Here is a 70,847-nt window from a genome sequence, read left to right on the forward strand (position 1 = left end):
TGCTCGCTCTTTGGCCCCTGGCCCAGTGTCAGGCACTGTGCGTTGGTTCCCATTTCATGGTCAGTGTAAGGGATGTGGTTAGGGTCATCGATAGGAGCCTTCAGGAGGGCAAAGGGGAAGTGGGCTGTTCTAGGTTCTAATCCCCTTGCTTTGTCCCTTGGGGTGAGCCAAGTTAGACCCAGCCAGGAAAACTTGGTTAAAAAGCCTGAAGCTCACTGGAAACCAGATAGTGCATCCAGTGTGAGTGAGGCTGGAGGCAAAATGGATTGACACTAGATGCTGTATCTGAGCCAAGCTACATGGGAGAATAGCACACAAATTGCAGGGGAAATGGTCCCCCATTTGTGGGGGGCTAGTGGAAACCTGGTCTGGGCACCAAGATAATGATTTGGCTTTCTTGGTTCAGAGGCCCTCATCTTGTGCTTTCCCCCTTCCCTCTTTGTTTCCTGGAGAGAAACTTTCCCAGCTGGTGATCCCCTGCACCTTCCTCCCTTCCCTTTCTGGGCAGCACTAAAGCACAAGGAAAGCCAGAGGGCTGAGAGAGAATGGCATAGGTGGGATTAGCAGTGATTGGGGCGGAAGTGTTTCCAGAATGACCTCCTCTTCCTGTTTGTGTTCACAACCAATTGGGATTAGTGGGGTGATGCCCCGTTCAGGTCAGAGAAAGGTGGGACATAAACTGAGCAGATATTGTCCACCCGCATCTTAGAGTTCTGGTCATGGAGCAGGTGGAGTGGCACCAGGACTCACTATGCCCATGGCCAGCAGGGAGCTGACCCATGCCAACCTGTGCGCTTCATTTTCACACATGAAACATGACTGGAAACTTTCTTCCTCAGGCCAAGGGGAAGGTGCCGACACTGGCCTACCACAGCGCCACCATCTACCACAAGGAGCTTTTTATCTTTGGAGGGACTTTCCCCAAGATGGCATCCCTGGAGTCCAGAGCCTGCAGCAACACACTCTACGTCTTCAACCCTGAGTACAAGATTTGGTACCAGCCCATTGTGGAGGGAGAGAAGCCCTTACCTCGGCTCGGGTGAGACACCTTCATTTCAGCCCTCAAAGATAGAGGGAGGGAAGCACCAGCAGGTCCCATCTAGTTAATCTCCACACCTAGAGGGCACGGCATGATTGTCCCCCACAGTCACATCCCCAGGGCTGGTCCAGTCCTAGTTTTAAATGTCCCAAGCGAAGCAGCTCCCAGCCCTTCCCTGGGGGACTGTCCCATGTTGATAGGTTGTGCACTAGCAGGTGGTGCTCAGGTATTAGGCTCTCATGGCTGTGGGGAGCACAGAAGGGAAGAATGGCCATGTGTAAACTCAAGCTGCCCCAGCCCATAAGAGTGTAGCTGAGTTAATGGCTCTCCTGGAAGCCTGCTTTTGTGAAAAGAGACTGAACCCTCAATTCCAAGAGGTTCCAGAGGCTGTCTTGCTCACTCACCTCCCTCTCTCCCCAGCCATTCAGCCACTCTGCTGAGGAACAAGCTGGTGATCTTTGGGGGTCAGAGGACTCCTTTGTACCTGAATGATGTGCATATCTTGGATCTGGGTGAGAATAGGACATCGCCATCCTGTCAGGCTATACTGGGCAGCTGGGGTGGGAATCCAAGGGCTGCCTGCCTTAGGAAACATGATTGGGGGACAGTGAGTGAATGAGGGCCCTTATGTGATATGGGAGGGGGACAGCATGGCTCTGAGGTGTCTGGACCAGAGTAAGGGGATGGGAAGCTGTGGATGTAGGGAAGGCCCTGATGGGGTGGGTAGGAGATGGTTTGGCCCAAGGCAGGGGGTAAGAAACATCAGGCACTGGTGATTGCAAGAAGCTGGGTAGCAGATTAAACCGGTTGCTGCTCTGATTTGATGCGGCAAACCCTATGTTCCCCACTTTCAGCACAGAGGTGTTTGGCTTGCAGTGGGGCTGGGCAGAGCTGCTAGGATTGCCATGCATTTGAAGTGTCTCCTGTTTTTCCCCCTGTGCTTCAGGTTACATGGAGTATGTGCCGGTCCCATTTCTTTCAGGACAGCCTTCTTCACGCTGGTAAGATCCTGCTGCAGGATCAGGAGGCCTCTCTCCCCGCCCCTGTATCTCACTTCATGGCTGGAACTGTGCTTCCTGCATGCTTGCAGGGCTACCACCCAGCACAACTCGCCCTCCCTGGTGCCTGGGCAGCAGCAGAGCCAAAGAAAGGGAGAAACCCTTATAAGGAGAATGCTTGGTTCCTGAAGGGAGGCCCTTGGGTACTTGCAAACATAAAACCCTCTGCCTTTCATTAGCACCTTTTGTCTGAGGTTCTCTGGTGCTTCTCAGACACACATTAAGCCTCTCAGCACCTGCAGAGGTGAGTCACCATCTAAGGCACAGAGAGGAAAGTGACTTGCCCGGGGTTATGCAACAGTTCAGGGGCAGACCTGGGACGAGAACTCGGGAGTCCTGACTCCTATCTGTGGCGTGAACCACTATCCCAGGCTTCCTCTCCTAGGTAAGTAGAGGCCCCCTAGGTGGTGTTTGGGGGAGGAGGGGCAGGGAAGGTGGGTCCCCTGCATGTTTTGCTCTGGTTATTGTTATGCTTTGCTCTGATTCTAGCTTCCATGCTGCAATGCCAGTGTCTGACCAGAAGGTCCTGATCAGTGGAGGCTGCAATGCCAAGGGAGCCCTGCAGGATGTATTCACCTTTCACCTTGGTGAGTAACTCCCCATCCCCTCCTCGGAGCTGCTGACTGACAAAGAATTGCTGAAGGTGGCTGTTGTGCTGCAGTGACAATGCACTTGCTGGTATTTCTGGCAGCCTTGTGTCCATCTGTCTGTTTCATCCCTGGCACAGAGGACACCTTTGCCAGCAGCGATCATTCCTTTCTATTGCAGACACCTTTGCATGGAGCACAGTGACACACAGTCACCTCTCCTTAGTGCCCCGGGCTGGCCACACACTGCTCAACCTCACCTCTGCCCACCTGACAGATGTGGACAAGGAGAGCCAGAGCAAGCGCAACCTGTGCACGGTGCTGGTTTTTGGTGGTTCAGACTGTGCTGGGACCTTCTACAATAGCACAAGCAAGATCCAGCTGGACCTAGAGGAGACCAAGCCCAGGACAGCAGGGGTTCTGGGTCATGGTAAATAGAGACACATGGATAGAGAGTGGGTGGCAATAAATGAATCAAAGCAAAGAGGCGAACCAAGTCTCTGCATATAGGTGAAATCTGCCCCACATTTGGAATGTCTCCCTGAAACCTGCGGTGACTTCTTGCCTATGTTGGGGCCCATGGACATGCAGCCTGAGGACTGGGCACAAATCTCCAGCCTCACACTTGCATGTGCCTATGCTTTGACACCTAATTACCCTGGGAAGCCTGAACTAAATCTGCAGTGTCCTGTTAGAGGAATTGTCCCCATGGCTTTGGGCAGAACTAGTCTCTTGCTTTCCTCTCTTGCTGTATATCACTTCTCTTCCCTGCCCCAAATCCCAGCTTCTGTTGGGCAGAAATGAAGGTGACCTCATATATTCACTCTTAACTGGGTAAGGAGAGGGGGTTGCTGCAGGCTCTGAAGAGAGGGCTGTAAGGTGAGGATGTGAGTCACCCACCAAAGCTGGCTGGATCTCAGCTGCAACTTGGCAGTTCCTTTCTGCCATCCAGGAATGGGGTTCTTCTGGCTTGGAATGAATGAGAATTCACCACCCAGAAATCTCCCCTTGGGAAGGAAGGGGGACAGTATTGCTAAAAAGTGAGTGACTGGCTTTCTACAAGTGGCTGAAAAGTGTCTGATGCTGTGTGATGTCTGGGTGTAAGTGGCATGCCATCTGGGGATGGGGAAGAGAACGTTGTCATCTTTGGCTAAGGGGGGAGCTGGCTGCTATGCCAGCAGTGAGGAGACTAGTTCTCCCAGGTTGCTGCTGGGTGAAGGGAAGACACATAGATCACCCAGCAGCCTGGGACAACTAATCTCCTTCATGCTGTCACTGCCGGCGTGGCAGGCATGGTGTAGCGTAGCTGTCGGTGGATCCCTACAAGAGCAGAGAGACCCGGGGTCGGGGTCTAGCTCTCATTATGTTTGCAGGAGGAGAGGGTGGGCCTGATCTTCCTTGCACTTACAACCATGTGAACTGGTATTTACTGAAGGCAATGGGGGTTACTGTAACTGTGGTGCGGGTGCTAGGACAATCAGGCCTAGTGTGTTAATGGCCTACTTTTACTCTGTGCGCTGAGTGGTTCTTTGATATTCTTCCATGGCTGGTGAAAGTGAGACACCCTCAAGCTGGCCTTGTCCCATAGGTACAACTCAATCTTGCTATGAACATTTCCTGTAAAAGGGTATTGCCTTCACCCTCCACAATAAAAGAGCTAAGATATCTTCAGCAAGCCCATTCCTGGGCCCAAAGCCACACAAATGCAGGTCTGAGGATAGCTATTGATGCTTCTCCTTTAATCTGCTACATGGTGAGATTGAAGGTAGTTAAACATGATCAGGGGTAAGCATGACCTTTCCCTTCCATACTCAGGTCTGCAATGGGCCACCCACAGCTTCTTTCAGAGTACAGGGGCAGGGGCACTCGCTCTCTTTCTCCTATGCAGCTGGCAAGGATGCATCAATGCTATGGCTGCCTGCTGGGCACTTGTGTGGCTTTCCTTCTCTGGGCAGGGTGTGATCCATTTCTCTGCCATCCCTGCCCTTGTGCTTGAGAGGAACAGAGCCTGCTTGTAGGAAGGACCTTAGGCTCGCAGCTCTGCGGGGGTATCCGGCTGCCGGCATGGGTGGCTCACTTGGAATGCCTCTAGCTCCAGAAGGGCTTTATTGATTCTGGTGATCGTGGGGTATGGAGCCAGATCCACTTTAAATCTACAAAGGGAAGAGAGATGCAGTCAGATACTCCCAGCTAGACAGTCCAGCAGCAAGCACTAAGGGGGAGTTCTACAGAATCCCTGCTCCACGGACCCAGGGCAACACGATCAGCACACAGCTCCAGAAAAGTCAAGCAGGGGAGAATCATCTGGCAGATTGGGGCCTAGTCTGCACCAGGAAAAAAGGTGTGTTCTGATCATGTGTTAGCTAAGCTCACCCCTAGGATCTACCTTGGCCTGCTAATGTGTGAAAGCAGCCTTGTCTTCACTAGGATTTTACCTCCCGGGTGTTACGTTGTGTTGGTTAGCATGGGGCAAGAAACACACCTTTTTTCCTAGAGTGGATACCCCCACTGGTCTTACAGCCACTCTTTTTTTTTTTTTTTTTTAAATAAGGTTGCTAGTCATTATGGTATCCAAATAGCTTCTCTCTCATAGCGTGTACAATGCTGCAGTTCTGGCTGCAAGAGGCCCTTTCAATAAGGGCTTCTCCTAGCCCTAAGAGGCTGCGTTTCCCATGCTTTCTGCACAGGTGGGGACACAGAATCAGGCCTGTCTGAGCTCATGTGGGGGCAGCTGCCAGTCTTGCTCGGGGCCACAGGGAAGAAATCCCAGCTCCTCACTTTTGTGAACCCTCAAAAGATACAGGGTTTTGGAAATGAAAAAATCCTGGTGAGACGAATACCCCCATAGAGATGCGGGGAGAGGGAGTGCTATCCCAATTCGCTTGAGCATCAGCAGGAGAGAGGTCAGGCTTGGCCATCAACTAGGCCTCTGGTGCAAGAAGTGGGGCTTAATGGAGCTGACCAGCCCTCATTTACCTCTCAGCATTGTAAACCTGAGGGACCAAACACAAGTCAGCCATGGAAACCTGCAGTGAAGCAAAGAAAACTGGTCAAAGCAATTCAGAACCCCACCCTACTGCCCTTTAGTGCACTGGCTGGAGCTACAGCGTGCCAGGCCCATTTTTCCCCAAAAGGCCCTTCTCAGCACTCGCCCTGTTCTGTACAGTTCTGATGCTATAGTGGGCCCTATGAAGAGCAGGAGGCTGCCTCCCAGTCCAGCTTCTTTCAGGGCCTGGAACAGCAGTGGTTGGTTGTTTCAATTTCAAACTATAGCTACACCCAACCCAATCCATGCCTGTGCAGGAGAGATGAACTGCTGACAGATGAAAATGGTTGTACAAGTTTATGTTCAGTGTTTACTTTCCACTGGCACCAGGTGTTACACAAAATGAAAGAGGAGGGGCCTGACTGGCTCAGGGGGATGGGATACAAAGCTTTTCACCTCTAGGGCAGCTGCCCCAGTGCTGCCTGGAACAGTAGTGACCATAAACTGTTACTCTCTGATGCCTTTTGGGGGCTTGTGGGCTCTCAATCCAGTTTCTAGCAGGATGGGTGTTGCCATGTTGAAACTAAGCTTGTTTGTTTCTTCCACATTGGAGGGAGGGCAGTTATTCTTTTACCAACTTCCATGCAGCGTGAAAGGGTTGAATTGGGAGCTCTGGGGCTGCACAGAAGGTCTCCCTCTCTGCAAGCAGGCTCGGTTGCTGGGCATGGGGACAATGCAGAATGGAACCCTTGGAGTCACTTGCAGCTGCTTACCATTGGCCCCAGGAGAGATGCATGGTTACGCACCATGGGGACCAATTCATTAGGACAGCCCTGCACCATGAGATTCCTAGGGTAACTCTGCCACTGAGCAAACAAATCCAGGTGCCCCTCCAAAGAGGGAGGAGACAACCAGTTGGGGACATAGGCACCGAGTCCGTGGGTGCTCCGGGGCTGGAGCACCCACAGGGAAAAATTGGTGGGTGCTTAGCATCTACCAGCAGCTCCCCACCCCCCCATCCCAGCTCACCTCCGCCTCCGCTCTGCCTCCACCTCCTCCCCTGGGTGCACCGCGTGCCCGCTTTTTCCCCCTGGCTCCCAGCGCTTGTGCCACAAAACAGTTCGTGGCGCAAGCGCTGGGAGCCGGGGGAAAAAGTGGGCATGCGGTGCACCTAGGGAAGGGGTGGGGCCGGGATTTGGGGAAGGGGTCCAATAGGGGCAGGAAGGGGGTGGAGTTGGGGCAGGGACTTTGGGGAAGGGTTTGGAATGGGGGCGGGGCAGGGGTAGAGTCGGGGTGGGGCCAGGGGCCGAGGGGCGGGATCTCCCACTGGCGCTGGGGAAAGTTGGCGCCTATGGTTGGGGATGGAGAGTTGGATCCGTGATAAGTGAACCTCACTTACTATTTGCATTGCAATAGCTCCAAGAGGAACCAAGACCAAGGCCCCATTGCCCAGATTTCTTCATAGCAATATAGGACTAGAAGGGAGTCGAGGGGTCAAGTCCAGCCCTCTGTACTGAGGCAGGAACAAGTAAACGTAACTGTCCCTAACAGGTTATCTAGCCTGTTCTTAAAAACTTCAGTGATGGAGATTCCCCAGCCTCCCTGGGGGGGGGGGGGGGGGGGGGAGAGGGAGTGCTATATAGGGGAGAAGCCTATTCCAGAGCTTAACTACCCTTATCATTCAAATTTTCCCCCTTATATCTAACCTAAATCTCCCTCGCTGCAGTTTAAGCCCATTACTTCTTGTCCTACCTTCAGTGGACATTAAGAACAGCTTCTTTATTAAAGCCCTTAATGTAGCTGAAGACTGTTATCAGGTCCCGGTCCAGTGCCTTAGCTACCAAACCAAGCTTCCTCCCACAGGTTAGTGGGGTGAAGCAACTGCAGGACTAGGACGTAAAGCTCAGGGATTGGGCAGCCTTCTGAAGTCTCTCATACTTTCTGCTCTGGCTGGAAATGGTAGCAAAATGAGCTGTACTAGTTAGGCTGTTTGGTTGTTTTTTTTTAAATGTTAGTGATAACGAGGTGCTGCGGTGGCAGGGCTGGAGACTGAGCCCTGTGTCAATGGGCATCACCACAGCCACTGTGCCTGCTTGGACCAGGAGTGGCCACCTCCAAGGGGATTTAGTCCTTAGACTTTAGCAAGATGGCCACCGAAGAGGCTGGTTTGTGCTGCAGAGAGGTAGCATACAGACAGGGCCAAGCAAATGTCCCTTCTAGCCCATGGCTTTTTGCCATCCCCACAGAGCTGGGAAATGGAGAGCTGTCCTCCTCCTGTGTGAAATGCAATGAAATGGCTACTCCCCAAAGGAGGAGGAAGTGGGGAAGGAGAGCAGGTAATGGGCTGAGTCGGATGCATGCAGCCCTGCTTCCTATGAAGAGGCCCAGGGAATGCTCTGTCTGCATATACCTTGAGCACAGGGTGTGGTTGTGCTGTGACTCCACAGCCTCTATGCCCAAAGCCAGTCCCAGATAAATGCTAGGCTATCCATGCCTTCTGCAAGCTGTGCTGTCTGATCTCCTTACCTCATCCCCAATGCAATAGCGCCCAGCGGTGTGCTGCAGGATCCGCTCCAGAGCTGCAGAAAGAGACAGTGCATTGGGTCAGGAATCAGCAACTCCCACTTTCAGCGGGGAGTGGTGCTAAATTACCATCAGCCTTTTGTGAACCAAGGTACCCTGAGTTGGGCTAGAAGGGAGCAACCCAGGGCAGCACTTACAGGGAAGGAGACTCTCACTGGAGCTGAGGAAGGAGGGTGCTTTGGACTCAGCCATTTTGGACCCAAGATGGTTTCAAAAGGACAAAATAGGCTTCCTATTCTTCCCCTCTGCCCCTTGCCTCCACTGTTAGTGGCAGGGAGAAGGGCTTCCCTATATGAAGAGACTAAAGAGCAGAACTGGAAAGAATAGGAAGGTTCAGGATACAGGGATATAAACTGAGTGAAACAGGGAGGGCCAGTCACTCCTATAGCCCTATCCCAGGTCACTGGAACAAGGAGGCCCAGAGTGAAATTAAAGGCAACTTATTGAGAGGAAATAGAAATGGTATTTTATGCCTACTAGAATTAACCTGTGGGACACTCTGCCATGGATATTGAGGTAACAAGTTTAGTACTATTTAAAATAAAGGGTTTTACACTTTATATAAATGTAAAAGGCATCTGCTGTGACAGCTGAGATAAAAGGTTACGTGTTGTCAGTCCTCATGTGTCAGGGTGTGAGCCGACTGCTACAGGGGTCAGGAAGGAATCCCCTCCTCCCTGCTTCCAGATGCAGCATTGAGCTTCCTCTGGAGCATCAGATATTTAACCACTGCTGGATGTGAGATTCTGGGTCAGATGGGCCCTTAGTCTGCTCCAGCATGGCAGCAGATGATACCAGACTAGATGGCTCGTTGTTCTGTTCCTGTGCAGTAGAAAGCAGGACTTTGGATCAGATCGCCCACCAGACTGCTCATCCAGTGCTTTGTGCTATTAGTAGATGCGCTGATTAATTCAGTGCAGACGTACCTTTGAAACCACATGTGATATAGTGTTGAGCCCATTCCAGCTTCTTCTCCCCTCCCACTTGTTTCAGGAAAGTCAGGTTCTGAGGAGGCCAAAGAGTCCCCAAATTAGCTTGATCCAGCAGGCTCTAACTTGCCACAGGCCACACACAAAACAGGGTCAGCTGGGATTAGATGGTGTCAGTCCCTAATCCCCAGTCCCAAACTCAGCCCTTTGGGTCTCTGAACCACAGACCCACACATCCCAGTTCTTTCTCAGAGTTGCCCTTCCTACAAAACATCACTCCTTTGCCTGGAGCTCTCTCTGCCCCCTGCCAAGAGGCGCTAACCCCTGCAACTGGAACTTGCTGCACTGCTTGTAAATTCAGCCCTTCTTGAATAGAAGCCCTGGGGAACCATGGCCATTTCTCAGGGTCAGAGCATGTGGCCTTTGCAGGAAGTGCCTTGCTGTTTTAAATCAGCAAAACAGGTAGATGCTGCTAACCATGCTGAGCCTGGATTCGATCCTATGCCACTGTCTGTGTGAGATCTGCCACTCTATTGCCCATCAGCAGTTTCAACAGAATGATACTGTCACAATCTTTGAGAGACACAGACAGCTACAAACCCAATCTGGAAGTCTCATCTGCCTGTTTGTGACAGGACAGTACCTGCAGGGGCTGAATGCCAGAAACAATGTGATCCGAAATCATCCGGGCTTGGGCTCTCTTCTTCAGATCTTGAGGCAGCAGCCTGGGGTTAGGCCGGGTCTCTTCCAGGTACTGAATTATGGCCAGCTGCATTGAGCAAGAAGACATGGGTGAGATACTGGAGGGCTGGGGAGGAGAGGCCAGCCCCATTGCATGGCAAAGGAGCAGGCGTAAAAGACAGATTTCCTGTCTGAGGTCTGGCCTCTTCTGATCAGAGGTTACCACCATACCAAACAGTGTGCTTTTGTGATATGGAAAAACTTCCCTGAGGAAACTGGGTGGAGCATTCCTGGCTTATCTCACATCTCTCTCCCTGGCAGAAGCTACCGAAAGACAAATTACCCAGTAAAAGGTATCGGGGTAGCCGTGTTAGTCTGTATCTACAAAAACAACAAGGAGTCTGTGGCACCTTAAAGACTAACAGATTTATTTGGGCATAAGCTTTTGTGGGTAAAAACCTCACTTCTTCAGATGCAACTGAAGAAGTGAGGTTTTTACCCACGAAAGCTTATGCCCAAATAAATCTGTTAGTCTTTAAGGTGACACCAGACTCCTTGTTGTTCCAGTAAAAGGTGGGATTCTGAGACAGCAGCTGAACTATGATCACTAATATCAGGTGCCTTTGTGCCTGATACAGAGTAATCTCTCACCTGAAGAGGAAGACAACTTCCCATGGCAGTCTCCCTGCAGGTGCTGCTTGCTATACACTTCCCAGCCGGGATCATTTTCCTCATCACAGAATGATACTCTGTGCTCTCTAACCCAGAGACCAGGCACTCTGTGGGGGCAAAGTCCTCCCTCTGGGCAGCAGGACACAGTAAATAATTAATGGGCAGAGCTGGCTGGGCTACTCACCGACTGAGACAAGATGATGCCATCGATTTTCAGAGCCGGGACCTGCTGCATTGGATTTACTGCCTGGAATTCAGTAGAAAACTGGAGAGAAGACACTGGGATTACTATATTGTAGCCAAGAAGAGCCAAGTATTCCTCTCTGAAAGGGAAAGCCTCAAGGGTCCCACAGCTCTGTATATTATCTCTCCATGTCTGATTGTTTGGTAGGAGTGTGGGCCAGCGCTACCTTGTCTCCCAATTCCCCTGCTCGCAAATGGATTTGCAGTCTTGCTGTCTCTGATACTGCTGAAACCCTGAGACTTCTCCACTATGTTTTCTCCTTGGCTCTTTCCTCTGCTTCAGTCCTAATGGTCCTGGTACATTATGACCCTCCTTTGGGCACCAGGAGGCACTCCTGTTGGAGCCTAGGGTTCACTCCAGGTGCATTACTCCCACATTATCCATTGACCCAAGTGACAAGGCAAGATCCATCCCCGATCCCCCCCAGCAGTGCAATTGCAGTATCATTTTCGACTTGGCCATGTTGTCATATGCAGATTCCTGCCTCAGTGGTGCTACAGGGCTACCTGTGCTCCAGGCAGTCAGTCTCTACAGTGTTGTTCAGGCATCTCCGTGACAAATGCCTCCATTTTCTGGTGCCACCCATCCACAACCCAGGATTGTACTTGGAAATCGCAGCACCCTGCCTTTATTGCCACCACCTGATGAGCTTGGTTCCCCCATGCCAACTGAAGGCAGAGGGCTTGCCTGCAGCCTCCTGGATAATGTCAGGCACAGACATCAGAGAGGGAAGGAAACTATTATGTCTCATGCAATCTGTCTCTCTCACCCTCCCTCCTGGAGGCTAAGGCAGAATGGTGAGTTTCCCTACCATGCTGTCCAGTTAAATCCCCCAAGCAATAGTGTTAATGCCCCTTCCCATGGAGAGACAAGTCCATGGCCTGATATATGTGAGTTTCAGGAGATTTTCTTGATCTCAGCCTATGCTTAAGTCAACGCTAGAAAGGGAGGGAGTTAGGGATGCTGAAGAGGTCAGAGGCAACAGTTAGCTACGGAAAAAAGTCTGGAGTGAGCAGGCAACATAGATCCCATTTCCTTTGCCCTCTGATAATCCTGGGCTGCCAAATTTCTAGTGATGCCTAGGCTTAGCCTGTGTGCCAGGTTAGGGGAAGGCTGACTGTAGTTGCCCTCTTACCTGCTGTCCCCCATCCTTCAGGAGGTTCACTGGTTCCTGATCATAGGCAATTCCCTTCAGAGCCAGTGCTAGAGGGAACACAGCATATAGATTCAGAGAGGCAGAGTGAGCCAGAAAGCTAGGTTCCAAGGAAAATGGGCTCATAACGTTTTAAAATCTCTATTGAAGAGTTTAAAAACAAAACAAGAAACCCCTTTCCCTTCAGAGTGGTTGTTTTAGATCTCCTGTGGAAGACAGTGCCTCTATCATGCAGTGCCCCCTAGTACTTTGCTGGGGCACTGAGGTCAGTACTAACACCCTATTGAATAACCCCCATTATGCCCTGCATTACAGCACCTTGGGCTGTAGGGTCAGTGGTAGCTCACAAGGGAGATTGCCCTGTGTCACCCATGTCACTTCTGGCAAAACCTTGTTTTAACTTGTCCCCATCCAAATACTGAGCAAGCCCCACCCTGCTTAACTTGCAGGATCAGATAAGATCACACACTTTGAGGTGGTATCACTGCAAGCACAGAACACAGGGCCTCTTTAAGGAATGTGGGAGATGTGGGCATCTGGATTACATTAGCGTTATGAAGGAAGTATGTCCAACTAGCTCTAGAGAGTGTCTGGGGGAAAAAGGAACTACTGAGGGCAGGGGGGAGCCATCCAGAGCCCAGTATTGAGAGGCCAGGGCTGAGAAGAAAGGACAACAGAGATCCCCCCTTATACTACCAAAGCTGGGTAGATGGTTAAAAGTTTGTAACAAACATACACAAATATTCTTTCAACCCCAGTATTTTGTCTGCCCATGGCCACTGGAGTTTCAACAGGGTACATGAAATGGTTATTCTCTTGATCCCCTATTAGCCTTCCCCTCCGCCAAATGCAAATTGATTCTGGTGTTTGCTCTCTCCTCCCGCTGGAGAAGTGGCGGAAACCCAAAGTCACTGTTTTTTCAGTTGCATGTCTGCTGATCTCTCTCACTCAGTAGGTCACTGATTAGTTTGGTTAGTGAAGGGAGTTAGTGTTCAAGAAAGGTGGTAGGTTGACAGTGCCAGAGCAAAGAAGAATTAAACACCAGATCTTACCAATTCTCACTCTCCAGGAGCAGGAACTTCGGAAATAACTATAAAGAACTGGCTGAGGGGAGAGAGAGGAAAGTGGATTACATGATGGTAATGCTAGCAGTTTCTCAGCTAGACGGAAGCATTTTTCCTTCTGCCCCTTTGAAAATTTGATCAAGTTTGATGCATTTCAACAAGGATACAAGTCAGGTGAGTTTGGGCGCTTCAAAACGTTTTTCTTTGTCACTTTCAGATGTGGGCTTCTTTATCATGCCATCGATATCTAAAGTAAAATTCCCTTTTGTGTACAATGAGAAGCTCCATTTGAAACCTCAGTGGCATGAGCCGGCCCTTTGAGCCATTCACCGACATGCATGTTCCCAATGTGGAACAGAAGCTACTCATCCAAGCAAGTGCTGAGAGTGCAGGGAAGTGAATCTCTAGTCTATCTATTGAACCGAGGAAGCGCTCCCCCAGCTGCTTTAAATCCTTTGGATCTCACCTTTCCAGAGGAATCCATGGTCTGCGTATGCAGTTCACTCCAAAGAGTGAAAGCCACATGGCCCTGCCTTCTCTTTTCACTCAGCTGGGGTGGGGGAAGGCTCGGCCCCTACAGCCAATGAGAAAAGTGCCAGAATCCAAATTCTTAATAGCTTCCTGTGTTCAGAAGATTCAGCAACAGGAACTGGCAGGATTCAGTTCTTTTGCGAGTGAATATCCTGTACCAGCCACACCTATAATTCTCTTTAGGTTGATATATTGAACCCATCACTCTGATATCTGGCTCTTGTCACAATGGATAAAATATTTATATAGAGACTTTTGGGTTGCTGGAAGCTGCAAGTGCAGAAGTACAACTCGGTGGGATAATAAAAGGAGAGCAGGTTCTAAAAACGGGGTTTCTGTTATCACAAAGATGTCAGCTCTTCTGAGCAGGGACTGTCTGTGTAAAACTGGAAATACACTGTGTAACATGTAACAAAGGTTCCTCCTCTGTACAAAAGGCTTGTTTGTATTTCTTATTAATAATAATAAGAAGAATAAACCTCTAGCTCCTTCCTTTGGAGGACCCCAAAGCACTTCAGAAAATGTTAATAAATTAACTCTCACATGCCACCCCTTCTTCCCCCCCCCCCCAAAATGCAGTGTCATGATATCCCCATTTTACAGAGGGGAACACTGTACCAGAGAGAGGAAGTGACTTGTCCATTGACTTGTGTGACAATGGCAGAACCAGAACTAAAACCCAGGAGTCCTGAGTCCCAGTCCTGTATCTAAGCACTAAATCATTTTCACAGCTAAATATTAGATTAATTTAAACTGTTTACAGAATGTAAATGTTTGACTAAATTATCCCAGCCAAAGTTCACCAGAGGAATGGTTGGTAGGAGGTCAGGGAAGGAAGGAATGCTGCAATATTACCAGCTCTTCGGATTTTCCTGTGACAGTCATGCTATTGGGTGATTTTCACAAAGCCTCAGCTCCTGAAGTCATAAGATTATGTGAAAATCTCAGTTTTCATTTAAAAAAAATAGTAACTTTCTAGCCCTTGTGGTTGCAGATCAAAACTGGAAACCACAAACTCTAAGGAATCAAAAACCAGAAGGTAAAGAAAAAGCATCCAAAATGTATTAATTTTGTTCATCTTTCTTTGGAACCTTGCTCAGAATTTTTGAACACTTGGAGTTGGCAATATCTTCCCTTTGCCTCTCTGTTCCCTGGCTCTAACCTCCCAGTCAAGAAAGACATTTTCCTGCTTGCTCTCTCTCTATATTTCTGCAGTCTGCCTGATCATTTGCTGAGTGTCATGCATGTAAATTGTGTCATGCTGATGACCTTGCTCTTTAGTTTCAAGGCCCCTGAGGATGAGGGGAAAGCATCACATTTACTTTACAACTTAGGATCCTTTGGCACTTGAGTCAGTGCCAGCTCAAGTTAACACTGCCTTTCAGGGATGTGAAAAGGCCAAGAAATTGGTCTGCACAGGGAGAGGGGAGGTGAAGAGAAGATCCGGGGCAGTAAGTCCTCCCAGTCACATGCTGGGTGTGCAGAAGTGCGATCAGATTCCAAAGAAGATTCATGACCCTAAGAACATTAGAATGGCCATACTGGGTCAAACCAAAGGTCCATCTAGCCCAGTATCCTGTCTTCCGATAGTAGCCAATGCTAGGTAACCCAGAGGTAATAAACAAAACAGGTAATCATCAAGTGATCCATCCCCAGCTTCTGGCAAACAGAGGCTAGGGACACCATCCCTGTCCATCCTGACTAATAGCCATTGATGGACCTATCCTCCATGAATGTATCTAGTTCTTTTCTGAACCTTGTTATAGTTTTGGCCTTCACAACATCCTCTGGCAAAGAGTTCCACAGGTTGACTGAGAGTTGTGTGAAGAAATACTTCCTCTTGCTTATTTTAAATCTGCTGCCTATTAATTTCATTTGGTGACCCCTAGTTCTTGTGTTATGAGGAGTAAATAACACTTCCTTATTTACTTTCTCCACACCAGTCATGATTTTAGAGACCTCTATCAGATCCCCCCTTAGTCGTCTCTTTTCCAAGCTGAAAAGTCCCAACCATATTACTCTCTCCTCATGACTCCTTCACTGAGAAGAACCATTGACTCTTGTTTCTATTCACATCTCATTCTTTAGAGAGGAGGTCGGGAGTAGTATGGATAAAGAACAGAGCAGCTGACGGAGTTCTATGCTTGGCTCTGCTTGTGGTGATGCAGTACATGACCCAGGACATAACCTCTATGTGTGAAATGGGGCGGGGGATGAGAACTCTTACTTAACTAGGGGGCTGTGAGGCTTAATGCACTGATGGCTGTAAAGTGCTTAGAGAGCATCAGCTGGAAGGAGCAGCCAGTACAAAGTACTACAGAGTGTTCCTGGTGACACTTATAGCTTGGAGCTTATTTCACTGGCTAATAACCTGACTCTTCCCCCCCAAACTTTGCCCAGCTGAGGACCACATTGATAGCTGGGTGACAGCTGGAGACTACATCCTACATGGCTTAAAATGGATCATATTGCAGCAGCTTACATCTTTAATAGGGGCATACAGCCCACACAGCATACAGGTTCCATTACGCAGCAATACTTCTTGAGGCTCAGTGGGAACTTCTTGGCTCAACATGGAGCACCATGGGCAGCATGTCCCTGCAACCCTGTTTCCCTCTAAGAGTCACTTCTTCCCAGGCTTTCACTGGTACCTATATGTCTCAGGCTGTATCAGCCTGACCAGGCTCTTTGCATCCTGACCATTTGTTGATTCGGACCGCAACAGTGTAACAGCCGTGTGCATTACCTGCCTCAATACAGCAGCCCTGGCAACAATGGATAACGTAGGATTAGAGAGGGAAAAAGTGTTCCTGTGAGGTATGCCCAAGGGTTAGAAACCCATCTGAAACTCTCCACCTGTGCTTTGTTAGATTATAATTTATCATCACACCATAACCCAAAAGAACAGAATAAATCACTCAGCTCTTAATCACCCAATACATGTGCAGAGGGTTCCACTACTATAGGTCGTGGGAGAGGAAAATATACCAAATATACCATATATTGTAATTTATGATAGTTCTATTTCATTTGCTGCACATGCTGTTTAAACTCTGATCCAAATTCCTTGTCCTTCCCACAAACACACATGCCATCTGGTGGGATGCCTCTTGTTAGATGTTGAAAGACAATCTGATCACTTACAACATTTTCTGTGTTCTGCAGCTGTCCTTATACTAAGCAGTTTATTTCTTTCCTGGAGACTTTTACATGGAGGCACTGGATACTAACTTAGGTCTCGATCCTGCAAGTTGTTCTACTTGGGCAAAGCCCAAGTGAAGTCAATGTGGCTCTGTACAGGCATAGGGGTCTGCCTGTGTGTGGGATATTGCAGGACTCAGGGTTTAAACTGAATCCAGGGATTACTTACATCTGATCAAGGGGCCACAATTTCAGCCCATCTTCCATAAATCGTGTGGGGTTGAGGGTAGCTACATCCCTATTTGAAAATGCACAGTCTGCACTTCAGATGCCTCTGAATTAACCTGAAGATCCTCCAGCTGAAGCTGCATTATCTGTAGGAGAAATAAGAGCTTCTCTTTGTGCAGCCAGAGTGAAAGAAAAAGCCCCAATTCTGCTCTCGGTCTCTGGGCCCCAGTAGCAGTAAATACCTTCATTAAGGCAGTACTCATCTTGCACTTTCAGCACCGCTCTGTTCTGTCTCTCCGCCTCTGAATGAACAGAAGTCACACGGATGCTAACATTCCATTGGCTGACGCATCCTCCTTCACGTACTCTCTATAGGTCTGTTACTGCTGCCAGTATTATTCAGATGAGGCCCCAGGCATGCTTTGAGAGTTGCCGGGATTCTGGGAGTAGTAGTTCTAGATGCTTTTCCAGGTCTTAAAGCATCTCGATTGGATAGTTTATGCCCAAAAGTTTAGATTTTTGTAAGGAGGAAAAGATTTTTTAAATCCTCATATTAACTGAAACGTTTTAATATTATTTTCTAAAATTTCAATGAAGAATTTGAATGTAAACATCCCCCCCAAAGTAATTGCAACGCAGAATGCAGCATACAGGTCAAAAACCAGAAAGTGAATCTGGCTAGCAATAAAAGTAAATCTGATCAATTAAGCACTATTGTATAGGCATGACAAACATTGCAAATGCTGTGTGTGCCCAGCTGATGTGTGTGTGAGCAGTGGAAGGGCAGTCACTGGGTGTGTCTGTCAGTGAATGGGGATGGGCAATGGATGTGCGCAGTGCACACATGAGGTGTGTGGTGGGTGGGGTCTGTCAGTGAATGGGGGCGGGCAGTAGGTGGGCGCACGATGTGCACATGAGCTGTGGCTGTTTGTACACAGCGCAGTCACTGTGTGTGTGGTCTGTCAGCAAATGGGAGCAGTGGGTATGCGTGGTGGTGGGGGGCAGGGCAGTCATTGGGCGTGTGTGGGGGAGTCTGTCAGTTAATGGACCTGGGGGGTCATTGATGGGTCACTGGATGTGGGGGTCTGTCAGTGAATGGGGAGTGGCAGTCACAGGGTGTCTGTCAGTGAAGGGGGGCAGGCAGGGCAGTGTTGGGGTGTCTAGAGGGGTCTGTCACTGAATGGGAGTGGCAGGCAGGGCAATCTCGCGGTGTCTGTCTGTGAATGGGGGGACGAGCGGGGCAGTCCTGGGGTGTCTGTCAGTGAAGGGGGTGGGCACGTAGGGCAGTCCCGGGGTGTCTAGACAGGGCCGGCTCCAGGGTTTTGGCCGCCCCAAGCAGCCAAAAAAAAAAAAAAAAAAAAAGCCGTGATAGCGATCGCGGGAGGTCCTTCGCTCCAAGCCGGAGTGAGGGACTGTCCGCCGAATTGCCGCCGAAGAGCTCAACGTGCCACCCCTCTCCGGAGTGGCCGCCCCAAGCACCTGCTTGGCAAGCTGGTGCCTGGAACCGGCCCTGTGTCTAGAGAGGTCTGTCAGTGAATGGGTGGTCGGGCAGGGCAATCTCGGGGTGCCGGCTGGGCGCGGAGGGAGGTGACGGGTCCCCGCCGTTTCCTTTCACGCTGCGCAGGGTCCGTTCTGTGGCATTTCCGACCAGGCTCTCGCTTGACCCCCGCCCCCCAGCCGCGGCGACGCTTCGGCCCCCGGCGCGGAGAACTACAACTCCCACAATGCCCGGCGAGGGAGCCAGGCTCCGCTTCCCGCCATGCCCTACGGCCCGGACTCCCTTTCCCTTGGTGCCGTGGGCGGTCGTGCCCGGCCGCCGGCGCCTCCCTCGTGTCGGGGCGCGGATGACGCTGGCGGCGGGGTGCTGCCAGGCCGAGTCGGGCCCGCGCTGCGGGGGGCTCCGGCAGCGGCGACCCCGCAGGCCGGCCAGTGAGCCGAGCCGTCCCTCTCCTCTTCCGCGGGCCTGGGCTCCCCTGGAAGCTCCAGTCGGGGTCTGGGCCCCGCTGGCCTTCGTCACCCTCCTCAGCTTCGCCTCCCGCTTCTACCGCCTGTCCGAGCCGCCGCACGTCTGGTGAGGGGCCGCGACGCTATGGCAACGGGGGTGGGGCTGGCGGTCAGGCCGCGGGGGAGGGGGCGGAGTCACGGCTGGGTCGGTCAGGGGCCTAGTGCTGGGTTTAACAGCCGCTTGCCCGCGTGGGGAATGGGGGTTTGGTGCGGCGCTCGCGGCCCCGTGGGGTTGGGGCAGCGACAGGCGCCTGTCCGTGGCTGTGTGGCTGGCTGGGCCTTGGGAGTGGGGCAGGGGTATGAGGGGCACAGCTCCCCGCTCGCCCCGCTGACAGTCGTCACCTAGCGGTTCAGCATCCCGCAGCTGGTGGCTAGTCAAGCCCCATTGCTTCGCTGATTGAGTATGTGAGCCCCAAGGGATGGATGGGGGGGAGGATAACGTGGAGGTCATGGCCAGCAGGGACACTTCCAGGTAAGGGATACTCAGCGCCGATTTACACTTTACATGCCCCTAGGCACAGCATCTTCAGCACTCCCCCGCCTACAGCTGACCGTCATGTTTTCTGTAAAAAAAATAAACGTTTAACCCACTTTTAATTTTTAGGTGCCCCTAGAATGCCAGCCCCCCTAGGCATGTGCCTTCTGTGCCTACTTGGAAATCCGGCCCTGGGGACGCTGGGGGGGCATAGCTGAAGGGGTCAAGACAAGGGGGGCGTGGCAGAGAGGAGACTTCGCCAGCAAATTATAGTGAACTCCGTGAATGAGGCAGCTGTGGTGAGGAGCTGGGAAAGGAGGCTCCTACCACCTCCTATGGTGGGAGGTTGCTTTTGAAGGCTCTTCTGTCCACACCCGCTCTGGAACGATTGTCTGGAAAGATCCATCAGTCTGTTTAGTCCCTATGGAGACTGATTGAAGTACTTGTGAGTGTGGATGCCAAGTGCATTTCAACTGGGGAATAAATGTTACATAACATGGTAAATTGTGCTAGTGGAGACAAGGCCAAAGTGCTGTATGAACATGAAGCTAGGCCATGTTCCTGGTGATTAACTGTTTAGTTAGTTTATTATTTTGATGTAAAGACAATAACATAAAAGAATAACTCTCGGGCTCTAGATGCTTTTCCTATTAATAAAAATACATTGCTACAGTCATTATGCAACTAACATTATAATACCTAGCTCTTATATAGTGCTTTTCATCATTATCCCCATTTTACAGATGGAGAAACTGAGGCAGCACATTTTCATGCATTTGCCAATCACCAGTCAACAAGTATATTATAAAGCAAAATTTCTCATCCTTCACATTCCTCTTAAAAATTGCTGTGCCCAATCACCTCATCCCTCCCCATATGCCTGCTCTTACGGGCTTTACATAAGAACAGCCTTACTGGGTCAGACCAAAGGTCCATCTAGCCTAGTATCCTGTTTTCCATCAGTGGCCAATGCCAGGTGCCCCAGAGGGAATGAACAGATCAGGTAATCATCAAGTGATCCGTCTCTTGTCGTCCATTGCCAGCTTCTGGCAAACAGAGACTAGGGACACCCCTGCCCATCCTGGCAATAGCCATTGATGGACCTATATTCCATGAATTTATCTAGTTCTTTTTTGAACCCTATTATAGTCTTGGCCTTCACAACATCCTCTTGCAAGGAGTTCCACAGGTCGACTGTGCATTGTGTGAAAAAATACTTCCTTTTGTTTTAAACTTGCTGCCTATTCATTTCATTTGGTGACCCCTAGTTCGTGTGTTATGTGAAGGAGTAAATAACACTTCCTTATTTACTTTCTCCACACCCATCGTGATTTTATAGACCTCTATCATATCCCCCTTTAGTCGTATCTTTTCCAAGCTGAAAAGTCACAGTTTTATTAATCTCTCCTCATATGGAAGCTGTTCCATACCCCTAATAATTTTTGTTGCTCTTTTTTTGAACCTTTTCCAATTCCAGTATATCTTTTTTGAGATGGGGCGACCACTACTGCACGCAGTATTCAAGATGTGGGCATACCATGGATTTATATAGAAACAATATATTTTCTGTCTTATTATCACTTTCTTAATGATTCCCAACATTCTGTTTGCCTTTTTGACTGCCGCTGCACATTGAGTGGATGTTTTCAGAGAACTATCCACAATGACACCAAGATCTCTTTCTTGAGTGGTAACAGCTAAATTTAGACCCCATCATTTTATATGTATAGTTGGGATTATGTTTTCCAATGTGCATTACTTTGCATTTATTAACATTGAATTTCATCTGCCATTTTGTTGCCCAGTCACCCAGTTTTGTGAGTATGTATTTTGTGTGTGTGTGTGTGTGTAGTACGCCAGGAAGGACAACTGTTTTGGCCTATTTCAGGAGGGGGATGGGGTAGGATTTCCATGTCAAGGGTTCATGTGGTGAACGCCCTGCCAACAATTTTCTCTATTATATACTGAGCAGGCTCCAATTTGACCCTCAGTATGGTACAGGGAGAGAGGTGTACCTTAGGTAAGCAGCTCCCAGGCCATTTAGGGCTTAAGGGACAAAACTAACACCTTTAAACTCAACTTGGCAGCCAGAAGGCAGCCAGTGTAGGTTCTGCAGCACTGGTATATTCATGGAGAGATATCTTGATTAATAAGGAGGCTGACCCATTTTTCATTAGCTCTAGCCTCTTAGTGGAATTAACATGTAATCCCATGTAGAATGTTATGCACTTGTCCAGTATAAAAGTGGCAAAAGATAGTCACTAGCAAAATAGACATCTATGGACGTTTGATTATTTCCAGCTCCTGAATACATCTATCTTTTCTTTTTTTAGTTGGGATGAAACTCATTTTGGGAAGATGGGAAGTTACTACATTAACCGGACCTTCTTCTTTGACGTCCACCCACCTCTGGGGAAGGTGAACAGCTCTCATCAGGTCTTGCGTACATTTTAGGAGCCAGTGGAATCCCCTGGTCATTGGAACAGTCCAACCAAAGCCTATTCCATTCTTCTGGTCAAAGTGTAGGATGAGCACCAGAGTTTTCTGGATGCCCCTTCCTTGCTACTGTTGTCATCTATTTGTTGTCTAGCTGGGAGGCCGTGACATGTGGCCCCCTCTCTTTTCTCTTCCATGGAAAATGCCCAAAATATGGGAAAGTAAAGAATGTGCTTAATGCTGGATGTTGAAAAGGAGAGAATGGTTGGTCATAAAACATGTGTAAGTGCTTCTAGGGGAAATGAAGGGACCTCCTTGTGGGAAGTTATAGATCCAGGTAGCTAAGCAGTTCCTACTAGCAGGAATGTGAACTAAGTGCTCTGTAAACCAGTTAACAATACTGTTTTCTCAAAATAACATTTGAAAACAGCAGATTCTGAGCCAATCAGATCTTCATATCCAAGTCTATCACCTTGCTCATAAAATGCCACTTAAGAGAGACTTTTATGTTGGCTGAGGAGGATTGCTACTCGGTGGGTATCTGGTATAAGAGAATAGGTTTGTTACTGCACTGCAGCCAAATGCTTTATTAAAGGCAAGAACACCTTTCAGGGAGTCCTCAATGGTGCCTATGACAGCAATGCCCATAGTTGGGATGGACTATAGCCAGATAAGATGCAGATCTACAAACGTTTGGGTGGATTTTTGATGGTGGGATGTGGGATGCTGTGAACATCTTTCCTGCAGCTGGAGTGGATGCCACTGACTCTGAAGTTGTTTCCCTGACCAGTTTGCCCCTTTCCCTCCCCAGATGCTGATAGGACTTGCTGGGTACCTGAGCGGATACAATGGCACGTTTCCTTTCCAAAAGCCAGGGGACAGATATGAGCATCATAACTACATAGGAATGAGAGGGGTAAGAATGCACAGACCAGTGCTTAACCCATCCGCTCACAAATCAATGAAGGAAAGCAGAACAGTCCTCTGGAAAAGATGGGTGTTTCCCTTCCTTTCCTTGGGTCCTTCAGTATAGACTCCTTCAGATTTTGAAGAGGCTGGATTTTTATGACATATATTAAATTCTTTCATCCCTACCTCATCTGTCCAGATGGGCTGGTACTGCGATTTTTGAAACTGGAGCAGATACTAACGTTCTTTCTTTGTCTGGCTCCATGTCTTTTATGGCAAACAGGCCTCTGAAATAACTTCTTGGATGTTATGGTGAAACCCATGTATTGTCTCTGGCCAGGATAAAATGAGGATGAGTTGACCCTGAAGGCGGTTTGATGAAGCTAATTGAAAGATGTTTCTGGAAATGACTTATATGGTCTGGAAAGAAACAAAAAACAAATCCTTGTTACTTACATGTGTAGACATAGAACTGCATAAACAATTGAAATTCTTCAAATTAAGTTTTCATTAGTTTGGCCTCTGCCTGAGTATCCTCAGTGAGCCAGACTTGGGCACCACTCAGTCAGTTGTAGTTACCTGCAGGAGCATCCATTGTTTGAATCTGTTTGAGGATGAAAGGAAGAAGAGTATGTGGGATCTGTATACACATTCATCTTGTGAAGAGATTGTCATTCCCCTCTGTGTCCATTCTTTTCCTGCAGTTCTGTGCATTTCTAGGCTCGTGCCTAGTTCCCTTCGCCTACCTCACAGTGCTGGAGCTGTCCAAGTCACTGTCTGCAGCATTACTTGCAGCCTCCATCCTGATTTTTGGTAAGCATTTCTAGCATCCTCATGGGAAATCTTATCTGTTTGGCATGTGGATGAAGGAGGGCCAGTAATGGAGGCCAGCCTCAGGGCAGATTAACTGTGCAGAGACTTTTCTCTCTGGAGTCATTACCCGCCAAGAAGAAGTCACTGATGAGAAAGGGTAGACACTGCCTCCCTTCTAAGAGCTGAACAACTGCAATCTATATAGTGCTTTTTATTCATAAGGTTCCCAAAGCATTTTATAATCTGATTTAGTTTATAGGTATTTCTGTGGTGCTCATTGCTTTACTATTGGAGTACATTTAAATGCAAGAATTTTTAAAACTTCATGAAAGATGTATAGCTAGAGATAATTTTGCCCACTACTGAAATACAGCCACCTCTGGTATGGGATATAGCAGCTGTTTAATAGTGCACAGCAATGCTAAATAAGACTTCAGGGTAGCAAGTCAATAAAGATTCTGTGTATAATTGAAATTATAGAGAAGGGTTTAGATAGGCAGAATAGAATTACCTGAGTTAGAGACGGGCCATTTAACACAGAGACTCTCAAAAAGCATCACAAGATTTTTAATATCCCCAAGTCAAAGCTCTTTCTTTCTGTCTTTCTCATTCCCAGCTCCCATTTGTTCAAAGAATGAGGAACTGAGAACATAATCTGTGTTTGCTACATGGCAATTCAGAGCTCTGCTGTTTGGGCCATTTGAAAATAACATTTCAGAGTTTCTTACTATGGTCAGAGTTGAGACATGCTGACCTGTTTCTAGTCCCAACATTGCCCCTGCTGTCTCTTGACTAAGCTGTGAGGAAACTGGCTTGCTACAGACACTGCTCTAGGTTTTCTTTGAAACGGAGACATCTCTTAGTATAGTTGGGTGTTTTATTTTCCAGATACAGGCTGCATTACTCTGTCCCAGTACATCCTGCTTGACCCCATTCTGATGTTCTTTCTTATGGGAGCTGTACTGAGTATGGTCAAGTATAACTCCTGTGCAGATAGGTAAGATGGGGATCATTTTTTATTATGCCGTAGATGTATGAGCCTTCATGCATGTACAATATGGAGACAATATGATAGTGGGAGGGTGGGGAGAGGGGATGGGGTGGAAGGAGAAGAGGGAGGGAATTTGGCTCCTTGGAGAAGGGGAAAGAGACTATTGTGAACATGGGAGCTTTCTGAGAGTCATGGGTGGGAATGGACCTTTATAGGTCATCTCATCCAATCCCCTGCACTGATACAGGACTAAGTAATATCGACTATCCCTGACAGGTGTTTGTCTAACCTGTTCTTATAAACCTCCAATGATGGAGAATTTATAACCTCCCTAGGCAATTTGTTTCAATACTTAACTACCTTTACAGTTAGGAAGTTTTCCCTAATGTCCAACCTAAATCTCCCTTGCTGTGATTTAAGCCCATTACTTTTTGTCCTATCCTTGGTGTTTAAGGATAACACTTTATCACCCTCCTTATGACATCCTTTTATGTAGTTGAAGACTGGGTCATGTTTTCTAAATCTTTTATTATTTGTATTGCTCTCCTCTGGACTTCCTCCAATTTGTCCTCATCTTTCCTGAAGTGTGGTGCCCCGATGAGGGTCTTATTAGTGCTGCAAAGAATGGAAGAATTACTTCTAGTGTCTTGCTTACCACACTCCTGCTAATACATTCCAGAATGATGTTTGCTTTTTTTATAACCGTATTGCATTGTTGACTGATATTTAGTTTGTTATCCACTATACCCTCAACATTTTTTTGCAGTACTGCTTCCTAGGCAATCATTTCCCATTTTGTATTTGTGCAATTATTCCTTCCTATTTGTTTCAGACCATTTCTCCAATTTGTCAAGATCATTTTGAATTCTGATCCTTTCCTCCAAAGCACTTGCAACCCCTCCCAGCTGAGTATCAGCCTCAGATTTTATCAATGTGCTCTCTATGCCGTTATCAAAATAATTTATGAAGATATTGAATAGAACCAGATCCAGGACCGATCCCTGTGAGTCCTCACTTGATATTCCCTGTGAGCTTGACTGTTACCCATTTGATAACTACTCTGAATATGGTTTTCCAACCAGTTGTGCACCCATCTTATAGTAGATTGGTCTAGGTTATATTTTCCTGGCTTGCTTATGAGAAGGTCATGTGCGACAGTATCAGAAGCTTTACTAAAGTCAAGATACATTGCAAGTACTGCATTCCCCCATCCACGTTTGTTATCCTGTCAAAGAAGGATGTTAGGTTGGTTTGACAGGATTTGTTCTCAGCAAATCCATGTTGACTGTTACTTATTGCCTTATCTTCTTAGTGCTTACAAACTGATTGATTATTTGTTCCTTTTTCTTTCCAGTACTGAAGTTAAGATGACTGGTCTATAAATCCCTGGGTTTCCTTATTTCCCTTTTTATAAATAGGTACTATATTTTCCCTTTTCCAGTCCTCTGGGATCTCTCCCATCCTTCACATGTTCTCAAAGATAATCGCTAATGGCTGACAGATCTCTTCCGCCAGTTCTTTAAGCATTCTAGGATGTATTTCACCATGCCCTGCTGACTTGAAGACATCTAACTTGTCTAAGTAATTCTTAACTTGTTCTTTCCCTATATTAGCCTCAGATTCTACCCTATTTACCTTGATGTTCACTGTGTTAGTCATCCGATCACTGCTAAACTGGTGAAAAACTGAAACAAAAAGGTATCAGAGGGGTAGCCGTGTTAGTCTGGCTCTGTAAAAAGCAACAGAGAGTCCTGTGGCACCTTTAAGACTAACAGATGTATTGGAGCATAAGCTTTCGTGGGTGAATGACCACTTTGTCGGATGCATGTAATGACAATGCATTCACCCACGAAAGCTTCTGCCTCTGGAGATTTCCATTACTTGCATCTGAAGAAGTGAGGTTCTTACCCACGAAAGCTTATGCTCCCAATACTTCTGTTAGTCTTAAAGGTGCCACAGGACCCTCTGTTGCTTTTTCCAATACATCTGTTAGTCTTCAAGGTGCCACAGGACTCTCTGTTGCTTGAAACAAAAAAAGGCATTTAGCATTTCAGCCATAGTTGTGTTTTCTGTTAGTCTTTCCTTCCTCATTGAGTAAAAGGGCTTACTCTGTCCTTGGTTTTCCTCTTGCTTCTAACGTATTTGTAAAAATGTTTTCTTGCTGCCCTTTATGTCCCTAGCTAGTTTAATCTCATTTTGTGCATTGGCCTTTCTAATTTTGTCCCTGCATTCTTGTGTTCTTCTATATTCATCGTTTGTAATCTGACCTAGTTTCTACTTTTTGTATGATTCTTTTTTGAGTTTTAGGTTGTTGAAGATCTCCTGGGTAAGGCAGGGTGCTCTCTTATCTTATTTCCTATCTTTCTACACATTGGGATAGTTTGCTCTTGTGCCCTTAATAATGTCTCTTTAAAAGACTGCCAACTGTACTGAAATCTTTTTTCACTTAGACTTGCTTCCCATGGTATGTAACTGTTCTCAGAGTTTGCTAAAGTCTGCCTTCTTGAAGTCAGTGGTCTTTATTCTGCTGTTTTCCCTCCTACCATTCCTTAGAATCATGAACTCTTATCATTTCATGATCACTTTCACACAAGCTGCCTTCCACCTTCAAATGCTCAACTATTTCCTCTCTGTTTGTCAGAATCAAATCTAGAGCAGCCTCTCTCCTAGTTGCTTTCTCCACCTTATGTAATAAAAAGTTGTCTCCAATGCATTTCAAGAACTTGTTGGATAATCTGTGCCCTGCTGTATTATTTTCCCAACAGATTTCTGGATAGTTGAAGTCTCGCATCACCACCAAGTCCTATGCTTTGGATGATTTTGTTAGTTGTTTAAAACAAGCCTCATCAACCTTTTCTTCCTGGTGAGGTGGTCTATAGTAGACCCCCTACCATGACATCACCCTTATTTTTTACCCCTTTTATTCATACTCAGAGACTTTCAACAGATCTGCCTCCCACTTCTGTCTCAAGCTCAGTGCATGTGTATACATCTTTGATATACAAGGCAACACCTCCCTTTTCGCCCTGCCTATCCTGAACAAGCTGTACCCTTCTATACTATTATTCCAGTCATATGAATTTTCCTATCAAGTCTCTGTGATGCCAGTTATGTTGTAATTGATTATTCACTAGTATTTCTAGTTTTTCCTGTTCATTCCCCATGCCTTGGATTAGTATACAGACATCTAAGATGTTCATTAGATTTCCCCTCTATTGTCCCTCTTTTCTTTCCTTTGTCCCTGCTTTGATTTCCCATGTTTCTCCCAGATTCTGACCCTTCACCCGTGTCTTCATATTCTGGACTTACATGTAGGCTTTTGTTGAACCTAGTTTAAAGCCCACCTCACGAGATTAGCCAGTCTGTATCCAAAGGTACTCGTCCCCTTCTTTGTTAGGTGGACTGAATTTCTTCTTAGCAGTCCTGCTAAGGAGATGAAGCCCTCCTGGCGACACCATCCTCTTCTTCGCATGGCTATGTGGAAAAGGGTTAAGGCTGGGCGAGACATAGGAAGTACATGGGAGAGAGGATTGAGTAGAGAATGGGGTATGAAAGCCAGTTTGAGAGGAAGCATTCACAGAGATATCGATGGTGTGGATCTATGCAAGAGCCTTGAAGGTAAAGACAAGAAACTTGAACTTCCTGTGACAACAAGGGAAGCTAGTGGAGGGCATGATGTGGTCAGAGCAGTAGAATAGTTAGATTTTACCACCTGCTTTGCTCTTAATGGTAAGACTTTTGTATGTCCTCTTGCCCAATTTCTAAGGCCCAATTCCTTTGTTTCCAGGCCAGGGAAGCTCTGCTTTTTCATAACGATGAGCCCATGAATATTTATAAAATAGTATAATTTGTTGGGCTTCAAGGATTGGTATCCTAGCATTTTTGGAAGTGTTTACATGAGATTTCTGAATGAAGCAGTAATGTGTTCCAGGCTAGCTGGTCTACGCATATCCAAGAGGCATGATCCTGCTTACAGAGCATTTGGGGATCCTGAAGAGTTTATGTAAGGTGACGCCACATAGGGCATCTTCCCCACAATGGAACCAAAATCAGATGATGTGATAACTAAGTATATACTCGATCATAAGCCGGTTCGTTTATAAGCCGACCCCCCCCAAGATGGATAAGTAAAAATGGAATTTTTTTATGACCCGTTCATAAGCCGACCCTATAATTCAGGGGTCGGCAAACTTTGGCTCCCAGGCCATCAGGATAAGCCGTTGGAGGGCCAAGATGGTTTGTTTACCTCGAGCATCCGCAGGCATGGAGGTAAACCTAAGTAAACAAATTGTCCCGGTGCGCCAGCTGCTTACCCTGACGGGCCGGGACAGCAACTGGTGGGGAATTTTTTGGGGGGGAGAAGCTGGGGATCAGGGGAGTAATCCCTATGACCCCACCCCGAGGCCAGGACCCCCACACTCTCTCCATCCCATCCTTTCCCACCTTATCTGGGGAGGGCCAGGGGAGGATGTCTCTGGCCTGGCTGGAGCTGCTCCGGTAGACTGGGCAGCGCGGCCGCAGCCTGCTGCGGCAGGCCAGACTGGGCGGCGCGGCCACAGCATGTTCCAGCGGGCTGGGCCGGGTGGCACGGCCGCAGCGTGCTCCGGCGGGCCGGGCGGCGCGGCCACAGCCTGCTCTGGGGGCGGGGCCGAGCGGCACGGCTGCAGCCTGCCAGCCCCGGAGCTGCAGCTGCTTCGGAGGCTGGGGGGAGAACAGCGTGGCCAGAAGCGGAGAGACTCTGGCCCCGCCTCTTCCCTTCTGGCTCTGCTGGCTGTGCTGCCTCTCCTTGCTCCCTCTGTTGGGGGGAGGGGCTGTGTCCCACCTCTCCCTCTCTATACCCGTTCATAAGCCGACCCCCTTCTCTGGTGCTTCCCTTTTTTACTAAAAAAATTCGGCTTATGAACGAGTATATACGGTAAGCTTTACCCATTTGTGATCTGTACCATTGTGTGAAATGTGCTGTAGAATTGACTGTGCTGTCTCAGTGTGACTGACTACAGCAGACATGGCTAGTGTGGCCCATCTAAAGTCACGCAATGCTGCCTGCAGCCATCCTCATTTACAACACGCAGCATGTAACCTGTCAACTACAAACTCCTAGTGTACTGTGCTCCATCTGATCAGCTCAAGATGCAGTATTCTATGCTATGATCTGTAGTTTTCATTGGTTGTCTCTTATTCAAGATTGGGGCAGCAGCAAACAGATCCATTTAATGTAAATTAGGAGTGGCCCTCTGGCTTCTGGCTAGTGCAGATGTGACTTTTGATTGAGCAAAATGTGCTACCCAGAGGTAGTGAGTCAGTGGGAGAGGGGCTAATAAACTTCCACCCACCTCCTCACCTCCACTCATCTTTTCCCTACTGTTTGGTTTTAGTCTTGTTTCTTTTGCTGTCGTTAACACTTGTGCTGTGGATAGGAAGATATTCTACACCAGTATTTTTCTGATATAGGCCTATTGAAGATACAAGGAGGAGCCTAGCCAATATCTGTCCCCCTCCCATGTCACAGCCCTTTGACTCTTCCATCCTTGCCATGTCATGGAGCAAGAGTCGTAGCACTCCTCTCAGACCCAGGCCTCCTGTATATGGACTGTCGCCAAACCCATTAGGTGTAGGCTGTGGTTCTATTCCCCTCCTGAAGCCCTCTTTACAGGGTTGGCCAGGTTTCAATAGAGGCCCTTTACAAACATCAAAACAAGGGTGCGCTTGGACCCTTCCAAAATTCATGAAAAATGTCAACTTTATTTCCCCACTTCCAGTGAAAGACCCCAGAGAAATGGAACAGGAGGCAGTGGTAACAGGTTTTGCAGTTGATTTCCTGTTTGTTTCAATTGGTGATGTTTGCACTTGTAGCCATCATTAAACAGTGACCTGCTCTGTCTGTTGTGTAGGCCATTTTCTGCCTCCTGGTGGTTCTGGCTGAGTCTGACTGGGATCAACCTTGCTGGAGCGATAGGGGTGAAGTTTGTTGGCCTCTTTGTAGTCCTATTGGTTGGACTGAACACAGTTTATGATCTTTGGGAGTTGCTGGGGGACATCAGCCTGTCACTGGTGAGTGTCCAGAATTTTTCTTTTTATTTAGTGTTTTTCCCCCTTGTTAACTTCCCTGCTTTTGATATTCATGAAAACAGCTTACTATCAGTTTGTCTGCAGAAGACAGCTGATAGATATTTAAGCCACATGATGACTGGAATTGAGAGGTATAATGAAAAACCAGTCGTCTCCTGTGTTTTTAAAAAAAAAAAAAAAACTGTCAGCCTGATATAATGCACCCAGAGGGTGTTCATTGGAGAGACCTCTTGCCTTTTGGGTTGCATGCATTAGATTTCATTCTAGATTAAATGCATATCAAGGATGGCCAGGCGATAGCCCATAGTTAGCCATCATCTGGAATTCTACAGTGTGGCCTTCTAAAGAGAAGTGCTTCCTGCTAGATCGGGGGTAGTCAATTATTTGTCAAGGTCCAGATTTCTTGGTCAAGGTCCAGACTCCAGAAAAAATAACAACAATAATGGTAATAAGTAAAAAAAAGATTTCAAGTTCTGTTCAAAAGCGTCTGGAGGTCCAGATTTGGCCCACGGTTTGCCTATTGACTACCCCTGTGCTAGATGTTCCTAATTTGCTGCACTTAATATGCATGCAATGGAGCAGGTTGATGCTGTCTTCATTTGCAATACAAGGATACAGCCTGCACAGACTGCGAGGGCATGTAAAGCTTCATTGGGATCCAGTGGCTTACTTGTAGTGTATACTGTGTGACTTGCAGTCTCTACAGGATACACTGTTGTGTTGAAGATGAAGGCAGCTGTACCCTGCTCCATTTTACACAAATGCAGCGCAGCAGCTTTTAGGCTCTGGGTAACTTGCCAATGCAGTTGTTAAAGGAGGAAAGGTCGGGTGCTCTGGCTTAAAAAATATTGCATACAGTATTTGAGGGCTATGAAATCTGATGTTTGTTTACCTCAGAGATGTCTTCGATATCCCATTTAAGATCGTGCAGAGAGAGAGACTATTCAAGCACATCTTTAAAAAAAAAAAAAAAAAAGTGTTAAATTCTTCTTTTGTCCCAGCCTGTTTTGAAGTTTGAAAATTCTATTTGTTCTGCTTACTGGTTTTGTCCTTTTCTTATTTCATAAACATTGTTTTTTTCTTCTCTGCCTTCCCTGCCTTATGGTTTGTGTTCCCGGATTAATGCGAATCAATATGAGCTGCAATGATGCAACATTTCAGCTCCAGAGAGCGTTTCCTGAGAATAGAGTTAGTTAATTGTATTTGAAATGGAACAAATCCATCATCTCTAAGGTTTCTGTCACAGACAGCTGCAAAGTGATTTCATTTGTGCTGTTGGCAGCAAAAGAGAACCCCTGAGTGGTAGAATATATAAAGAAATTTACCGACTCCAGAAGAGAGAGACTTGCTGAATAATTAACTATTTGGCAACCCTTCGTCAGTTACTCTGAAAAAGAACTAGTAAAAGCCTAAAAGCATGAATAACTTTTCTCCATATTGCCTATGGAACTAGTTTTGGTTTGTTTACATGTCATTTATTTGGAAAAAAATTGATTTCTAGAACCTACACCTCATCTTGGCCTACTGCTGTTTTGTTCATTGCTCTTTAGTGATGTCATATTTTTCTTCTTTTCTCAATACAAATACAAATAAATAGTAAAAATAGTTATTGTAACAAAAAGAGATTTTGTTAAAAGAGAAGTTTCAGAGTAGCAGCCGTGTTAGTCTGTATCCGCAAAAATAACAGGAGTACTTGTGGCACCTTAGAGACTAACAAATTTATTAGAGCATAAGCTTTCGTGGGCTACAACCCACTTCCGAAGAAGTGGGTTGTAGCCCACGAAAGCTTATGCTCTAATAAATTTGTTAGTCTCTAAGGTGCCACAAGTACTCCTGTTATTTTTGTTAAAAGAGAAGTGTTTTGTGCTGATCCAATCTGGGGATTGGGGACTAGATTCCTGAATTTTAATCCCAGCTCAGATGTTGATCGACACTGTGGCTTTGGTTATGTAATTTAAACCAAAATTTTCAGAAGTGGCAGTGATTTTTTGGGTGCTCAACTGATGCTTTGGGCTGGATTTTTTCAGAAGTACTGAGCCAACGGCATCTTCTACCCCTGGGAGAATTCTGCGCCAAAAAATTTAAAATTCTGCGCACAATATTTTAAAATTCTGCATATTTTATTTGTCAAAATAACACAATATAATCACTCCAGTTTCAACTGTTCAGGTAATTTATTTCAAAATACCTGTGAACAAGTATGTCAACAATACAGACACCAAAAAAAGATTTCCCCAGGAGTAGAGAGTTAAACAAACATCTACGACAACCCAGTTCCAATTGGGGGGGTGCTGGAGGGGACTGCGTGGGCATCCCCCTAGAGCCCAGACACCTGCGTCCCGCTCCCCTCAGAGTCCGGCCATGGGGCACCCCCAGAGCCCAGACACCCACACTCCCCTCCCACCAGACCCCAGCCGTGGGGCAACCCGCAGCCCAGACACTTGCACTCCTTACCCCCCCAGACTCCAGCCTTGGTGTACCCCCCCAGCCCAGACACCCGCACCCCCCTGTTCCCTCAGAGCACAGCCATAGGGCATTCCCACCCCAGACACCCCATCCCCCCAGTGCCTTTACTCCCCCCAGCTTCTTTACTGTCCCGCCAGGGGACGTGGTGCGGCCCTGCCATTCCTCACCCTTTGCCAGAGCTAGGTCTCCCAGGCCCTCTTCTGTCCGTGGGTTGATGAGGATTAAGCCGGGCAGCCAGAGCATACAGAGCCTCCATCCTCGCTGGGCTGGGTGCTCCGTTAACTGCGAGCTGGGCTCTGCAGAGTATAGCAGCCCTTAGGAGTGGCCAGCAGCTCTGCAGCCCTAGTTCTGCAGGGGAAACATGAAATTCTGTACAGAACATTAATTCTGCACAAATTCTGCTTTGCACAGTGGCGCAGAGTTCCCCCAGGAGTAATATTCCATTGACTTCAGTGGGTGCAGGATCTGGACCACAACAAAACATAGTCAGTGTTTTCCCTATTAGTTTAAAAATAATTTGTCTTGGTGTTAGGAGATGGGAGTTGCTTTACTTATCACTTAGCTATTAAGCTCTTACAAAAACCTAAGATAGATGAAATAGGTAGACACCAATTAAACCTGATTTTGGCAGCCTTAACCTCTATATATCCAATTTCTTAGCAAATTTGGGTAATCAAGTAGCCATTTTTAAACCCACATCTAAGAAAGCCTCAGGATTTCCCCTAAGACTCTCATAAATTGGACCTCCCCCATGCCCTCTTTTTCTCCCTTCACCACATAGCCACAGTTCCTACTCCACAAGCTTCTCCCCACCCTTCATTTATTTTCAAGTCCTGTGCTACCCCAATAAACTATATAAGCAATATGGGCCTGATTTTTCAAAGGTGTTGATCTTGGGCAGCTCCCATCGACTTCAATTGCAGAAGTGGGTGCTGAGCATTTCTGAAAATAAAAACTATTTTTTCCCATATTTTCAAATGAGGCTACTTTTTGGGGAGCGCACTGGGAGAGTGTGGCTTGGCTTCCACCTTTCCCTCAGCCTTTTTGGGGAAATCTTGCAGCTTGCTAAGGAGCTAGTTGGTCTTGTGTGCCATGGTGGTTTCTATGAATAGTCTCCCACCACAGGGACTCTCCTGGCAGTCGCAATCAGGAGGGTTTCTGCTGCTGCTCTGTTTGATTTGGATTCTGTCTGCAGGTCACACTAGGGAAACACTTGCTGGCTCGTGTATTCTGCCTCATCCTGCTGCCACTCGCGCTCTACACAGCTCAGTTTGCTGTTCACTTTGCAGTGTTAAATAAAAGGTATTTCTCAAGCTTTCCTACTTACTTTCTCCCTCAGCACAGAAAGAAAATCATCTCCCTTTCCCTTTGAATTGAGAGTCACTGTTTATTCTGCCTTTAGTAATTTTAAGATTTCAGAATCAGAAACACATTTACAAGCCACATCTTAGCCTAGATTCCCGCCCAGACTAAAACATAGTTCTTACAAGGATGGCTCTGTGCACACCAGCCAGCCAAATCATGTTAGTAGTAGTTGGTTCAGCTGGCACAGAGTTCAGAAACTGCTTAAACATGGTTTCCTGCCCAGTGTAGGTAGATCCAAATAGATTTAATTAAATCAGCTTAATATATTTATTTGTACAGAGACTTAGTAGCTATTTAAGTGGAGACTATAATAGTAACTCTGGCCCCTTCTGTCTAAGCATCTTTAAATGTCTTGCAGACGTTAAGTCTCACAGCTTCCCCTCCTCTGCATTATTTGGCATAATTATCCCCTTTATACAGAAGGGGAAAGCGAGGGAAACTGACTCACTCAAGGTCACATAGCAAATCAGCGGCAGAGGTGGGATTAGAACCCTCCTCTGAGTCCCAGCCTAGTATTTTAACCACCCTCCTTCCATTCTGGCCCCAATCAGATTGTGATACAGGGCTCAAATGCCTTTGTTTTTTTCTTATTTGTTCACTTGGTTTCAGTAGTACCCATAATGAGAGCTGACTGGAAGATAACTTTTCTGTTTCATGGTGGCTACTTTCAAATGTTTTGAAATTTGTTTTCATTCTGCATTGAAATAAAAACAAAACATTTCAAATGTTTTCACACAAACAGAAGTTGTGTGTGTTTGAGAAACCAGTCTCGCTCTGTAGCAGGGTTGGCCAAACTTACTGACCTGCCGAGCCACTTATGACAATCTTCAGATGTTCGAGAGCCGGGACATGCCTGCCAGGGCTCCAGCCTCATGGGGTGCGTCTGCCAGGGCTCAGGGCTTCAGCCCTGAGGGAAGAGGAGTCTTGGGGCTGCAGCCCAGCAGGAGGCACCTTGAGGCTTCAACCCTGCTCTTGCTGAAGCTCTGAACCCCTCTTCCCTGTTGGGCAAAAGCCCTGAGCTCCTCCCGTCCCAAGTCTGGTAGGCGAAGAATGGGCAGGGCGGGGAGAGAGTATGGGGAGTTTCGCAAGCCACACTTTAACTGTAAAAGAGCTGTGTGCAGCTCACGAGCCATGGTTTGGTCACCCCTGCTCTATAGCCTGGTGTTTAGGGTCCTGGCTTGGGATGTGAGAGACCCAGGTTCAAGTCCCTGCTCTGCCTGATTCAGAGCAGATTTTTCATCCCAGATCACTCCAAATCAAGTCCAAAAAGAGACTTTAAACATGGTTCTCTCGCATCCCAGGCTAGTACTCTAATCAAAGTATTCTTTACCTCCACGCACCCAGGTTCTGGATCCAAAAACCTTCCTGACAAAAAATTGTGCGGAAACTGGTACATCTCCACAAAACACACAGGTTTTGATGAAATAGCTTATTTTGGTGAAATTTCATTTCACCAGAAATGTTCTGACCAGCTCTACTCATAATATGGTAGGTGTCGCCAAAGGAAAGATTGATGCTGTGCATTGGGAATGGGTGTGACAGATTAGTAAGGTTGTCAAGGTGGTGATTGGGCAGATAGTGGTAATAGAAGGCTACGGTAATAGCTATTTAAAAATCCGTAAGATCTATGAATTCTTTCTATTTACTCCTCAGACATGTAGGTATAAGTCAGGTAGTCTCACCACAAGTATCACAGCAGAAGTGGGTTTATAGTAGCAATAGAGGGGATGTGACTTGCCCAAGGTGAGATAGTGAGTCGAGGAATGTGCCACTTTCAAAGAAAACTCACTGTTCTTCATACAGAACTAAAAGGATTAACTTTTGTTGGCCATAGAAAAACCTTGAAGCTGTTGAAAATCACCCATGAGAGTGTATTTGTTGTAGCGAAGTGAGTCAGAGCCCATTGTAAGAGGTAGACGCCTACAAGAGCTGAAGTTTTCTTTCCCCGGCGTTCTGAGGCAGACTAATTGTCTTATCTGTTTCCTTCTTTAAAATGATTTGGTAATGCATATTTCAGTTCTGCACACTTGTTTCCACAGTCTCATGGTCTGCACATTCTTTGCTCTCTCCTAGTGGGCCCGGGGATGGTTTTTTCAGCTCTGCCTTTCAGTCCCGACTGATTGGGAACAATCTTCACAATGTCTCCGTTCCAGAGCGTAAGTGTCCAGTTCCTTGGGGAAGTAAACTCCTCAAACTAACCCTGGCACATAACTGTCTTTAAAAAACCAAAAGACGTTATTAGCCGGTCAGCAGATTCACCAGCAAGACTGAGCTTTGCTAGAGATTAGGCTGTGTGTCAGCTCCCTGCCACACCTGTTTGTCTGCATCACTAGCAAACGCTTCGAGACTCTGCCAGTCTAAATCTTGCCTTGCAGGTAACAATCAATGAATCCCAGTTTGCGAGTTCCCCAGATGTCTCCCTGCAGTGTCCAGTCCCTCTTGCTGTGATACTCACAGAAATTAAGTTCACTGCCTCCAAAGAGACAGTGTACACACAAGCCTGTTGGGTTAGCTGGTGAGTCACGCTTCACTTTAATATGCATCACTGAGATGGCTTTGTAATAGAACAAGAATAAATTTAATGATAAAGAATAGAGATTTAAGTAATACTAAGCAAGAGAAAAAGAGACAGTATAGTTACAAACAAAACAAAATAAAACAGACTTTCTAGTGTCTAAAGCTTAACAGATTACAGTCTTGGTCTCAGGCAATTTCTCACCTATAATCAGTTCCCAGAGACTTCAGCTCACATGGATGAAGGATCTAACTTTCATAGATTCCAAGAGCTCTGTCCTTTTTAGTTCTTTAAGTGATTTATAACTGAAATGTCTTTTTGTTCCCTTATATTACCCTGTAGCAGGGGGCACTGATCTGTTGAGTGCTTCCTGCTACTGGGTGCAGTACTGCAGTCCTTTCCCCACTCCTGGCACCCCCTGTGGGTTGTCAACCTTGCTTGGTGGGTCTTCAATAGCTTGGCCCTCTGGCCAGGTCACACAATCCTAATGAACCCCTTCTAGGGTAACAAAAATCCAACCAAGACTGTCTATCTGCTCTCACCAGTGTCTTCAACCCCAGTTCTGGGTCCTTTAAATTCAGCCCTTCGCTTGGGCTTCCAAACAAGCCTTGTCCTCTTCTCAGGGTTTACACCACTTTGTCCGTGGGGAAACCGTGGCCAGCCCACTACTCCGGCTCCCAACCCATGGACCCTATAAACAGCAGCCATGTACTGCTCACTTCAATTCGTTGTTGCTACTTCCCTGGGCCTTTTCCCACCTGGCCCCTTTAATTTCACCTCTTATCTCAGGATTAAAGTTCTCAGGCCTGCTCTCTCCCAGTTTAAGCAAATGTAGCCAATTGAGCTCCTTTGGACTGAGGGTAGCACACTTTCTTGCCCCTTTGGCCCCAGCCAGGAGCTGATCTGCTAAGGCTCTGAAGCTCATTTTATCTGAGCCTGCTAGTCTCAGATTGGCTGCTTCCATACAGCCTCTCTAGGCACGCCTGGAGGACCTACCTTCACTGCTCCTTTTGGAGTGTAGTAGGCCAAGGGGGGCACCTGCAGGGATCCACAAAGGCCTGGTGCACACTGGTACGTATTCACAGTCCATTGTCTATGCTTCCAGCCCAGGAAGATTTGCTGGGGGTGCAGGCTCTGTCCCCATGTGCTTACTAAGCTCTTTCTTCCCCCGCTTGTTAGCTTGGTTGCTTTGTTTACCTTATATGTAAATGTACTTTCATTGTCCTCTCCTGTAATCAAGCCAGTCAGACAGCAGAATCCATATTCCTTTGTCTAGGACAGGCTTGATTTATGCACTGCCTCCAAAATACATTTTAAGAGTATATTTCCAGGACATATACCTAATTCTTTGTACCACAACCCATACATGCATCATGCAATGATATTCATGACCAGCATTTCACCAGTTTACATATGATACCTTATATGAAATCTCTTAGATACATATTATTACTCCTGGGTGAATTCTGCGTCACTGTGTGTGTGCAGAATTCATGTCCCCTGCAGATTTCTTTGCTTCCCCACAGAAAATGACAGGGAAGCAAAGGGAAACTGCAAGAGCAGTGACATGCCCCTTCCCAGCAGTGCAGGTGAGTCGTTTCCAGTGCCTGGAAGAGCTGGCGGAGAGGTAAATCATTGTACAGGGGCAGGATTGGGGATGCCCATGGGCATAGTTTGGAGGGGCAGAGGGACAAACAGAGGCACGATGCCATTGCTCCCCTCCCCCCCCTTTATTCCCCAATTTCTATGAAAGCAGAGCTGTCTGGGTGAGGGAGGGTGCCCCTCTGGCTCAGTGACTTTGCAGTTGGACCCCACCTCCTGGGTCCTAATGCCGGTTGTCCTCCCCTTCTATGTTCTAGGGACTATAAGGGAGGGTGGTGAAGAGCCACTAAGTGAATTTGATGCTGCCTGGTAGCTGACTATAATTATGCATGAGAAGGAAAATAGGCCTGCCTCAAAAGAAAGAGAAGTGTCTATACCTTGAGTTACTGTACTACAGCTTGACTGTGAGATGATGTTTTACAGAAGAGATCCTTAAGACCTGTTGTCTCCCCTTTCAGACCTGGCCTATGGTTCTGTGATCACAATGAAGAACCTTCGGATGGCAGGGGGGTACCTTCATTCACACTGGCACTTGTACCCCGAGGGTGTGGGGGCTCGTCAGCAGCAGGTCAGTGTGTCACTCTACCACTATCTCTCACTGCTGCCAGCATGCTCTGCTGACTTTGGAGCTTCCAGAAGATTTATATCCTCTAATACAGTGGTCCCCGACCTTTTCCGTGGGGCGGGCGCCGGACGGCTAGCCGCCGAGGACTGTGGCCGCCGGACAAGCAGCCGCCGAAATGCCACCGAGAAGCAGCGTCATCAAGAGGCGTCTCCGCCGAAATGCCGCCGAAAATCAGCGGCATTTCGGCGGTAGCGCTTCCTGACGTTGACGCTTCTCGGCGTTATTTCGGCAGCTGCTTGTCCGGCGGCCAGTAGGCGGGCGCATATGGATGCCCTGGTGGGCGCCATGGAACCCGCGGGCACCGCGTTGGGGACCCCTGCTCTAATAAAAGCAGCTGCTCTTTCCCGCTGTCATGTTCTTTTATCACGCTGCTTGGGGAGGTGCAACTCTTTACAGTTCCCCTTTTGAGATTTAGCATGACATTCCTAAAGACCTACTGCACTGAGCATTTGGACATAATAGTGATAGAGGCCACATAAGTATTTATATCCTATGCTGGCCTCTGAGAACCACATGAGGGGGTGGGGATAGGGTGCTTAGCTTTGCCCTTGTTTGGAAATCCTAGCAGTACAGGTGCCTGAATTCATAGCACTCTTACACCAGGACGGGTGGCCTGCGATACTAAAGATGCATTAAAATAAGGAGGTTGTCTTGCATGCCAAGACAACATAAAAAGAAAGAGCAGCTGCCACCTCATGGAAAAGAGTGAAAATCCTTATGTTTAAAACAAATCCACTTCTTGATTTTGAAGGGGGCATCGTGCAGAGGAATGGGAGTCAGGACTTTTGCTTTCTGTTCCCAGCTCTGCCACTGACCTCCTCTGTGATCTTGGAAAGTAACTTCCTCCTTTTGTGCCTCAATTTTCTTATTTCTGTTTTAAGGATAATGATGAAAATGACTGGGGGAGTTTGTGAGGGTTCGTTTATTAGATTAGATTTATATTTCTTTAGATTTATAAACTAACAGTAGTAAGAGGCACCAGTCTGAACTCTGTAGACACCTCTGAAAAATAATTAAAATTATAATAAACCAAAGCGAGAATCAGCAACCCCATAACACATAATACTAGTGAATGAGGCAGCACAAAAATAAAGCAAATTTCCCATTTTCTGTAAGCATCACCCCAGCAATATCTGCTTCCTCAGCAGATTTCCTAAGAAGACGTGCTTTGCAATGCATGCATTAGTGTCTGTAAAGTGCTTTGAGATCCTCAGATGAAAGATGTTGAGGATAGACAGTTATTTGCTTCATTTTCCTCCATTCTCGATCACTCGGAACAGTTACTTTAGAAATAGGATCTCAGTGTCTGCACCTGCTGCTTATTCCCAATCAGCAATTCTAACCATCCCTTGGTGATATTTACAGTTTGTTGCTGTGGAAGTGATCGAGATGTCAGGCCCAGGATTTCTGATACCAACTGAGGAATATCAGGAAGTTCGTGTTTGCAGAACAGAAGATCTTGTTGTGGAAAGAGCCTCTGAACTAGGACTGAGAGAAGAGATAGAACCATATAGATAGGTCATTAAGTCCATTACTTCTTGTCCTACCTTCATCTGCAGCAAGGGAAATTTAAGTTAGATATTAGGAAAAACTTTCTAACTGTAAAGGTAGTTAAGCACTGGAGTAGGCTTCCAAGGGAGGTTGTAGAATCCCCATCATTGGAGGTTTTAAAGAACAAGTTGGCCACCTTTCAGGGATGGCAAGGACACTTGTCAGGGATGATCTAGGTATACTTGGTCCTGCCTCAGCGCAGGCCTCTGGGCTTGATGACTCTCTTCCAGTCCTACATTTCTGTGCTTCTGTGATATGACTTAGAAGTTATTACCAGGGATGCACAGCACTCGCAGAGCAATAGGGAAAAGAGACAGAGATGTTGCAGCTACAAGTGACGTGACACACATGGGTAACACATAACTCTATTAAACAAGTGAAGGATGTGTCTGGGTTAAGCAATGTCCAAGAGCCGGGACTTTGTAATTCAGGGACAACATCACAAAGTTATCCTGTATTTAATTTTATTGTATCAGCACTGGATGCACTTGGTATTTTTGCCCTGCTGATTGATGGATCTTGTACTTTGGCTAGACCCTGACTTGTTGGTGAAATGAAATGGTTTATCATTATGTTTCCAGGTCACTGCCTATTTACACAAGGACTTGAACAACCTGTGGGTTATAAAGAAACATGATTCCAACACAGGTAAACAGAACTCTAGCAAAGTGGACTGTCTAACTGGTGCTTCTATTTTTTTACTACTATATTCTTGGGATCTCTTCCCAAATAACAAAGGATTATTGGAGGTGAGGGAGATTATCAATCACATCTTCATATTCCTTCAAGACTGTACAGGTGAGATGTCCTAACTTTGCCCAACTGATGGCTGCATTAGTAATGTGCCAGATGACCAAGGACTGCAATTATAGGTATAAAATGGGGCAGATTGCAGTTACCATTTTCTTTAATTCATATGTGTGGCCCACAGAGCTTGCGGATCCCAGCATGCAATAGTCCATTGATCTGAGTGGAAGGCTGCTTTGGTAAAAATGGAATATTACACGTTGGGACTGATTGTCTATGCAGACCACATCTTAGAACACAGAAACTATATGTGAAGCACGCTTGGTATCTAGGGTTTCCTTCCTACACTAGCAGCGCCTAATAAGATTAAAGTTGATTGGCTACTGCTAAAAAAAAAAAAAAAAAAAAAAAATCCTTGGTATATACTTAAAGTATATATGTACTGAACATTGAGTGTTGTTTTCTCAGCCTTTCTGATGTACCCAGGGGCAGCCAATCTTTTTATTTTAGGACAGTATCTGCTGTCTGGACACTTCCATTATATGGTTCCAGGAATAACAGTTGGGACTGGTCCTTGGACTGATTCTAGGGGTTGCACCGAGTCTATGGTCCAGTGACGTGAGTTTGCTGAGTGCATCCCCTGTTTGGCTGGGGATCAGCATACTGAAACGGTCTCTAAGAGTATTGATTCCTTTTCTAAACCCGGTGCTATTATCTGTTTTTCTGCCAGCAGATCATTTAGATCCTTCCTGCTCTGTGGAGTTTGTGAGGCATGGAGATGTTATTCGGCTGGAGCACAAAGAGTAAGGTGTTTAAGAAATAATAGAAAAATATAAGAGGTTGTATCTCCCAATACATGTTTTCTGGGAGTTGAACAGAATTAGCATTTGCCATAGGATTGGTAAATGGGGATGGTGGTGTGAGATCGGACCTGCCAATGACTAGAATTAGGCTAGCACAAACCTTCAACAAGTCCTTTGGTGCTGTAGACCAGGGGTTCTCAACCTTTTTCTTTCTGACCTCCCCCCAACATGGTATAAAAACTCCCTGGCCCACCTCTGCCACAACAACTGTTTTTCTGCATATCTAGTAGATTAAAAGCCAGGGACGGCATTAGGGGGTAGCAATCAGGGAAGTTGCCTGGGGCCCAATGCCACAGTAGTCCCGCAAAGCTAAGTTCCTCGGGCTTCGGCTTCAGCCCCGCACTGTGGGGCTTGGGCTTCGGCTTCAGCCCCGCACTGTGGGGCTCGGGCTTCGGCATTCTGTCCTGGGCCCCAGCGAGTCTAACGCTGGCCTTGCTCTCTGGTTTATTTTGGAGGACCCCCTAAAACCTGCTTGCAGCCCCCCAGAGGGCCCTGGACCCCTGGTTGAGAGCCTCTGCTGTAGACTTTTCTCCATATCTCTATTCCCAGCCTGGGATTTGTGACGTTTCCCTCTGTACAGTCCCATATTTTGAATGGGATCTCTGAGCCACTGTCTTTTCTTGGGATGAGACCTCTAAACAGCTTCATCACGATGAAGTATTTTTCTTTTTGAGAGAACCATTTGCAGCTCCTGAGAAATCTGTCCAGCTGCATGGTATGCAAAGTTAAGGGCTATTCCACAGCAAGACAGGAATTTCAGACCATTAATTCTATTGTTTGTGCCCAGATCTTTCCTGCTCTTCCAGTTTGTCAAGCAAGATAAGTCCTTAACTTTTGCCTAACATACCAGGAATATGGGGCAAAAAGTACCCTCATTTATTGCCTTGTGTACCTGGCATGTCCCTGCTGAAGTTCCAGTCAGACACTGAGACTACAGCCATGAAACTGTTTAAAATGATATGCAGGCTTGTCTTGAGTCCTCCCTCTTCAATGAATGGCAAGGAACCCTGGTGTGCTGGTTTTAAATCTGCATTTCTCCTCCTTTCACTGTGCAACAGAGGAGTTTGCCCTCTCTGAGCATTCATTTCTTTAAATAAATAGGACTTCTATTGACCTGCAAATTGTGCTATATTACTCTGTGACCTTCAGTATTGCCTTCCCCAAGCATTCAAAAAGCATTAATCAGACCCCAAAAAATCATGAGATTTTAAATATAATAAATGTTGGGTGCTTTTTATTGGCCTTTTGGCTTTTGAACCTTGTTCAGGGTCCATGTTTTCAAACTTTTCTCTGCAACCATAAGAGCTAGAAACTTATTTTTTTGTAAGGGAAAGCTGAGATTCTTAAATAATAATGTGATTCCAGCAGCTGGGGCTTTAAGAAAAACACCAAATATATGAGAGTCATGATAAAATCATGAGTTGGCCACACTGGATCTTGTCAACTCTCACATTCAGAGGCGGGCTGGGCCTGGGATAGAAGAACCGAGAAAAACCTAGGAGCTGCACAAATGATGCAGCAAGTGATACTTTTTCTTTTGAGTCCTAGCCTAATGGTTCAGCATGGTGCTAGGAGATTTTGTGCTGCTAGAGCAGTGTTTCTCAAACTGGGGTCGCTGCTTGTGTAGGGAAAGCCCCTGGCAGGCTGGGCCGTTTTGTTTACCTGCCCCGTCCGCAGGTCCAGTCGATCGTGGCTCCCACTGGCTGCGGTTCGCTGCTCCAGGCCAATGGGAGCTGCTGGAAGCCGCACAGGCTGAGGGACTTACTGGCCACCGCTTCCAGCAGCTCCCATTGGCCTGCAGCGGCGAACCGCGGCCAGTGGGAGCCGCGATCGGCCGGACTTGCGGACGGGGCAAGTAAATAAACCGGCCCGGCCCACCAGGGGCTTTCCCTACACAAGTGGCGACCCCATTTTGAGAAACACTGTGCTAGAGGGTGCAGTCTTTTGCATGGAAAATAGAACTAACTATCAAGAGTGGTCAAGACCTCAAAGACCTCATGGCATCTTTTACAAGAACAGGGATGTTAGCCCTAGTGCCCTGGGTAATTGTATTCTTCTTAAAATTCTGCCTCCCAGTAGTTTCATTTGAACTATTCATTTCTGTGTCCTAAACTGTAGTGTGGTATAGTCAGTACGCTTTTGAACTCCTCCAGAGGTGGTTGACTGTGGCCTGTGAAGTGATTCCTATATGTATATGGTTCAGAAATAAATTTGTAATGCCTGTAAAGTGCAATGGAATCTGTATAAATGAATCTTTATTGGTGACCAAAATGAAAGCTCTTCACACAAACCATTCTCAATGTAAAATTGAAAACTGTGTTTTACTTGTAATTAATTTCAGGACTTCTAGAAATCTTCACAGTCACCAGCATGAGGCCCCCATGACAAGGAAGCACCTTCAGGTCACTGGATACGGAATAGTAAGAATAATTCTTCTTCCACTTGAGGGAGGTTCATCCCAAGACAAAAGATTTACTCTTAATTTTAGTTTTTTGTCTCTTAGCCAGTTTCTTATCCATGAGAACACTTACAATGCATGAAAGTACATGGGAGGTTATAATGGAAGTTGGAGCTCATTACACAGGTTAATATATGATGTATGTCGGCGTGTAAGAATTAGAATAGCACATATTAAGATCTTTCCAAAATGTGCACATACAAAGAAACAGCTTTAAACTATCACCACAACCCTAGCTTTGTCAGTACCAGACTCTTTAAATTCTAACTTTAAAGCTGCACTGACAGGTATTATTTTCTGTACACCGCCTTGTGATATAGACAAATGGCTTCTAGGGTCTAAACTGAGCAGTGCTCTGACTTTTGTAAATGAAATCTGCTTTGAGTCTTAAATGCCCAGAGGCAAGAGACTATTCAATAAACCCACTATGCTGCCCAGCCAAACCATCCAGTTTAAAATCCCTTTAAAATGTAACTTCATATCTTGAGAGCCACATATGAAGTTGAGGCAAAGAATTTTGGAATTGGTGAGGAAAATATGTAGGTAGATAGTAAGCATGGATACATCATGCATTGCTGGTGTCTATAAAATTATCTTCCTGCTGGGGAATCCCTATTGTTACCACTCAGGAGGTTAAGCTGGGTCTGATCCACTCAGTTTTGTCAACACTGTAAAGTTTCAGAAGCTCCTGTTTTCTGTCTCTTGTTCTCCAGTGACACGTGCTTTTGGGTTTTTTTTTTTTTTTGGTGATGTGTTTGAATGATAGAATGGAACAGGAGATGCCAACGATTTTTGGCGGATTGAGGTGGTGGGCAGGAAGGCTGGGAAACGCATTAAAGTCCTACGGAGTCAGATCCGACTGACCCATCTGGCCACAGGATGCATACTTGGGTCCTCTGGGAAGACGCTGCCAAAATGGTAAATAATCTCTGAGCCTCGCTTGTGATTCTTCCTGCCAAAAGTCTCATGCTAGCAGCTGATGTTCCTTTTCTTACACAATTGACACCAGATCCCCTTGTTCAGTGGCACTTTTTAATCTGGACCGGAGAATACACACCTTTATATTTTTCCTCTATTCTTAAAAGGAAAGGGGCGTCTGAAAAGTGAAAATCCGAGTGAAATCTTGGATGAGGGTTATGAAATCTACTACAGTGAAGGGGCTAGCAAATGGCACTTCTGGAGAATAAAGTCCTTAACCAAGAGGTCCATCCCAGACATCAGCATGGGGGTGTGCTTCAGCCCTGTTCAAGTGGGGCTAGTGTTAGGCATGAGTGATGAGTTCATTTTCCATAAACCAGTCAATCCTTGGCCTTTGCAAAAAAAATTGCCAGCATGGGAGACCGTTGTACTGAGAATGGTTGCAGCATAGACCCTTGGAAACTGCGACTCTTACATCACCAGCTCATTTAGCTGTAGGAGCCACCAGTGACCTAAAGGTTGTCCCAATCCACAATCCTCTGAACTATCCAAATCCCTTGCTGTTATATTTATATCGGTTCCTATTCATTTTTTAATGGAAAGACCTGGACCACAAGAGTGTCCCACACCCTTCTCTCCTATGTGTGAGCACAGATCTGGAGTTTGAGAGCAGATGCAACAAGTGGAAGAGGAAAGGTTTTTATTTGTTCCAGGTCTCTGTAAATGCGCATGCACACTGATAGTGCTTTCACTGATGGTTGGTGATTGAATAGCCTGAGGCATTACAGTCATCAAGACTGTTCCTGTAGGCCAGTCTCCTGGGAGGTAGCATGTGGAATAAGGCTGATATAAAAAAAGGATCCCAGAGTTTGAACTCATTGTCTCAGAATGGATTGATTGCCTCTGGCATCAGTATTCAAATAAAAAGGAAATATTTTTGTACACAACACAAACTTAGCATGTGGAGCTAATTGTCACAACATTAAAGCCAACTGCAACTGCATAGCAAAAATACAACATTAAGACAACATTAAAGCCAACTGCATAGCAGAAAGTTTAGACATTTGTATGGATTATGGGACCATCAGCAATTAAGTTACGATTCTTTTAAATTGCAAGGGATGTAAAGCTCATGCTTCAGGAAGTAAGCCACCTGTAACAGGATAGGAAGAAACTTCTCCTGTAGGTAGGGTGACCAGATGTCGCGTTTTTAAAGGGACAGTCCAGTATTTAAGCCTTCCCGCAAGTGTCCCAACTGTTTCTTAAAAACGGAAAATTGTCCCATATTTTCTGCCCCTCCCCCCCCCCCCCCATCAGTCCTGGTGGGTCCTGCTGCTGGCCGGATCCCTGCTTGCCAGCCACTTGCTCAGCAGTGATGGGGGGGATGGCGGGCTGGTCAAGTGGCCGACGGTGGGGTTGGGGGTGCAAGGCTGGTGGCGGGGCAAAGATGCAGCATGCAGGGCTGGCTGCTCCTCCTGCTGGTCCTTCAGCACAGCCCCTGCTGCATGCTGGCTCTTAGCCAGCAGGGCCCCGCTCTCCGTCCCGTTTCTGGCTGGCACTGGCTGTATGCTGCGAGCTGCAGTGGTTGGTGAGTGTGGGCAGGCGCCAGGCGGCAGCCGGTTATATGTCGCCTCTGCTGCCCACCCATTGGCCCTTTAAATGCTTCTCCTCTTGCTGTCCTCTCCCTGCTTTTCCCCTTCACCCTTCCCCCCGAACCCTGCTGCTCTTCCATATCCCTCCCAGCGGGGCACTCCCAGCACTGTGCAGAGAACCAGCCCCTGGTTGGAGTGCTCAGCTTATCAACAGCCTGGCCAGCAGGCTTCTTCCTTCCCCCACTGCCTCGGGCTGGGCTGGCGCCCCGGGAAACCCCAAGACCCTCTATTCCGAGGCGCTGGCCAAGAGAAGCTGAGCCCTGCATGTGCCAAAGCCCCGCATAGCGCTGGCACGGGGAAGCCTCTCCGCCCCTCAGCTAAGCTCTGGAGTGGCGGAGGGGAAGCGATTTCCAGCCTGTTCGTGCCCCGACCCTGCAGGCGCCACAGCAGCTCCCGGGGCAAGGTCTTAGCACCCACTTCGCCTGCCCCCCCCCACACCCTGGGTCCTGCCCCCAGGGAATGTGGGGCTGCTCCATCCCCTAAGCACCCTCCTCTGCTGAGCCACCTCTCTGGCGGAGTTTGCTGAAGTCCCTGCAGTTCGGTTCCCTGGGCCCTGGTGCACAATGCATCCTTGGGGCTTAACCCCTTCCTGCCTGTGCTGTAGTCAGGGGATAGGAGGCGGCTGGGTTATGTCGGTGGCCAGCAGCAGTCTGGAGATGTTAGCTGCCTTTTGACACTGTGCTGGCAGGAAGGGACAAGCTACTTCCAGCCACACAGGAGCGGTATGGGTGGGGGAAGAGATGAGCTCTGCAAAGACACAGGCCAGGTCATCCCCCCCCCCCCCCCCTTCCTCCTCCCCTGTGGCTGGAAGCAGCTGCTGTCCCTTCCCTCCCACACAGGGCTGAAAGGCTGCTGCTGGCCACATTCTGGTGTGAACCCTGGCAGAAATCTGGGGAGAGGGCGCATGTGACCCTGCATGCCCCTGACGTGTTGCCTTGGGAAGACATGGTGCCAGGTACCAGGAGAACGGGTCTGTCCCGGGGCCTCAGCCAGGCCTGGAGGGTGGAGAGCACCAGGCAGGGAGGGTCTGGTCAGTCGGTCACCCTCCCTGTGTGAGAGAAGTGTATGGGAGTCTGTGTGTTACCCCTCCCCGTGTGTGTGCGTGAGGGGGTGGGCGGTGTGTGACACCTCTCCCCGTGTGAACCCTAAAGCCTTAAAGATAAGAAAGTAAATAAAAAGAATCCAACTACGCAGTATTTCTTTTTAACGGGCTCAGTCAACTTGATGTTAATTTGAACATTTATACAATTGATTGCTGTTGAACTCGCTTGAATACGAGTAATTTTACCAGGTGTCCTGTATTCAGCATAGGGAAATATGGTCACCCTACCTATAGGGAGGTTGTTCTGTAGTTTCCCACTTAAGGGTCTCATATTTTTCTGAGCATCTAGTACTGTCTGTTTTGGAGACAGTATAATTGACTAAATGAACGATTGCTCTGATCCACTATGGCAATTCCTTTGTTTCTATAATGGAGTTGCTCTAGGTATGAATTGATTTTTAAAGTAATGGTGACTGCTTTTCCTGGGGAGAATCTAAAAGTTGACTTGAAGTTGATGAGAGCTACAGATACTCAGCTCCTCTGAAAATTAAGCCACATATTTATGTACCTAAATATGGATTTTGGTACCTAATTTGAGGAACCCCAATATGGAAGTGTTGCTCTTCATATATACAGCAGTCTTGTGACCTTAGACACTTCTCAAATCCAGTCCAGTTTCTGTTTATACTCTGATAAGGGAGGACTTCTGGGTACACAGAAATGAATCTGTTAGGTTGGATGCTGCAGTTGGTGCTAATTGATAGCTGAACTTGGGCAAGGAATGTCAATTTGAATGAAAAATTGAATTGTAAATAGTGGTTCTCCTTCGGGAGGTAGGTGACTGACTGTCCTGCTGTTCCTCAGGGGCTGGGAACAGGTGGAAGTCACCTGCACTCCATATGTGAAGGAGACTCCCAATGCCCTTTGGAATGTTGAAGATCACATCAATCCCAAGCGTAAGTGATGAAAACTCTTGGACAATATGCAGGTTGGCTTGCTTGTTTTTGGGTGGGGAGAGTGAGGTTATCAAGAGGTCAGAGCAAAGCACTCAATGTTTGGGATCCCTGGGTTCTGTTCCCAGCTCTGGTACTGACCTGTTGCATGATCTTGGGCCAGTCACTCTGCCTCCATTTCTGTATTGTAAAATGGGGGGATGGTGAGATATGGTGTTTATAAACCATTTTGAGATCCTCAGGACCTGCAGAAGGGTGAAGTATTATAGAAGAGCTGGTCACAACTTGATAGTTAAAGTTGTAACTGAGGTATATCTCCATATATTATATCTCATAGAGCTGGAAGGGACCTTGAAAGGTCATCGAGTCCAGCCCCCTGCCTTCACTAGCAGGACCAAGTACTGATTTTGCCCCAGATCCCCAAGTGGCCCTCTCAAGGATTGAACTCACAACCCTAAGTTTAGCAGGCCAATGCTCAAACCACTGAGCTATCCTTCCCCCAACTATGTTCACTATGAGACTTATTTTAAGCCCCCCTTACAGCTTTTTAATTGAAGGAGCTATTCTGAATGCAAGTGTATAGTAGAAGTTTTTAGATGATTTTTCGGAAGTGTAGGATCTTCACTGCCCTATTCCATACTTGCCTCATTCTCTTTTCCAGGAACATTCGAATAATGAGGTTGCTAGAATTGTGACATGGGGTAAGAATAGAGTTGAGAATGCCAGTTGTGACATACAGCCCCTCCAGCACAATCCAAAAGTTAGACCTGTGTCACAGCCTTATTCACTGTCTGCTTGGTTTACATGTTACTCAACACCCTGATTTTTATCACACAACTTGCTTGATTCTGACCTCGTTAAAACCCGCTAACATTTTGTAGCCTTTCAGAAGTACTATATTCAACCCAAGAGAAATAAATTCTGAGCTGTTCATTTGGTCTGGAGTCTTCTCCCATTGTCATGCATTTTGCATTCTCCCACTCATGGCTGATCTGTGGATAAAGAATAGTCTATGAACAGTGAGGCTCTTATTTCTGCTTAAACACAGAGACTGTTTATTTCAGGGAGTTTTATCTGTTTCTCACGCTTCTGAAAGTACAGTGGGAAATCAAAGAGTAGATCAGTTGTGAAATTCACTTGGGGATACTTTCTTGACTGCAAGAGGTTGTGTTTAGAATATGAATGAAATGCAGTGAGAACCAAGGAGGTACCAGAAGAAGGTTACTCACAGATTTGATACAGGAGGAGAGGGTTTATCGTGTGTGTATGTATTAAGGGAAGGTAGCATGTACAGGCTTCTAATTCACCTGTTTTCTTTTCCATAGTGCCTAATATCAGTCTGGATGTTCTGAAACCCTCCTTCCCAGAGATTCTCCTGGAGTCCCACATGGTTATGATCCGGGTAGGGTCGCTTTATTTTAGATTGTCATGTGTGTGTTTGTTTTTTAACTCTTGAGCTAAAAAGAAACATTCTGTACTATGATGTCCAGGGAATAGCAGCAGTCAAGATAGGACAGAATATATATTGGCATAGGTTACAAGGATTTATACTTAGAGAAGAAGGATGGCCTTATGGTTGAAGTTCTAAAATGGTACTTGGAAGATCTAGGTTCAGTTCCTGGCTGTTCCATAGACTTTGTGTGACCTTGGGCAAGTCACTTAATCTCTCTGTGTCTTATGTTCTCTTCTGTAAGACAGGGATATTCGTACTTCCCTACCTCACGGGACGGTTGTAAAGATAAGTTCATTAATGCTCATGAGGCACTCAGATAGTGCAGTGATGGGGGCCATAAAAGTATGTGGATAAACACTTGGGGATACATTAACATCTGATGGAAAAATTTAAAAAGACAAAAACCCATTGTTTCAAAAACTCTTACATGTTCTGTTTTCTGCTTTCCTCTCCCCTCATTCTTTGTCACTGAGGATGTTTGCAAAAAAGCAGATTTGTTTCTCTTCAGAGTTTGACTGCTCTTGTAGTCTTCTCACCTGAGACAGTTTTGTATGACCTTGTCTCTTCTCCTTTCTGTGCCTTAGTTTCTCCATCTGTAAAATGGGGATGATACTGACCTTACAAAAGATTGAGGCTAATGTGTTGTTTGTAAAGCTCTTTTGAAATGAAAGGGGCTCTAGGAATGCTCAGTAACATTATTAATACTAATCATTTCCATGGCAACCAGTTATAATATTGCTTTAGGTAAGGAAATATCAACATAACTGTTTTCATAGAAATAATTTTCTTGTCTCGAAATGAGGACTCTTATTTCAGACTGAAGGAAAACCTATAGGAGTAGCTGAGCTGTTAAATAGCTACGATCCTGCTTCTTCCACACATATTCTCAGCAATAAAGAACCGGAGAAGAAAAATGTAGAGAATACTTGGTCTTGGTAGTAACCTGGGAAACATTCACATTTGTGTAGTAATTTTAAGCTATGAGTGTCCTCTAGGATGCAGCTACTGGAGGGTGACATGATCATGCTCTTTGATGGACGCTCCATCTAGCAAAAAGCATTGATGATGACCAACATTCACTGGGGGAGCACATGTGTATATATTCACGCACAAATCTATGTACACAAAGTATTGGGTGGCATAGGGAGAAACGCCTATAGTTAAGCGACGCTTTCTATTATAAGACTTTTTTCAGTTGGCAAACTTTAACTGAAATTTTCCATGCCAGTTGTCTGCCTTAGGTGGAATTTTACTGAAAGATTTCAGCAAAAGTAATTCAGGCATTTCTCAGAGGTTTGAGGAAAAAAATACTTGTTTTTCCCATGTTGCCAAAAAACAACAACCCAAACATCCACCCTTAAAACCATTTAATTGAGAAGCAAATATTGTTTCCATCACTTGGAGCAGCGACTTGAAATTTAGTAGGGGGTTTGTTGTCCTGGTGTCCAGGATATGTCTGTTGCTGTCCCCATGAAACTCACATCATGGGGAGGTGGCCTGAGCAGGACTTTCCCTGCAGTTGCTCCTCCTGGTTGCCAGGGGCTGCTGTGGCACTAGATATCAGTACTGAGAGCAGGTAGACTCTTTCTCGTGTGCGCTCAGTGCTCTCCCTGCTGGCGCCCAGCTGACCCAGGCAACAGGGAGGAGAAAATAACCTGACTGATCTGCAGATGGGTGACGATCCAGGCCTGTGGGGGGTTGTGGGGAGGGAGACTGAGACAGGGGTTCAGGGAGTAGCAGGAAGACTGGGGTGAACAGCAATGGGATGGTAGGAACTGGGATGAGCAGCTGTGAGCTGTGGGGTGAGGTTATGAGACATGGAGCTGAGGGGAGGCAGAGCAGGGGGAATGGAATGGGTCAAAGCAGGCAGTGGGGAGACTGAGATGAGGACAGACTGGAGGGGTCAGAGGCAGAAGGGGTTAGGCGTGGCAGGAGCAGATACAGAATGGTTCTTAACCACTAGATTCCACTCCCTTCAGATCCTGCAATGGAACCCAGGGTTCCTGAGTCTCAGGGCAGGTCTTCACTACAGGGGGGGGTCGATTTAAGATACGCAAATTCAGCTACGCGAATAGCGTAGCTGAATTCGACGTATCGGAGCCAACTTACCCCCCTGTAAGGACGGCGGCAAAATCGACCTCCGCAGCTTCCCGTCGACGGCACTTACTCCCACCTCCGCTGGTGGAGTAAGAGCGTCGATTCGGGGATCGATTGTCGCGTTCCGACAAGACGCGATAATTCGATCCCCGAGAGGTCGATTTCTACCCGCCGATTCAGGCGGGTAGTGTAGACCTAGCCTCAGTATTCCTCTGCTGCCAGCAATAGCTGTAAACCCACTGGCAAAATGTGTGACTCCACTCCCTCTAGTGGCCAGCCGCAGTGACAGGAGTCCTGTGAAAAAAATATTATGGGATCATGTAATTAAAGACATTATTGTAATGCATATGCACAAGAGGGCTGAATTAAGGTTACATAGGCAACCTTAATTCTGTCATTTCCTAACTTTTGAGTGCTTGCCTGTGTACTATTCTCTTACTGTAGTTTTCTATGTGTACTTTTTTTATAGAAACTATGAAAGGAGAATTGTTTGAAAACTGATTAAATACTTTGGACCAAATTTTCAAATCACAGCCTCTGATACTCCATGTCCAGGTTTTCATTTCTGAGGTTCTGTACGCTTGGCTGTGTGCATGCAGTTTAGGGCATTAAAAAGCCATTTTGCTGGTACAAATAATCAGGCATGGAAAGTTGCTTGCATACTTTTAGAGGATGCAGACTCTGAATCTAATCCTTTATTTACCATCAGGTGTTAGCTGCTTCACAGGTCACTGCTTCGTGTAAATCTTGGGCCAGGTTTAGTGCTGGCAGTTACTGTGAAGCTCCTTGCCCAGCTCCTTCTCTCTCTAGATGATCTAGAGCCTAATGCTTGGTTTATATCTGGAGTTTAGTGGGAAGGTCTCAGATTCAAACCAGTATACTTTACCTGCGTTCTGAAGATGGTGGGCTTACTTCCTGTTGTTTAACAGCCTTAGAGCAGAGTTGTTGTCTTTCCAGTGTCTGTACAATTGGTGCAATTAGAGGGAGAGGCTTCCAGATACACAGCAATATATATGGAATGGGGACCTAAACTTGGTCTCTGATTGTGATTTGCAGGTCAGCCTGGCATCTATCTATCTCACTGGTGCATGAAGCAGTCCCCAGGAAATTTTTTGCCATCACTGCATGCTGCTGTAATGAGAGAACAGAGTAAGGAAAGGGATGTGACTTACAATAAAGTGAAATAGTTGTGGGGATTTCCAGGAGCTAATCTCCTGCAAAGTAATGGGGTAGTAGGAGCACTAGCAAAACCTGACGTTCAAATCTAGGTGCTCCTGAAAGGGCTTAACCTTCCTAGGGTATTTGCTTATGCACACCTGTGAACATATCAGAAACAGGGTTATTCTTCCTATGCCCCTGAAACCCTGTCTAGACAGAGAGCTGCCATGCAGGACTTGTAGCACAACTGCCTATTGACTGTAATTTTCTTCTCAACCTCCTATAGGGAAACAGTGGCCTCAAACCAAAGGAGAATGAAGTCACATCCAAGCCTTGGCACTGGCCCGTCAACTACCAGGTATGCTGACAAATCCACCTTCCTGTCTGATTGCAAGTGCTTTTGATAGGGGTATGGCACCCAAACTGTAGAGCTGTGGGACTGCATCTCTTTATTAAAATGCATGACTACATTTCAGCCGCTGCTGAAATAACCTTTTTGTTGGCAAGAAAAGGAACTTATCTCACCTTTCTCACTGCTGACTCTCTGTGGAAGCCTCAGTGAGTTTGAAGGTTGATGTGGGCTCACTAGGCACAAACCTATTTTAATTTCCTCTGATACGCTTTCCCTGTTCCTCCTCAGGGCCTGCGTTTCTCTGGAGTCAACGAAACAGATTATCGAGTTTATTTGCTGGGGAACCCGGTAAGTGGGGGATTTGCAAAACAAGTGACTTCTGCCTTTAGCAAATATTTAGTTTTCTCCTGGCTTTCCCAGAGACAGTGGCTCCCTGCCTTTCTCTTCTCTAGCTGCTTTCTTCCCCTTCTCTTCTGTGGTTTCACTTAGATTTCCATCATGTCTTATGCACACTCTGCTACTTCTATCTCCTCCTTTCCTCTTTCCCACACAGGTGGTCTGGTGGCTGAATCTGGTCACTATTGGATTGTACCTCCTAATGGCAACTTGCGCTATTGTGGCCATGAAGAGGGGAGTTCAGCTGACAGCTGAATTCAAAGGTAAGTCCAGCTCTCCTACCCTATTGCATTTGTAGGCTTCACTGTTGTGACCGTTTATCATCCTGGTTTCCTGCTGCAGGAAAGCTGATTCTCTCTCTGCTATGGAACATCAGACCACTCAGAAATTGAACAAAATGTGTTCAAGAGGAACATGACAGCAATGAGTACAAGTATTTAAAATGTATAGTGCTATAGAAATGCTAAATCTTATACCTGGAAGGATGTAAATGCCAAGGAAGGGGAGAGGAATTAACAGTTTTTTCAGGCTGTAAAGGACCATTATGAAAATCTTTTCTGACCTGCATAACACAGGGTACAGATTTCACTTGGATATCTCATCTAGCCCAACAAATTTAAATTGAATTAAAGCATATCTTTTAGAAAGACATCAGCCTTGATTTAAAGTCTGTTTTTAAGAATTGTTCATATAAGTCCAAGGGGTTGTAACTAAGAGGAGTGGGATGAAATGAAAAACCAGGTAAATTTAGGTAAAATATCCGGAAAATCATCCCAACACTGAGATATACAAAACTATGGAACAGTCTTTCCAGGAAAAATGCAGGAAGCCCCATTCCTCGAGTCATATAAAACTGGACTGGACAATGCTCTAGTAAAAATCCTGTAGGGAGCAATCCTACATTTGCTCGAAGGGGGTGGTCTGTTGGATCCCTCTCTGGTTCATGACTGTGTGATATGTGCTGTATTAATATTACACATCTGTCTTGAAAGGAGAAATGCTAGCTAGTGCCCATTAGGGAGCTGACAGAGAGAGGGTACTAGGAGGAGGATATTAACAGCCCTTTCTCCTTCCTTAGCCTCTTCCATCCACAGGTTACAAAGCACTTCACAAACCCTAAGGAATCCAGTCTCACAATATCCCTCTGACATAGATCAGTGTTTCCCCTATTTTACAGATAATTGGGTAGGAAATGAGGTACAGAAAGGTGAAGAGATTTTTAGCTAAGGTCACTGAGGTTACGTCTACATGGTGATAAAAGACCCGTGGCAGGCATAGATCAGCTCAGGGGTTATAAAATTGCAATGTAAACCTCCTGGAGCCCAGGCTCTGACACTCTGTGAGTGAGGAGGGTCCAAGATCCAGCCTGAGCCCAAATGTCTACACTGCAATTTTTAGCCCTACAGCCTGAGTCCTGAAAGCCCAAGTCAGCTGGCCTGGGCTCGGAGACTCGGTACTTCATCGCAGTGTAGACATACCTATAGTGAGTTATTGACTGAGCTGGAAATAGGATCCAGGTCTCCTGCTCCTGTTCCCCTGGTTCTAAATACTAGACCACATTACTTTCCAGGGAATGGGCTGACAGTGAGGATCAGGGATGGCTGTCAAGCTACTCCAGAGAGAATCCTAGAAATCAGAGATTGAAAAGACCTGTTAAGCCTCATCTAGTCCATTGTCCTGTGCCACTGCAGGATTAGTCCTTACAGGACCCCATGTTAGCAAGACCAGCCAGGTCTGTGACCAGGTCTTCTGCAGGTCCATCTTGTATGGCTTTTCCAGTATCTGTTCATTGAGGAAGACGCTATTGGTAGGTATTTCTGTGTGATACATTTTCTGCATGAATAATGCAGGTGGGATATTGTGGGTAACCTTGTGTTACCTGCACAATCTGGGGCACCCTGCCTATACCCTACTGAGAGCTCAAGGCATCACCCAGTCAATTTAGGCACTCCCACCCTTTCCCTTCCAAGGGTTCGGGGCATAGGGCACCTACTCTTACCCATGTGACTCAGGGAGAAACCTGGTCAGTTTAAGTACCCGCCTTTATTCACGGGGCCAAGGACTCTACGGGTCTGCAGGATCTTTTCCCAGCGAAAGAGCCTTACCCAACTGTGCTCTAAACATCTATTTATTAGCAAGACCCAGAGAATACATATACTAAGTAAATCTATTATGCTCACCACTCCCAATATATAGACAAATTTCACCTGATGGCCAGTCATGATCCACTCGTCTGGGGGTTGCCAGCGATGCCTCTGCATGTCACAGTCATGCAGAGGGTTTGATGTCTTGCAGCTTCTTGTTGTACTGCAGTACAGAGTTGATTCCCAAAGAGTATTGATTTTCATTTACATTATATAGGTAAAACTAACTATCTCCTTCAAATTTAATAAGCCTATCACATTATCCCACACCCCCACATAACAAAAATTGTAACCAATTACACACTGGCCCCTATGTGTCCTCCTTCCTGTCCAAGTTTTTTACATTTTAATCTTTCATGTCCAAATTGTAACTTATTTGGGACCTTTTCTGTTTGTGCAGGTGGTCAGCATAAATTTGTGGGTCAGAACTTATCTTATACCATTTGTTGAGTCTCTCTCTGTACCTAAAACTTTCCAGTGCCTGGGTGTCTCTGCTTTACAACCATGGTGGTTATAACTCTTGTTAGGGACATTCCAGAGGTGGGGGTGCTTTATCAGCAGCAGATCATTCTTTTTTTTTTTTTTTTCAATTTCAGTGATGATCTCCCTGAGTTTCACCCAAGGCTGGTTTAATATGGGGAGGAGTGCAGGGTTTGATTAGATCATAGAATATCAGGGTTGGAAGGGACCTCAGGAGGTCATCTAGTCCAACCCCCTGCTCAAATCAGGACCAGTCCCCAACTAACTCAGACAGATTTTTGCCCCAGATCCCTAAATGGCCCCCTCAAGGATTGAACTCTCAACCCTGCTAAACCCAATGCTCAAACCACTGAGCTATCCCTCCTCCCAACACTTGGAACGTAGACCTGCTAAGCCTGTTCCTGCCAATCTTACTGGTGTTCACACTCTGCCTCCTTGGTGTTGAGGTTTGAAAGGGTAGCCAGGGTTGTGAAGTTTCATCTACTGAAGTGTGTGTTTGTATTTCAGAGCTCTCTGAAGTCTTGCTACATAGTGGAGGGAAGATCATGCTGGGCTGGCTCCTCCATTACCTCCCTTTCTTCATGATGGGCAGAGTCCTCTACTTTCATCATTACTTTCCTGCCATGCTTTTCTCTAGCATGTTGACAGGTAAATACTGCAAAGCAGAGACCTTGAAGGTAGAGGGGAATAGGAGGCGAGCTGAGTTGGAAGGGGTATTTTTAAAGTGACATAACTAAGAAATCGATTTCTTTTTTCTTTCGGCTCTCTGGTTCAGGGCTAGTGCTTGGAAATGTGTACTGGTTCAAAAGTGTTTTTAGTCCTAGCTGCTTAAGACAGCGAACCCTATACAATTGTCATTTGGATTACCAACTTGATTTGACCTCAGAGAGGCTGTGGCGCTAGTTGATAGGGCATTGGACTGGGATTTAGGAGACCTGGCTTCTTTTCCCTGCTTTGCCACTTTCTTGCTATGTGACTTGGGTGAGTCATTTCACCTCTCCTTGACTCTGTTAGCTCCCTTTCTGTTCTGTATCTTGTCTGTTTAGAGTTCTTCAGGATAGGGACTGTCTCTTACTATGTTTTTGTATAGTGCTTTGTAATGGGGCCTTGATCTCAGTTGGGACCTCTAGATACTACTGTAATACAAACGATATATTAAAATAATCCATTTCAATTCCAACATGATTTTTAGCAGTCACTGTCTTCAGACCACTAAGAAATAAAGTTTTATGGCTCTGTAAACTGGAAGGCCCTGTTCTCAAATGGTATAAAGCATTAATCTCTGACCCTGGTAGTACATGAGCCTTCAGCTACTAAAATCATGTTGCACTTGAAATGGAGGAGACAGAAGAAGCAAGATAGTAACTGGAATTATGTAATTTTGTGGTCTGATACCTCTAGCAGTCAGGACTAATCTAAAGTATTTTATTCCAGTGGGAATGTTGGGAAAACCAAATTTCTACTGATAGAAAGCTTCACTTCTTGTGCTAAGGGTTGATAAGAGATCAGACTTTAAAAACAGAATTTGTCCTTTGTTCATATAGAGCTTTATCAGCATTTGTTTGTGACTGAGTGTAGCAAATATAGCCTGCATCTCTCTCCTGGCTTCCGACATGGTGCCTCTAGTTATGAATTTTATTTTCTTCTCCTAGGAATTACATGGGACACGTTGCTGAAGTTCTGTGCTGGGCGCCTGTCCTGCTCCATGGGGAGGAGGGTGTATACATATGGGACGCTGGCACTAATGTTGCTCATTGTGTACAGGTGAGAGAGCCAGAAGCTGAGCTGCTCCTGCATGTAAAACAACATCTGTTGTCTCAGTGGAAGTGTTGGCTCCTTGACACATGTTGTTTTTAACTTTTCACTCTCCCAACTCCTTTCCCCTTTTTTTCCTCTGTTAAACTCTCGGATAGCAACAAACTCCGCCCTGAACCCTTCATATGAACCAGATTCAGCTTTGACAGCTTTTGTCCATCTCCTGGTAATGACTTTGCAGAAACCTTTTCATTACAGGGAGTCTTTGTTTAACCCCGGAGCTCAGTGGGTACAAATGCTGTCAGCTGGACTGGCTCCCTTCTTCCCCACAGCTTAGCAGATACAGACTCTGATCCCCATCCCTCATGGTGCCAGACCATCAGTCTATGCTATACTTTAAAAATGTATTGATTAAACATGTTTATAGGCTTCCCAATCCCACCCCACCCATGGTAAGGCCATGTACCTGGCTGTATTAATGTTGTTGAGCGGGAGGGAGAGAGCCCCAAATGGAATCTAAAGCTCCCATAGGTCATCCACATGACTCAGCTGTTTCTGTGACCTTAGTTTTGAGCACTGTGCAGTTAATCAAAACTTGACAGGTGTTTTGATCCTCTCCACAGCTTCTACCTCTTCCATCCTCTGTCCTATGGGATGGTGGGACCTATGGCTTCAGATCCCAACAGCCCAATGGCAGGGCTCAGGTGGCTGGAATCATGGGAGTTCTAGAGCCAGCGGCAGGAGGCAGCCTGGAACAAGGGAATAAGAAACAAGAAGTATCAAATGTCAAGCTGACTCTTGGGCACTTTGAGTCAAATTGCTGTGAAGCACCACTCTGGAGAACTTCGGAGAATCTGCTCCCCATAGTAGCCCATTGTCTCATCACTGGTTTGCACAGTCTGAGCCTTGGCAGAGGATGACCACAAGAAAGACCCTCTGAGTAAGACTCCAGCCATAGGTCCAGTAGATTCTATTTCCGAGGCCAGATACTGCTCAGAAAGAAGACCTGGGTCCTCCAAGCAATGTGTCTTAGAATTTTTACAGTCATACTTTGGCCTTGCTTTGGCCTGTCTAGCAGCCACACTGGTGTGATTTGGAGGAGTATGTGTTTATATCTGTTGGAGGGTGAGGTTGCACACGTCTGTCTTTGTCTCTGTTCATATGAAAATCACTTGATTGCAGGAAAGAACTGACTGTAGAAAGCACAGTGTCCTGAGACATTAAGGATCTTTTCATATTTAATAACTTTTATTAGTGGTGTTTTATATATATTTTGGAGAATGTCTGGGAACCGCCCTGTCCTAGCCATTTGCATTTCACTGATCTGATGCTGTGTTTCTAGTACCTGGCCGAACTGAAAGTCTCTCAGTGGCTTGAACCCTCCATAAGCCATCGTGCCTTGCCTGTCTCCCAGGCCCTTTGCAAACAGAAGGATTGTTTATCCTTGCATATCCCCTTGCTTTCAGGCCACCTGTAACCACTTATAATAATCACTGTGTAGCTACCTGGCAAACCTCATGACAGCTCAGAGCCAGACAGTTCCAGTTCATCAGTCTTGCAATTCTGCCACAAGATGCTAAGACGCTCCAAAGATAATTACAGTGAGAGCAGCAAGTTTCTTTTATTGCTTGTCTTGGGTTCTTTGATGGAAGGGCCAGCCTCTTTGGGGATGCACAGATAGGGAACCCTTGCTGACAGCTGTCATTCATCCTTTGATACCAGCAGTTCTACTGCCAGTAACTCTGCGTTGTGTGAGGAAGCTAAGACTTAGCAGTCACTGGAATCTGCAAAGCCTGCTGCTAGTTCTGGGGTATTTAACCATTAATATTCCTCTGCTGAAGGCAGGTTTCTTCTAATGGGAAACTGCACTTCTTGTTACTATGATAAACTGCCAGGCAAATGAGAAGCGGGGAGTGGAGGGAGAGAGAGAAACCAGAACAAAAACTCTTTGCTTGTCTGGTGAAGAGAGCTCTCTGATGCTGAATCCATCCCTTCCCAGGCAGTGGGGGTGGGTGGGAAGGGACCTGGTCCTCAAACAGGTGTGGGGAAGCTTTTTAATGAGGTATCTATTCCTTTCTTCCTTCCCCCAAATGTTCCTTTTGTTCCACTTCTTTCCCCTAAGGTCCTTTCTTTCCCCTCAGTTCACTACTACTGTCCTGTAGCATCCAAAACAAACTGCCTTGAGTCCCAGCTGTGTGTGTCCTTTGAGGGAGCAAGGTTTGCGAGGCAATTTTGTATATGTATCAAGACGATCAAGCCCTTCATTTCAGATTCCCTGCTTTGCCTCTCAACCCTGCTCCTGAATATGTATTGGGTGAGTATCAGTAACAGGTGAGTGTGTCTGAGTTTTAAAGATGAGTTCTGCTATACTCCCTCTCCACGGATTCCAATGTGTTATCTGTAACACGAAAGGCTGTTGGCATGGAGATTGTGCTAACATCCCCAGACCAGGCTGGATGGCTGTGCTGTATGCTGGGCTGAGGCTTAGTTCAGACCTGCTGTCACTTTAATAGAGGAAATGTAGGAATGTTCAGTTAGGCAGCTGCTTGCCATTGTAACATGCTGGCTCAGTATGTCATATCCGCCTCTAGAGGCCGGTCCACATACAAGATAGGAGCCTACTACTGGTACCAGCTCAAGTGGTATAGGCCTTTGCTTTTGATGCTAAAGGTTTTGAGTTAATCCCCTGCTGACAGTCCATGGTGGGGGGTCATTACTGTAATTAACTGCTGGGTTTGATGATCTCTTTCTATTTACTGTGGTGGGAAGTGCTCCCCTCTGGCTTAGCCAAGGCTGCTCAGAGATGATATGTAGGAAAGGAGGATGAGGGAGAGGGTTGAAAACATCACCAAATCCTGCTTAGTTTGACATGTGGAAAAACAGCAACGGATTATAAACAGGTGGCAATATGACAGGCAGGCATTACACTGCCTCATTTTTAATAATTTATTGGGTATCTTATACTGCCAGTAAGAACATCAGCTTAATGCTGTGATGTCATTAGAGTAGATTTTTCCTGCAGAAGTCCCACTGCCAATGGGAGGAAGTGCCAGGGGCTCATGTAAAGGGTGGATTGAGATGCAGGATACCCTCAGGCACTGAGGACCCAGCAGTGATATAGACTTGAATGGCAGCAAACCAGTCCCTTGCTACTGAGAAGTAAGAAATCAGTAGGTACCTATGTAGGATGGTCCCAAAGGTAGTTCACACATCTTTGCCATCATAGGACCTTTTAGCTAAGTCAAAATGTTGATTTAGCAACCTCTATTGATGAGGAGGTGGAGCAGTAAGAACTTCAGGAGAAACATGAGAAAGCTGGGCATCTCCTTGGTCATTATTCCTGTCTCCTCTGCTGTACTAATAGGTCTACTTCAGATTTTGGGGGAGCTTGAGTTGGCTAGATGAAAACACCACCTAACTCAATCTTCCTTCCAGCTTTTTGTGCCCAGGTCAACTTCAGTCTCAGTACAAACAAGAGGCTGCTTGTCTTTGGTGCTGGGAGTTTGGATGCCTCACACTGGAAGTTTCTGACTGGCACAAGAGCTAACCCACTTCTTGGCCCCTGTGCATCCCACTGTCCACATGCGGGGACACATTAAAAAAAAAAAAAATCTAGTTGTCCCACAATAATGAACAGCCTGTGACCAGACTCTTGAGTTAGGGCGTTAAAAGGACTGCACTCAGACATCAATAACCAGCTTTTTAAAATGGGTACAGCCTGGGGGTTCATCCTCTGAATTCTAAGAGCCAAGTCCTCAGCTGGTGCAAATTGATGTTGTTCCCTTGTCTTCAGCAGAGCTATGCTGTCTCACCCCAGCTGAGGATCTGACCCTAAATATCTATTTCTTGAAAAATTCACTGGGCCATCACTGAGAACAAAACAACAGTATCTCTGTGTTTGTGAGCCCTACCAAATTATTAATTTGTGCTGCCTTTACTGGCACTGCAGCAGCATTTAAGCTTGGACACACTTCCAGAGCTGTGCAGATTTGAAGCAGTGGGTGCAGTGAAACTGACCCTTGCCTTCTCGAGGAGGGAGCTGTTGCTCTGCATTGCCTCTGTTTGGTCAGAGGTCTTCACAAGATCATCTGTAGACTTTCTGCTTGGGTTCTAGGTCTTGATAAACACTAGTTCAATTCAGTCTAGCATTCCTGGCTGTGGAATGAGTGCTGGTTCATCTTGAGGACAACTCATTTGTCCCCTTCCCCAGTCATGTGGAAACAGCTAGTGGTGCTTTCACAGGCCAGAAGATGCTGCTGTCTGGAGCAGCTGCTCCCTATGAGGTTTCCCAGGCAGTCATCCATTATTGTTGGGGATGTCATCAAACTCAATCTGTGGAGCCCAAAATGTAAACATCTGCAGGCTTCAAAATTCCCATTCCTGCTCTTTCCTCAGATCTATACTGTAAAACTGTTTTCACTTCTCCAGTCTTTGGAGGATACAAAGAAGGACTTGAGTTCCGCATATCCAGCTTATTTTAGGCATTGCATTCACCTGAACGGAGGTTCTATCAGCAATCACTGCAAGGGCACACATGCCCATTCCAGCAGCAATGACTGAATTAATTCCACAGAGCTAGGAGCTCGTGTCTGTGGGACAGAGCTGTGGTCCTGAAAGTGCCTTTGCTGGGGCAGCCATGGAATAATCACAAATAAACACATCTGCAGCTCATCATCACTATGTGATGCACCTATCCCCAGACCCGCTAGCAGGAAAACCAGTATCAGTCTGATCTGCAGAGAATTTCTTTTGAAGTCTTAATTGAATGGGTTTGTTTTACTGACATTTCAGAACAAATGAATATGATCCAGCTTTTTATATCCCCTTCTGCCCTCCCTTGTCCTCCCCTCCCCCCTCCAAAGTCCTGTACTCCTTTCTAGGCTGGTCCACTAATCACTGAGTCCTTTGGATGTGCATCCAGTTTCCAGAAGAGCCTGGACCAGAGTTGAGCTGAGCTGCCATGTCCTGAAGGAACAGAATGCCTGTCAAATGCACGCATGGCAAAGGCCTTGTAGTAGAAAGCTATAATAACTGACTTCTTTAACGGCATCAGTAGAGAGAGTTCAAAGGGTGGGACTCCTGCCAACCTTCCCTCTTGTTTGTGCCTCTGGGAGTCTCATCCAGTGTGTTTCATTGGAGATGAAAGGTGTGCCTGTATTTTCTTCCAAAATGCTCCTATTCATAGCTCTCAAATGTTGGCAGACCTGGTGGCTTCCCTTCCAAGGGTCATGTCCATGTGACTGTTTCTCTGGATGTAATAACCAGCACTGTGTACATGAGCTATGTGCTATGCACCGCTAGAATACCCCTTCTTTTCTCCTCTTATGTCCCTACTGGACCCTGAGCATCCTTCCATGGTGGTCCTGTATCATCATCTGGGGCATCTGGATGGGACTTCCCCCTTCAGAGCAAATGACCCCTCCTTACTGGTCAGGTGTATGTCATGGTGGGGAGGGAGCTGAGGAGTGTTTGAGCATCATAAGGCCCTTTCTCCTTGACGGGGGAAAGATAGATAATGATGCTATCTCCACAGCATGCCCAGCCCCTCTAAACAGCCTTGAAAAGCAAGAAACCAGGACCGAACTGGATCTGTCTCCATGGCAGTAAGACAAGCCGTATGGCTGTCCCTGTGTTACTTTATTTCTGAAATACACTTCATACTCTGTGTTTGGGGGTCAAGGGCTACTGACTGTTGCACATACTATTTTGGAGGGAGCTAAGGGGGGATATTAGTGCTGAAGCCGCTATTGCTATTTTATTTATGTAGACTCCTAAAAGTTAGGCAGGCAGGTTTACCCTGTCATATTAAGGGAGTGATCTAGGCTCTATCCTGGAAAATTTACCCAAAACTGAACAGAAGTTTGGAGATAAAGTGATGATGGGCTTCTTTTGTGACCCAACCTTCTGCATTATGAACCTTACTAATGCTGCTAATATTAATGTATTTTGGTTGTTTTTGTGTATGTCTCTATACATGTATTATTTGACTGCAGGCTCCTAATTCTCTTCAATTGCAGATCAGCGTGGTATACTAAATGCAGTGTATTAAATGGATTGGAGAGAGCTCCCTTGAACTAAAAATCATTTTGTAAAGGAATTCACAGAAAATCAGAGGTAGAATTTGGACTTTAGTTTTGTAATAAATAACTCTTCTTTCAAATGTCTTGTTCTTTTCACTTCTGTATTTTTATTTCCCCCCCTTACACAGATGTAAAGCTGTGGCATGAAGTTTAAATGCCACAGCTCTGTCACAGAATAGGGGCTAGACCAGTTTCAGTGGTGCCCAGGTGTTCTGCAATGCAACCTATGGCCACCCTCAATTTTAATACAGAAGGACTACAAGTCCCAGCAGGCGTTTCTTCACCTCAGTCTAAACGGTGAATATGTGTAAGTACGGTGCCCATGGAAACGAAGAAGAGCCATTTGGATGAAGATGAAGCATTGCTTGCTAACACTGGTAGTCTTCACAGACCATACCTTCATATAAAAGATGAGACCAGTTGTAATATGTATAATATGCTTTATGCCATGCCAATTTGGTGTAGCCTTCAGACTCCTCATTGGTTACCTATGAGTCTCGGCTGGGCAAAGCTCAGGTACATGATCTGTTCTAGCAGGGAGTCAGATATGCCCAATGATTAAACCTTGTTTCTACTGGGTATTGGTCCACATTACAAAAAACAATACAAAATTCATTATAAATGCAGGCCCGTGCAATGGGACAGGCTCATGTCAGGATCCTGACATGGGCAGTCAGGGCAAAGGGTCAGAATAGGGTCAAACCTGAGGCAGAGCGAAGTGGAGGATTTCGTAGTCAAGTTCCAGGTCAGGGTCGATACCGATGATTGGAGTCCAAGTCATGCTTCAGGGTTTGGGTGATGAGGTAAGTAAGAATCAAATTGAGGTGAGGTCAAAGCCAGGAGTTCAAAAGCAAAGAGCAGAAATGGTCATAGCAGCTCCTGGAGATCCATGCTGTTGCATGGATGCTTCCTGGAATGCCGCTTGGGTTTATATAATCAAGAGCCATGAGGCTGCTGCCTGTCAGACCCTTTGAGGCAGGACTTTCCATGGTGTGTCCACAGCGGGTCATGGGTTGTGGAGTGCAGGTTGGTTATATCTGCTGCTGGGTGGCAGCATGGAGGAGTCTGCTGTTTGGCAGCTCTGTGGGCCTGAGTTTGAGACCTGGTGGACCTTACAACTTCTGGACTACAGTAACAGGAGATGGTGTAGATCAGGACTGGAGCCTCCAAGACTGGAATAGCAGCATAATGCCTGCCTCACATGTCATAGCAGTAAAAAGATTTAAAAGCTTATATCAGTAGTACATTACAGACGTCCATGAATGTTGTGCTAGAACTTCATAAAGTGCAAGTTACTGCACATTTAGAGAGGTGTCCAAGCTGCAGCATCTTACTTGAAGAAAGCTCATAATAAAGAGGACAGCATGGAGTAACAAGATAATAAATGGTATGGGAGAGACAGATGTATCAAAATGTTAGTGTTCCTATGGCACCTAAAGGTAAATCTATCATGTGACTGCTAGAAGAGGGATGTCTCACCTTTTCTGTTAACCCAATTCCTTAATTGAGTGGGAGTTGGTTGATTCAGTGATTTAGTGTATCAAATGTTGTATTAAAACCAAACTTGAGGCTCTAGTTGAGGGTGTGCAATAGACCACAACTAGGAATTGTGGGGTAAGCGGAGGGAACACATGTAAGAGAAGGAGAGCTTGAAGGAGAGCTTATTTTACAAAGAGAGTAGTTACCAGGTAGAGTGGACTTCCAACTGACAGGATAGAACAAAACAGCAGTAGTATAGCTGAAGGAAAAACTGCATGTCTCTCTGGAATTTACTAAGATCAGGGACTGTTAGTTTTTGTGTATACGAGTAGCCAACCTCCAGAAAGAGTTGGGGAACTTTTTGCTGGGTAACAGAGTTTTCTTTTTACATTTCCCGCTTCTTTATCATATATAACTAACATATATAAAGTGCGTGTGTGCAGATAGATCAATGTAGCTCAACATGTAAAATGTTTAAAAGTAGAATACAAAAGGTCTTCCAGACATGAAGGGCTTGCTGTAGCTGTTCTGTGTTACCTGGCAGCTCTGAAGTGCAATGGCAGATCTGTGTGGAAGAAGTTTGCCTAGCCTAGCCCCTGGTCCAAATAGTTGTACAAGTCAAACAGCCTTTTCTAGCCCTGGGTCTATGCTGAATTCTCATTTTCATGAGCACCAAACTCACAGACTATCGGGGTTTAAGCCAATGGCTAACTACTAGAGATTAGACCTAGACGTAATATGGTGTGTGGATTATCCCACATCTGCCTACTGCTGTGTTCTTGCACCTTTCTCTGAAGGATCCGATACTGGCCTGATCTGATCCATTATAGCAATAACGATGTCTGGCAAAGTTTGAGTGTAATGAAAAGGGAAATTCTTAATGGTTTCATATTGAAATATCCAGCCTGATCTAATTTTTCTTTCAGACTGTGTATTCAAATGACTGAGCTTTAGGAATTGGGTGGGCCAGATAAAGAATATTTTAATCATTCTTATTCCTAAACTGAATATGAGGCTCGTATTCACTGTATTCTTTTTATATATGGTATAATATCGAAGACTAGGAAAGAGATTTATTAAGGGATTCCAAAGCTTAAGAGAGGAGCAAAGGCTTTAGCCGTTAGAAGTGGCTGATGTGTTTCCTGGATACAAATGAGATAAATGGCTGAAGTTGGGAAGATTTGGGGAATTAGAGTTGTGAGAATGAGAGAAAGAGGAGGCATCTCTATAGTACTTAGCACAATGGACTCCAGTAATACTAAGAATAATAACGTTTGAGGATTTCCTTCAGAGGGTGACTGACGTTGGCAGTATGGGGAGGGGCAAGAGGGAGATTTACAGACTTGTGAAATGTGGGAGGCAAAAAATAGTTGGACAAGTCAAACAGCTGCTGTTTTGACAGTAAGTAGGTATACGAAATTTGAGTGGAGGACAGAGATGATGGCCGCAGTTTGGGGAGTGAGGAGAGGCGGGAGATAGAAGTGGTGGATTCATACATTTTTAAGGCCAGAAGGCACCATTAGATCATCTAGTCTGATCTCCTGTATAGCACAGGCCATTACATTTCAGCCAGTTATCCCTGTATTCAACCCAGTAACTTGTGTTTGGCTAAAGCATATAATCAAGAGTGACATCTTGATCTGAAGACCTCAAGAGATAGCAAATCCACCACTTCCCTGGGTAGTTTGTTCCATCGTTAATCAACCTCACTATTGAAAATGTGTGCCTTATTTCCAATTTGAATTTGCCTGGCTTTAGCTTCTAGCCCTTGGTTCCTGTTATGCTTTTCCCTGCTAGATTAAAGAGCTCTGTAGTATCTAGTATTTCCTCCCCGTGAAAGGTACATATGCACTGTCATCAAGTCACCTCTCAGTCTTCTTTTTGATAAACTAAACAGATGTTTCTCACTGTAAGACATTTTGTCCAGCTCTCAAATCATTTTGTATATGTGTGGCTCTTTTTTGCACCCTCTCCAATTTTTCAACATCCTTTAAAAAATATGGACACCAGAACTGTATGCGGTATTCCAGTACTGGTGTCACCAATGCCATTGTGAAGGTAAGGAATACCATTCGACTGAGGTCAGAGGTCAGCAGCTGGCTGGCTGATTAGCCCTGCCCACTGCACCTGGGAGATGACCTGCATCTCTTAACTGGCTGATTCTCATAAAAGGAGGAGCAGGACGTGGAGACGGGGAGCTGCAATACCTGCCAGAAGATGGAGCTACTCTGGGAGGAACTACTCGCAGAAACAAAAATGGACAGAAGAGAGACTGTGGGAAGTCCTATTATCAAAAGGCTCTGAGGTAAACCAGGAATTTATGGGGGGTGAGAGACAAACTTGGGGAAATTTTGATCTTGTTTGCTGAGGAGACTTTGAAATAAAAAAGAAAACCACAACAACTGACCCTGCTGGAAACTACCTTTCCTGGACTCGGTGGGAAGGTTCCAGGCAGAATTCCCCAGGGAGGGCGCTGGCTCAGCAAGGCCAAGCCAAGGTCCAGCCGGAAGAGGGCACTAGAGAGAGGCCCCAATCTCTTTACAGCCATATACAAAAATAAAATCACCTCCCTGCTCCTACACCCACTACTCCCATTTGGTGGGAAGACAATCATCCTTGAACTCCAAGGGATTGCTGACAACTCCCTTGTTTATACATCCAAGGATCACATTGCCCTTTTTGCCACAGCAATAGCAACAGTTGTCTGTCTACTATCACCCCTAAGTCCTTTGTAGAGTCACTGCTATCCAGGATACATCCCCCCATTCTGTAGGTAGACCCTGCATTCTTTATTCCTAGATGTGTGACTTTACATTTGGCTGTATTCAAACACATTTTGTTTCAGTGGGCCCAGTCTACCAAGATATCCAGATCACTATATGACTGCCCTGTCCTCCTCATTATTTACCACTCCATCAATTTTGATGTCATCCACAACATTTATCAGCACTGATTTTATATTTACTCACAGATCATTGATAAAAAATATTGAATTTCATCAGGCCTAGAACCCCATTACAATCTCCCCGCCCATTGACAATTACTTACTTAACAAGATCTGCCAGTTCTTAATCCATTTAATTTTATGTAGTGGTAATTTTTTCATCAGAATATAGCCTCGTACTAAATCAAAAGCCTTACAAAAGTATAAGTCTATTACAGTCTATTATAAGTCCAAAGTTATCTTTATCAACCAAATTTGTGATCATATCAAAAAAATGAAATCAGGTTTGTTTGACAAGACCTATACATCACAGTTCAGGGCAACTGAACCTGTATTTTCCCCCTTGTAGTCCATCAAGCGCATCCTCTCTTAGGCTTCTGGCTCCCCAACTGTCACCTCTCTTGGGTGGAGACATAGATTTTAAGGTCAGAAGGGACCATCTAGACTTGACTTCCTGCACATTGCATGACACAGATCCTCACCCGCCCACTCCTGTAATAGACCCCTAACCTCTGGCTAAATTGCTTAAGTCCTCAAATCATGGTTTAAAGCAGGGGTGGGCAAACTACGGCCCACGTGCTGGATCAGGCCCGTCAGGGCTTTGGATCTGGCCTGCAGATTGCCACCCCTTGGCGCTGCAGGCCCCACGCCGCTCCCGGAAGCGGCCGGCACCACGTCCCTGCAGCCCCTGAGGGGGAGGAGTGGACAGAGGGCTCTGTGTGCTGCCCTCGCCTGCAGGCACCGCCCCCCGCAGCTCCCATTGGCTGGGAACGGGGAACCGTGGACAATGGGAGCTTCGGGGAAGGTACCCGCAGGCGAGGGCAGTGCACGGAGCCTTCTGCCCACTCCCCCGCCCCCCAGGGGCCATAGGGACGTGGTGCCGACTGCTTCCGGGAGCGGCGCAAGGCCAGGGCAGGCAGGGAGCCTGTCTTAGCCCCACTGTGCGCCGCTGCCACCCTGTAGCCGCTCCAGCTAAGCAGCACTGGCCCGGAGCCCGCACCCCGAACCCCTCCTGCACCCCGCACCCCCAACCCCCCGCCCTGAGCCCCCTGCCACACCCCTCCTGCACCTCATACCCCCTGCCCTGAGTCACCTGCCTCCACCCCAATCCCCTGCCCTGAGCCCCCTCCCGCACTCTGCACTCCCCCTGCACCCCAAC

At 46.4% G+C, this 70,847-nt stretch overlaps 2 protein-coding genes across 3 annotated transcripts; one reads left to right on the plus strand and one right to left on the minus strand.

Annotated features, from left to right (window-relative positions):
• Positions 1-4,403: 4,403 nt before the first annotated feature.
• Positions 4,404-17,186, minus strand: GSTZ1 (glutathione S-transferase zeta 1). Of its 2 annotated transcripts, XM_065403878.1 has the most exons (10): positions 17,139-17,159; positions 13,463-13,570; positions 12,985-13,036; positions 11,915-11,982; positions 10,720-10,800; positions 9,826-9,951; positions 9,180-9,258; positions 8,197-8,249; positions 5,661-5,710; positions 4,404-4,837 (listed from the first exon to the last, which is right to left on the minus strand). In XM_065403878.1, exons 1-10 carry the CDS (start codon positions 17,157-17,159, stop codon positions 4,711-4,713), a joined length of 765 nt encoding a protein of 254 aa, XP_065259950.1. In that variant the 3' UTR covers positions 4,404-4,710. The 2 variants fall into 2 exon arrangements, with proteins under 2 accessions (XP_065259950.1, XP_065259951.1); XM_065403879.1 differs by lacking the exon at positions 13,463-13,570 and having other exon boundaries at positions 17,139-17,186.
• Positions 17,187-18,740: 1,554 nt separating this feature from the next.
• Positions 18,741-59,914, plus strand: POMT2 (protein O-mannosyltransferase 2). Its single transcript, XM_065402840.1, has 21 exons — positions 18,741-18,967; positions 21,709-21,793; positions 22,623-22,727; positions 23,425-23,533; positions 24,422-24,530; positions 30,416-30,575; positions 34,255-34,361; positions 36,498-36,580; positions 39,000-39,109; positions 41,299-41,365; positions 42,198-42,267; positions 44,669-44,747; positions 45,552-45,703; positions 49,262-49,353; positions 50,676-50,752; positions 54,345-54,416; positions 54,699-54,758; positions 54,964-55,069; positions 57,938-58,078; positions 59,083-59,194; positions 59,809-59,914. The coding sequence occupies exons 1-21, from the start codon at positions 18,741-18,743 to the stop codon at positions 59,912-59,914; spliced, it is 2,229 nt and encodes a 742-aa protein (XP_065258912.1).
• Positions 59,915-70,847: the final 10,933 nt, after the last annotated feature.

Source organism: Emys orbicularis, chromosome 4, assembly GCF_028017835.1.
Source record: "Emys orbicularis isolate rEmyOrb1 chromosome 4, rEmyOrb1.hap1, whole genome shotgun sequence".
Taxonomy (NCBI): domain Eukaryota; kingdom Metazoa; phylum Chordata; order Testudines; family Emydidae; genus Emys; species Emys orbicularis.

Excerpts from the sequence above, each read along its gene's own strand:
- GSTZ1 (XM_065403878.1), bottom strand. The coding sequence starts at position 17,159 with ATGAGTACTGCCTTAATGAAG. Across the intron at positions 5,711-8,196 it reads GCTATTGCATTGGGGATGAG|GTTTCCATGGCTGACTTGTG; the intron begins GTAAGGAGATCA and ends GCTTCACTGCAG. Across the intron at positions 4,838-5,660 it reads CAGGTTTACAATGCTGAGAG|ATTTAAAGTGGATCTGGCTC; the intron begins GTAAATGAGGGC and ends TTCCCTTTGTAG.
- POMT2 (XM_065402840.1), top strand. The coding sequence starts at position 18,741 with ATGACGCTGGCGGCGGGGTGCTGCCAGGCCGAGTCGGGCCCGCGCTGC. Across the intron at positions 34,362-36,497 it reads TTTGCAGTGTTAAATAAAAG|TGGGCCCGGGGATGGTTTTT; the intron begins GTATTTCTCAAG and ends GCTCTCTCCTAG. Across the intron at positions 36,581-38,999 it reads CAATGTCTCCGTTCCAGAGC|ACCTGGCCTATGGTTCTGTG; the intron begins GTAAGTGTCCAG and ends CTCCCCTTTCAG.